At 51.1% G+C, this 70,251-nt stretch overlaps 1 protein-coding gene and 1 long non-coding RNA gene across 4 annotated transcripts; one reads left to right on the top strand and one right to left on the bottom strand.

The window, feature by feature from the left end:
• The first annotated feature begins 19,893 nt into the window (after window positions 1–19,893).
• Window positions 19,894–53,028, top strand: LHX2 (LIM homeobox 2). Of its 3 annotated transcripts, none has more exons than XM_035257127.3 (5): window positions 19,894–20,389; window positions 34,023–34,225; window positions 35,172–35,575; window positions 41,173–41,378; window positions 52,138–53,028. In XM_035257127.3, exons 2-5 carry the CDS (start codon window positions 34,026–34,028, stop codon window positions 52,423–52,425), a joined length of 1,098 nt encoding a protein of 365 aa, XP_035113018.1. In that variant the 5' UTR covers window positions 19,894–20,389; window positions 34,023–34,025; the 3' UTR covers window positions 52,426–53,028. The 3 variants fall into 3 exon arrangements, with proteins under 3 accessions (XP_035113018.1, XP_035113014.1, XP_078206690.1); XM_035257123.3 differs by lacking the exon at window positions 19,894–20,389 and adding an exon at window positions 31,723–32,572; XM_078350564.1 differs by lacking the exon at window positions 19,894–20,389 and adding an exon at window positions 33,314–33,604.
• Window positions 27,754–29,792, bottom strand: LOC103794917 (uncharacterized). Its single transcript, XR_622405.5, has 5 exons — window positions 29,712–29,792; window positions 29,368–29,507; window positions 29,188–29,273; window positions 28,688–28,934; window positions 27,754–28,213 (listed from the first exon to the last, which is right to left on the bottom strand). It is a non-coding gene; the product is annotated as an uncharacterized LOC103794917 (long non-coding RNA).
• Window positions 53,029–70,251: the final 17,223 nt, after the last annotated feature.

Here is a 70,251-nt window from a genome sequence, read left to right on the forward strand (position 1 = left end):
CCATCCTCTGACCCCAGCCTCCCAAGTAGCTGGGCTACAGGTACATGCCATCATACCTGGCTAATTTTTGTATTTTTTTGTAGAGATGGAGTTTTGCCTTGTTGCCCCGGCTGGTCTTGAACTTCTGAGCTCCAGCAATCTGCCCGCCTCAGCCTCCCAAAGTGCTGAGATTATAACTGTGAGCCACTGTGCTTGGCCTACCTTCTTTTAAATAAGTAAATGGTAGAGCAAAGTATGGGTGCACCACAATTTTCCTTGCTACTCTCCTGGGGATGGATATTTGGGCTGCTGCCTTTTTTTTTCACTTGCCAGAAACATTGCCAAAAGAGTTTGTGACCCTTGTCCCACCATACCATGTGCTCCTCACTTGAAGTACTTTGCATAATTTCACTAAGGATTTCCATGAATGCCCATTCAATGGCTCTCCTCTTTGAAGTTCTGTGATTTCTAAGGGAACCCAAGGGATCACATCCATGTGTTCAGGGAAATATATCAGGACCTAGTTCAATGCCTGGTACTCAGTAGATCTCAAGAGATCATTTTGCATGAACAACTGAAAGAACCAGTTACTGAATGGATGCGTGTGTGCTCATGTTTGTGTCTGCACGGCATGTCCCTCTAAGGAGAAACACTGGGCCAAAAAGTGTGCATATTGGAAGTGCTTTTTCCAGCCTGCAAAGTTGCCTTCTGAAAAGAGCGAAGCAGTCCAGGTGCGGTGGCTCACGCCTATAATCCCAGCACTTTGGGAGTCCGAGGCTGGCAGATCACGAGGTCAGGAGTTTAAGACCAGCCTGACCAACATGGTGAAACCCCATCTCTACTAAAAATACAAAAACTAGCTGGGCATGGTGGCTTGCACCTGGAATCCCAGCTACTCAGGAGGCTGAGGCAGGAGAATCGCTTGAACCTGGGAGGCAGAGGTTGTGTGAGCTGAGATTGCACCATTACACTCCAGCCTGGGCGACAGACTGAGACTCCATCCAAAAAAAAAGAACAAAGCAATGTGAAGGAATGAAAGGGCAAGGAAGACGCTTTTAGGGCACATGAGAGTGCAGAGTAATATTCCATTTGGTCTCATCAAGATCCTGGAGGCCCAGTGGGAGATCTTCCCACCCTGCCCTTGAGGAGCTCTCACCTGCTACAGGAGGTAGGAGAAAAAGGAGAGAGGAACATGCTTTGCTCCAACAGGGGAGAGAGCTCCTCCCCAATCCCAGCAGGTGCTGCCTGTTCCCGGCTGGGCCCCACCCTACCTCCAGCCCCTTGGCCTCTCAGCTGCCTGGCAACCAGCAGTCAAAGATGAAGCCTTTGAAGTCTGTGTCTGCCCTGCCAGCCTTCGGATGGCCGCCCCATGCCCTCTCCTCAAAGGCAGAACAGAAGCAATACTCAGGCCAGCTTTGAAAACTGGTGATTACGCCACAGCTGCAGGAGGCTGGAAGCTCGGGCATTGAACAGGGCTTAGGTGCGTGGAGCCAGCAGTCAGGTGAGCAAAGAGATGGCTCAGCGGGCCCTGTCTGCTCCCATAGCGAGTGCTGTCTTCCAACCTAAGGATGGCTCCATGGGTTTCCATGTGCATGTGTGCATTGAGAACAGGAGTGTCCTGGAGGTACAGATGTCTCACAGCCTGCTCTGTAGACATTCACCCCCAACCTTTAGGGAAGTCACGAGAAGGGCAAGAAGCTTGAGGCCTATGGCTTGGTCAATGGACAGGAAACAGCTGAATCTCCCCTCATTTAGGCTGCACTTGTCGTAGGTGATAGTCACATCTTACCTTTCACTCATTCATTCAACAACTGTGCACTGAGAATCTGCTATGTGCCAGGGTTCCAGCAATAGCACTGTGAGCAGGCCAGGTGGCGTCTGTGTGTAAAGCTCTCATGAACTTTACATTTAGGAAGAGGTACACTATTGGCACATAAGCAAAATACATGAGTAAAGTCACGTCAGATGGAAAGTGCTTTGACTAGAATAAAACAGGCAGTGCAGTAAAGAGAGCAGTGCAGAGTTCCTTTTGACTGGAAGGCCTCCCCAAGGAGGTAGCATTTGAGCTGGTGCTAGAATGAGGGGAGGAGCCAGCCCAGGGATGAACTGGAACAGAATGTTCCAGGAGGAGGGCACAACAGGTGCAAAGGCCCTGACGCAAGAATGAAGTTGATGCCTTTGATGAACTGAACGATGACCAGAACTGGAACACGGCGGGTAGGGGCCAGATCAGGCAGGGCCACGTAGACTGTGGGAAAGAGTTTGGACTTTTTTTTTTCTTTTGGAAACGGAGTCTCACTCTATCATCCAGGCTGGAGTGCAGTCTTGGCTCACTGCAACTTCTGCCTCCAAGGTTCAAGCGATTCTCGTGCCTCAGCCTCTCAAGTAGCTGGAATTACCGGCGCACACCACCGTGTGGGCACACCAGGTGCACACAAAAATTAGCACACCTGGCTAATTTTTGTATTTTTAGTAGAGATGGGGTTTCACTGTGTTGCCCAGGCTGTTCTCGAACTCCTGACCTCAGGCAATCCGCCTGTCTGGGCCTCCCAAAGTGCGGGGATTATAGGCGTGAGCCACTGTGCCTGGCCAGGAATTTGCACTTTGAAGTACGGCAGTAGACCATCGGCTACCCTGTGTGCCGGTTACTGTGGGATATCCAAATTTGCTCACTTGGTCACTCAGTCAATCAGTTAGCCCATCAGTGAACATCCTTTTCTGAGCATAAGTGCAGGGACTGGGGACATAGAGATAATTGAGACACAGTCCCCAGCCCTCAAAAGGCTCAAAGTTAGTGTGGACACACACACTTGAAACCCAAAATGACAAGCAGAGGGACGTTCAGGATGCTGGGAATCAGACCAGGAAGCCTTTGTTTCTAAGTGAGAAGACCAGAAAAGGCCTTCAAAACTACATGATATTTGTGCTGGATCTCGAAACACCAGGCACTGTGCTGGCACATCAAGGTGCTTAGTAAATATTTGTTAAATGAAAGAAGCAAGGAAGGGAGGAAGAGAAGGAAGAAGGAAAGATGGGAATTTGCTAAGAGCTGAAGAGTTTTGGTGACGTGAGACTGTGTGGAGAAAGAGTAACTGATTCTGTCTGGAGTCACAGGAGGCTTCTCAGAGTGACATGTGAGCAGAACATGCCCTACCTCCTGCTCTGGGACTCCTACTCTGCAAGGCACATAGTAGCTGCACAGTAAATATTGAGAGGTGTGGTGGTATTCCATGCTATTTACTCAACATTTTTATCTGTCTGTTTTCCAGTTGCTTGTTAAGCTTGTACTTCTCTGCCACTTGTAAAGTTAGGTATGGTCACATGACTTTCCTTGGCCTGTGACGTGTGAGAAAAAGTGACATGGGTCACTACTGAACATGTTTTGAGAGCTAGTGAGCAATTTACCATGTTCCCTTTGGAGGCTAATATAGGGAAGAGGTTCCCTGCCAATCTTCAATGGGCATACAGGAGAAGCCACTGAATTCTGGGGTGGTTGTTACTGCAGCAGAATCTGTCCTATCTTGACTTATAGAATGAGTGAGTCAGTGGGGCCCTGGGAGGATTTCTGAGTTATGGCAGGGGCATGAGGCCCCTTTGGAAGTCACAGGTGTGGTGAGTCTGTCAAGGAATGAGTCATCCTGAAGCCCATTAAAAATATTTCTTGGGAAAAGAATCTTGGGGCCCCAGTCTTTGTTCAGCCAGTAAAAGGGAGCTGGAGTGCCCCTCCGGCATGTTGAGCTCTCCCACAGCCCCTTGCCCTCTTCTTTCCCAGGGGCAGCATTTTTATTACATCTCCTGTTATTACATCTGTAGCCCTTGTTCATTCCCCTGGGTCATTCGTTTATTCCCAAACATTTCTCATGACCTGCTCTGTGCTGGACCTTGTGCTTGGTGCTGGGTAGACCACGTGTGGATGAAACCGGGCACCAGGTCTCAGGAAGCTCAGAGCTTAGAGAACAACACAGATATAGAAACAAATGCACTGCAATACAAATGGGTGGACACATGTGCGCTCCCGCACGTGCACAGACACACAGAGATGCCCAAGTAGGAGAGCTTGAGTTGGTTTGTCTGATGTTTGAGCTAGCTGCTAACAACTGGCTGGAGTTTGCCAAATGGGAAAGGCAGGAAGGATGCTCCCAGCTGCAGGGTCAATGTGTGCAGCTGTGTAGGATTATGCAAGAGAAGTGAGGCCGGGCACGACGGCTCAGGCCTGTAATCCCAGCGCTTTGGGAGGCTGGGGTGGGTGGATCACTTGAGGTCAGGAGTTCAAGACCAGTCTGGCCAACATGGTGAAATTGTGTCTGTACCAAAAATTACAAAACTTAGCCAGGTGTGGTGGCATGCACCTGTAATTCCAGCCACTTGAGAGGCAGAGATTTCAGTGAGCCGAGATTATACCATTGCATTCCAGCCTGGGTGATGGAGTGAGACCTTGTCTCAAAAAAAAAAAAAAAAAAAAAAAATGGGAGAAGTGATACTCTTAGGTGGACTGAGTGGCAAGCTTGGAGCTAGAGGATTAGGTGTGGAGAGCTCATGAAGGACCTAGGGTGCCAGGCTGAGGGGGTCTGGACTTTGTCCTAATGTCAGCAGGGAGCAAGCAAATGCCTTTGGGTAGAGGAGGGCATGGGTGAGAGCTGAGCTTTGGCTGTAGGGAATACCAGGCCCCCAGTCTCCAATTGGATGACTTGGCAAGTGATGTAACTTCTGTGTGCCTCAGTTTCTTTATCTGTAAAATGGGACTGAAAAGTGTATATACCTCATCATGCAGGAAAGAGGCATATTACAAGGAAAGCCTTTGGCAAGGTGCCTGGCACAGCGTTAAGAGTCAGCAAACGGTAGCTGTGATTGTTATTAGCAAAATGTAACATCTTGGGAAACGAGTGGTGTTGAAGGGTGCTGGGAGGGAGGGGATGTCACATTTATCCAGCCACCTTGCAACTCTTTGGGCCCTTACAGCTTGCATCCTGTAGGCCTTGCATCTTTGCGAAGGCCGGCATCTCCCTGTGTCCTGGACAGTGGACAAGCCAGGCGGATGGAAGGTTTGCAGCAGGACATCTCCATGAGCACAAGGTCTTGGGTCTGTGTCACTGTGGTGATAAACCCTGGGACCAGGGATGGGCAGCTTTGATGTGCAGCTACAAAGGCCCAACTGCCCCTGTGGAGATGCCAGGTCTGCACAGGTGGTGACACCCCACCCATTTTGAAGCATGTTTTTAATAAGGGTTGTTGGAGAGGCCAGGGTGTGCTCTGGAAAGTCCCAGAGCCTGCTTCTGGAATAGGTCTGGTTAATACGGGCACAGAATAGACAGAGCATTAATTACACCCAAATCCTTCAGATAACTGGGATACATTTTCCCTTAGGCCCAAAGAGGAAGGACGTTGGCTTTGGTTGTGTGCCTACTTTGTGCGAGTACTTGCACATCTAGACTCTCACCAAATCCTCCAGCGCCCTTGCAAGTTGGTCTTACTGTCCCTGACATGCAGATGAGCACTCGAGGCTCTGAAGGGCCAGCCACTTGTCACATAGTCTAAGGAGAAGAGTCAGCTAGGAAGCAAATTCTACCTGACCCTGAAACCCTATGACTCTTGTTTCTATGGACTTAGTGGGGAAATGTGTTGTGGGGCGTGTGTGTGTGTGTTTTGGCTTTATGTTTTGATTAAAAGGCAGCTTCTCACTCTGTCCTGCAGGATTCTCCCTCCACCCAAATCTCTGCCTGGGAAACGCTTACTTTTCCTGTTTGGCAAAGCTCAGGCATCACCTGTCTGAGAAGCCCCCCTCGGTTCTCTCCTCCAGAGTCCTGGCTCCTCTCTGCTGTGGCCCATTTGGGGCCTTTCTCTCCCATTGGGCTGTAAAGTCCTTGAAGACAAAAATGTTTATGTGCCTCCAACTTGTAGTTCAGGAGACTCACAGATTTCCTAAGCAGATACTAGCCTCTGCACATGGTATGTTCCTCAGTAGGAGAGGCTTGAGGGGTAAGACCAGGCACCTGCATCCAGGCAGTAATAGGACCTGCCTAAAGCCCACTAAAGCCCCCATCATCATGACCCAAGTGCAGTGCTAGGCATGTGACATAGATTCTCTCATGGACTCCAAACACCTTGTGAGGAAGGTTTTTTTTTTTTTTTTTGAGACAGAGTCTTGCTCTTGTTGTGCAGGCTGGAGTGCAATGGTGCGATCTTGGCTCACCACAACTTCTGCTTCCCGGGTTCAAGTGATTCTCCTGCCTCAGCCTCCCGAGTAACTGGGATTACAGGCATGCACCACCATGCTTGGCTAATTTTGTAATTTTTTTTAGTGGAGACGGGACTTCTCCATGTTGATCAGGCTGGTCTTGAACTCCAGACCTCAGGTGATCCGACCACCTTGGCCTCCCAAAGTGCTGGGATTACAGGCATGAACCACTGCACCTGGCTAAGGTTCTTTATGATACCCATTTTGCCCATGAGAAATCTGTGTCCTGAGGAGACCAAGGCCTTTCCAGCTGCTTAGTGGCAAATCTCTGATTGCTAACTGAATCTGAATATATTTTTATGGATTTATTCAATCAATCAAAATGTCTTTAGGGTCTGCTCTGTGCCAGGTGCTGTTTTAGGCACTGGGGATGCAGCCATGAACAGAATAGGTGAGGCCTGTGTGAGTGAGTGGGTGTGTGTGAGTGTGAGTGTGGTAGAGGGGGCTGGAGGTGAACGGGCTGAGAATCAGTAAAGGCTTCCAGGAGAAGGTTAAGCTGAGACCCAAAGAATAAATTGGGGTTAGGTCAGCAAAGGTGGGTGGGGTGGAAAAGCCAGAGGAGGGGAGCAGTAGAGACAAGACCTGAGTGAGAGCGAGCACAGGGGCTGGGAAGAGCTGGAGGAGGGGGTTGGGCAGGGGATGGTGAGAGAAGGGGCTGAAGAGCAAGGCACGCTCAGATGGGATCCAGAGGGCCTTCCTGAGAAGGGTCATCTACACAGGCTGTTAATGACCCAGCGATCCAGTGCCCTTCAGGGTGGGAAAAAAGGTTTTCTGCATATTTTATGTCATGGAGATTTCCTGTGCCCACAGCCCTGCCACGTATATCTCCTCGAGAAGACAGAGAAGGCATCCTCCAAGGTGGGGAGAGAAGCAACCCCAGCTGTTGGAACACTCTGCAGTGAGTATTTGCTGGGTGCCTCAGCCAGAAGCCAGACACCCTGTGGTTTCGTTTGTTTGTTTGTTTTGTTTTGTTTTTGTTTTTGCTGTATTTTTTGAGACTGAGTTTTGCTCTTGTTGCCCAGGCTGGAGTGCAGTGGTACAATCTTAGTTCACTGCAACCTCCACCTCCCAGGTTCAAGCGATTCTCTTGCCTCAGCCTCCTGGGTAGCTGGGATTATAGGCATGCACCACCACGCCCAGCTAATTTTGTATTTTTAGTAGAGATGGGTTTCTCCATGTTGGTCAGGCTGGTCTTGAACTCCTTACCTTGTGATCCACCCACCCTGACCTCCCAAAATGCTGGGATTACCGGTGTGAGCCACCACGCCCAGCCACCCTGGGTTTTTTTAGGCCTGTGTGAGCATGTGGGTGTAAGTGTGAATGTGTGTGAGTGTGAGTGTATGTGAGTTCCAACCTGCTGTGTGGGCCTGGGCAAGTTGCTTTGCCTCTCTGAGCCAAAAATTTTTCTGTGTGAAATGAAGAGACAAATCCCTATGTGTCTTAGAATCACTTGCCCCTTCATTTTTTCCTGGAGAAAGGAGCTTATTTTGCCCAAGAGGAGCAGCTCAGGGTAGAATAAAACATTTATTGGATATGCTCGGATTCCTTGCAACTCCCAGGAGGCAGTTAAATGCAGGGCAGAGAAGCTGTCCCTTTCTAAGGGACTTTCTAAGATGAAAGCGTGTCTTCTGTAAGGGCAGCTCCCCACTGGCCCTCTTTGCCAGCCTCCAGGCTGCCTCTTTGCTCTGCACAGAGGTCAAGCATGCCAAGGCTTTGGTTTTTAACCACTTCACTCCACCTCTGTGCCAAGGAGAGTCTGATAAACCCAGTGCCGCTTACCTGTCTCTGGATGTGTGTTTCTGAGCCAGTCACATCCCTGGCTGAGCACAGTGGTTAAGGGCGTGGATTCAAGCTACTTCCTAGCTGTAAGGCTTGTGGGGGAGTATCTGTGAGGTTCAGTTTCCTCATCCAGAAAAGGGAGAAATAATGACCACTGTGACTGTTGCAAAGACTAAACAGATGACAAATGGAGCGTGTTCATTAATTTGCCTGACACATGGGGAGCACATGAATAAATATTAAAAAATAATGGAGCAGCCGAATGCGGTGGCTCACTCCAGGAGTTCGAGAGCAACCTGGCCACGATGGTGAAACCTCATCTTTACTAAAAATACAAAAATTAGCCAGGTGTGGTGGCAGGCATCTGTAATCCCAGCTACTTGGGAGGCTGAGGCAGTAGAATCGCTTGAACCTGGGAGGCAGAGGTTGTAATGAGCCTCTGCCATTGGCACTCCAGCCTGGGTGAGCAAAACAAATAAAAAATCATGGAACACGGCTTTTTGTTTTTGTTTTTTGAGTCTAGGAAGAATTTTTATTAGAAGTAGGAAAAAATGTCAGGTTCTTTTATTGTGGGAAAAACACACATAACATGAAACTAATCGGCTTGACCATTTTTAAATGTACATTTCAGGGATGTTAGGTACATTCACATGTGCAGCCGTCATCACCATCCATCTCTAAAACTTTTTCGTCTCCCCAAACTGAACCTCTAACCCAATAAACAATAGCTTCTTGCTCCTCCCTTTCCTTTAGTCCACGTCACCCACCATTCTATCTTCTGTTTCTATGAATTTGGCTATTCTAGGTGTCTCACCTAAGTGAGACATACAGTATTTACCTTCTTGTGACTAGCTTATTTTACTTAGCATGATGTCCTCAGGGTTCACCCATGATGTAGCATGTGTCAGATTCTCCCTCCTTTCTAAGGCTGAATACTGCTCCCTTGTATGGATAGACCACATCATGTTACTCCATTCATCCATCAATGAACACTTGAGTTGCTTCCACTTTTGGGCTACTGTGAATAATGCTGCTATGAACATTAGCACAGCAACTTCCTAATCATCTTTGAATCCAATCCAGAAAGGAGCACTCAAGGAAAAAGGAGTGAGCAAATATCTGTTTGAGTCTCTGCTTTCTGTCCTTTTGGGTAAATGTCTACAAGTGAAATTGCTGGCTCATATCGTGACTCTGGGTGTAATTTTTACATTACTCGTATAGTAAGTTTTAAAGTCTCCATTTCTTCAAATTAAACAGGGGCCCATGGCAAACGGGGACCTCTCCTCCATCGTTCCTCCCTTGCCCAGCACGGAGTCAGTACAGGCTCTGCCCACCTCTAGACTTTGGTGCCTAATCCAAGGCTCCTCTGAGCTATGCTGGCCTCCATGGTGGTGGGTGTAGTTGGCGTGTTTCTGGACCGGTACAGACACACAGCATCCAGCCATCTGCTGGATGGGGCAGCTCCTGCCTCTGGTTCCCCCTTGAAAAAGAATCCAGGTACTACCTCCTGTTTCATGGAGCTGTCTGGATGAAGCACCACTTCCCGGGAGCATTGCCACCTCAGAGCAGCACCACATGGAAGAATCACCCCTGCCTGCTGCCAGCCCAGGACCCAGCCCTAGGCCATCATTGTCTTTGTAGCCTCACTGGCCCTTCACAGTCTGCACCCAGGCAGGTTGGTGTCCTGGTTACAAGGACTTTGGGATCAGATGGATCTAGGCTTGAGACCAGGCTCTGGCAGTTGTCACTTGCATAAGTTTGAGAAAGACACAACTCTCTTCTGTTTCGTAATGTACAAAAGGGGATAGTAGCTGACTCTGTTAACAGGAAAATTAAGCAAATACATGGAAATCCCTGAGCCCTCTGTCTGGCATAGAGCCTACAGTCAGTGATTGGAGCTGTCAAGACCCTGTCATTACCTCTTTAGGCACAAGAGTGAAGGAGGCAGAGCTTCCAGGGCTGAGAGTGGAGGGGAGTTGAGATGGTGAGATGCCTCTGAGCAGGGTTTTCAGGGTCCTAGCTGAGGACACTTGGAAGAAGATTCTGGGTCAGCCAAGTCAAACTCCTCCCCTCCCCACAGCTTCCATGAAGGTAGCTTCATGGAAATTTCTTTTCCTTACTATGAGTTGAAGGAAAGAAGCACACATTTGTGAAGTATCATTGTGTCCCTTGTGATGTCTCATGGAAAAAAATGTCAGTCATTACAGCTTAATTAATCCTTTCATAATTGAATAGAAGAATGTCTGAGAAAATTGTTTTCTCATGTTTTTTGCCACTAAAATATTACTAAAAGACATGTCCATGAAGCAGCAATATGGAGGTTGCTTCTTATATCTTCCTTTAAACCCTTGTATTTGAACAAGGCTTTAAGGTTCACACAATTTTTTCACATGATACATTGATCATCTTGACCCACTTTACAGATGGGGAAACTGAGGCTCTGAGAAGTGAGAAGCATGCCATAGAGAACTGCAGTTGGAAATAGCTCTTTCTCTTTTAGGCAGTCCTCACTGAGAAACTGAAGTTTCCCCCATGATGTTCTCATGATAGTGACTGAGTTCTCACGAGATCTGATGGTTTTGTAAGGGGCTTTCCCCCTTTGCTTGGCACGTCTCCTTCCTGCCGCCATGTAAAGAAGGACATGTTTGCTTACCCCTCTGCCATGATTGTAAGTATCCTGAGGACTCCCTAGCCATGAGGAACTGTGAGTCAATTAAACCTCTTTCCGTTATAAATTGCCCAGTCTCAGGCAGTTCTTTGTAGCAGCATTAGAACTGACTAATACACTATGCTTGCAGGATTTCTTTGTCCTTGGCCTACGAGTAGGTAAATTTTTCAGCAAGGTCAGCTGCACTGCATCCCATACTGTCTCTACCCCACTGCTGCTCTAGAGTGATTCTGAAGGCTCCTAAGTCATGGTCAGCTGCAGCTTGGCCTGGGGTGAGGCCGGTGGGCGGTTTGCTGCCTCCCTCAGAGCCATCCCCACAGCAACCTTTGTCTTTCTGCTTGTTACCTTGTAAAACAGGATGATTCCAAAACTCTTTCTATTTCTGCCTCTAATTGTCCATAGCATCTTCATCACGTCCTACCCCACTATCAAATCCTCCCCTTTGCTGCTCTGTGTGGCTGAAAGGCTGCATATTAAATTCGAGTGTAGATCAGCCCTCTAAACTTGGCAGGGCACATGTCCCCTCACACATTGCTGACCTCTCCACTCCAACCACTACTGACCCAGGTCTCCCTTTTACTGAGGTGTCACTGTTGGTTTTTTAGAACCAGGGACAGGCTTTTCTATTTTTCTGTGTCTCCTCTCATCTTGGAAACACATCCTGCCATGGTCATTTGAGATGCTTATTACACTGAATGTGCTTGTCTGGTTCCCCTACAGAATAGCAAGTTCCATGAGAGTGGGTACACCTCTCTCTCTCTGTCTTATTCAACATCATTCTGCCAGAGCCAATCTCAGTGCCTGGCAGAGTGAGCACTCAAGGAGAAAGGAACTCTATTTTCCAACATATGTATGGAACTTCCTCCCTCAAACCACCTGCCAATTGGACAAGCAGGTCTTCCACTGTTTACCATTGTCTCCTGTAACTTGAATGGGTGAACAGGATCTATCAGAGGACCTCAGGCGCCACGCTACAGGAGACGGAGACCTAGCAATCAATTCCCTTCTCTTATGAGCAGTCAACTTCCTAATCATCTTTCAATCCATCACACATTTTCTCTGTCCTGTTTACAAGAAGACTACAACAAGCTGGCCTCGTTCTGATCACTCATCACGCCATCCCTAAGCCTGTTCATCCAGTGACCCTAACAAAGAAAGAAATGGGGCTGACCTGCCATGACTTGTTCTTAAGGAATCAGTGTGGGGTCCTGGGAATTACTTTCCTTCCTAGATGCTCTCCAAGCCCCGAGTTTTCTGGAACCTTGCCCAGAGTGGTGTTAAACTCATCAACCCATGTATTTGCAGAATCAGATTTTGAAAATGCAAAGCACCCTTGTCCATTCTTTAGGCTGTTAGCTCTCTCTGAATCTCCTAGATTTCCCAGGGAATCCTGTGCACAAGTTCTTCTGATGCCCTAAAATGGACGCTTCCTAGCCCAGAGGTTTCAATTTCTATGCCTCCCAGTGCCCTCTTAGCATTGCCCCACCTCCCCTGGCCTCCTGTTCCCTTTCATCATATTCACTCTAGTCTTTTGGTCTGGTGGTTATTTTCCTTGCTAGTTGTGGTGGGTTGAATGGTGACCCCCTAAAAGATATGTCAGTGTCCTGGAATCTGTGAATGTAACCTCATTTGGAAAAAAGAGTCTTTGCAGAAGTAATTAAGGATTTTGAGATGAGATCTTCCTGGATTACACAGGCAGGCCCCAAATCCAACAACAATTGTTCTTATAAGAGACAGACAAGGAGAAGACTCAGACACAGAAGAGATGAGAGCCATGTGAAAGATGGAAGCAGAATTAGGGGGCTGCAGCTGCAAGCCAGCAAGCACATGGAGCCATCAGAAGCCGGAGGAGGAATTCTTTGTTGAGAATTCTCTCTTACCAGGCCAGGTGTGGTGGCTCCTGCCTGTAATCCCAGCACTTTGGGAGGACGAGGCAGGCAGATCACCTGAGCTCAGGAGTTTGAGACCAGCTTTGGCAACATGGTAAAACCCTGTCTCTACTAAAAGTAGAAAAACAAAAATAAAAATTAGCCAGATGTGGTGGTGGGCACCTGTAATCCCAGCTGCTTGAGAAGCTGAGTCAGGAGAATCACCTGAACCCAGAAGGCAGGGGTTGCAGTAAGCTGAGATCACACCACTGCACTTCAGCCTGGGCAACAGAGTAAGGCTCTGTCTCAGAAATGAATGAACCAATGAATGAATGAATGAATGAATGAATTCTCCCTCACAGTCTTTGAAGGAAGGCTCTACTGACACCCTGATTTTAGACAATGGGCCTCCAGAACCATGAGAAAATTAATTTCTCTTGTTTTCAGCCACCCAATTTGTTACGGCAGCCTAAGGAAGCAAATCCAGTTACAGAGACCGGTGCTCCTAGCTCTGCCTCTGGTCACAAGCCTTCTTTGGGATGAGCATGCCGGCCTCCACACTGGCATGGCTGCCTCCATCCTCACTCCCTCGAGTCCCTCTGTGGCACCATGGCTACCAGAGTGACATTACTAAAGTATATGCCGGCATTGCATTCCTGTTCGAAACTTTTATCAGCTAGAACGCCTTCTGTTCCAAGTGACAGAAAACCCAACCTAAACTGGCTTAAACAAAAAGGAGTTTATTGGCTCAGAAGCCCACAAAGGCCAGGGACTCGGGCTGGCTTCATCTCGGCTGGATTTGGAGCTCAAACGATGTCTCTGGAACTCATTTCGCTCCACTATGCTGCCTTCTGCTGTGTTGGCTTCAGTCTCAGAAGCCCCACGGTTGTGAGGTGGTGACTGCAGCACCAGCCCCTACATCCTGTCAGATTAGAGACCAGCAGAAGGGATCAAAGACTTCACCCAGGTCCTCAAGCCAAAGCCCAGGATGGGCTCCCATTGGGCTGGATTGCCCTTCCCTCAGCCAATCCCCGTGGCCACAGCAGTGTAATTCACGGATTGGCCTAGGTTTGGGTCACATGCTGCTTCCCCTAGAGTCTTAGGGGAACTGCTTCTACGAGAACCACTGGACTGGGAGGAAAGAAGGGGAGGAAAGGAGTAAGATGCAACCCCCAAAGTCCCACCCTAAATATAGTAAATTCATTCAGAGCAGCCAGGAAAAAACCCAGCATGTCCTTCCAAATGCTCTTCCATCTTCCCTGCCAAGGCTCATCAAGATCTAAATCCCTGGTCTCCAGCCTCACCTCCGACTTACTTGACAGCCCCAGGCATATCCTGTCATTTCCTGCCTATGTGCCTTTGCTCACGTGCTCCCCTTTGCCTGGACCACTCTTTTCCCCTTCCCCAGCCCGGATCTGACTAGTTTCTACTCCTCCTGTTCCGCTAGAGGCTTTCACTCCTCTTTGGACCCCAGAACATCCTGAACCCCTTTGACAGAATCTGACTGCTAATGAGTCTGTCTCCTTGACTGAACTCTGCACTCCATAAGGGCAGAGACTTATTTTATTCTTATTTTAAACAAACATATAAAGTTCTTTCCAAGGGCCAACCACCATTTAAGCTCTTCACAACTATTAACTCATTTAATTCTCATTGTAAATACATGAAGTAGGTTCTGTTATTAGCCCTACTTTTAAAGATGAGGAAACTGAGGTACAGAAAGGCCATATCTGATTTACCTGTGTATTTCTTTTTTATTTTGTTTTATTTTTGACAGAGTCTCTCTTGCTCTGTCACCCAGGCTTAAGTGGAATGCAGTGGTATGATCACAGCTCACTGTAACCTCAAACTCCTGGGCTTGAGTGATCCTCCCGCCTCAGCCTCCCCAGTAGCTGGGACTACAGGGTGATCTTTTATTTCCCATGTCCAGCCCACTAAGCACCTGGAAGGTATTATAAAAATACTTGTTTTTCAGATTGTCTCTCCTGGTCTCTGCCCCAAGTCCTACCAGTACGGTTGTATCTTCTGATTTCCTCATTTCTCAAAGTTGCTCACATTCTGGATCTTCCCAGGCTGGAAAGGGAGTGTTGCTGAGGCAGCCTCAGCTGGAGCAACTCTGGCTCAGCATCTGGTGTCCAGGCCAGCGACCTAAGGGCTGACACAGAGGCCTGTGACATGAGGAAGGAACTCCATCTGGACCCTTTAGGCCTATGAAAGCCCTGTGATGGGAGGATGAGCCCAGGTGCCCCCCAGGTGGCCCTCTGCCTCGGTATCCATGATCACTACCCCTGTGTTCCTGAGCCCAGACCAGGAATCCCATCCTGACAGTCACTTACCTGCACAGACTGCTGAGGTCCATTGTGTCCCCGGAACCCTAAGCTGAAAGCTCCTGAGATTTAACTGGCTCCAAGTGAAAATGTGCATATATAGTTCTCATGGGGGCGATGACTGAATGATGACCTATAGCCTCCACTTCTGTGGATCAGCCTGGTTCTCTTTTCTGCCACCCTCTCCTCACTCAGCTGGTTCCCCTCCCTCCTCATCACTGTCAGAGCTGCCTCACTTTCCTCCCTCCATGCTTCTTTGTCTTTCCCTGTCCGATTGTTCATTTCTGGTCTTGGCCAGTCTCCCCTCTCTCACTTCTCTTCTGCCTGTCTCTTTCTCCTTCTCTCTCTCTCTCTATTTTTAATTTTTATTTTTTTGAGATAGAGTCTCACTTTGTCACCCAGACTGGAGTGTAATGGTGCGATCTCAGCTAACTGCAACCTCTGCCTCCCGAGTTCAAGCAATTCTCCTGCCTCAACCTCCTGAGTAGCTGGGAATACAGGTGTGCACCACCACTCCCGGTTAATTTTTGTAGTTTTAGTAGAGACGGATTCTTGCCATGTTGGCCAGGCTGGTCTCGAACACCTAACCTCAAGTGATACACCTGCCTTGGCCTCCCAAAGTGCTGGGATTACAGGCGTGAGCCACTGTGCCCAACTCTCCTTGTCTCTCTCTCTCTCTTTTTTTTTTTTTGAGATGGAGTCTCACTTTGTCCCCCAGGCTGGCATGCAATGGTGAGCTCTCGGCTCACTGCAACCTCCGCCTCCTGGGTTCAAGCAAGTCTCCTGCCTCAGCCTCCCAAGTAGCTGGGATTACGGGTGTGCACCACCACGCCTAGCTAATTTTTGTATTTTTAAGTAAAGACCAGGTTTCACCATGGTTGGTCAGGCTGGTCTCGAACCCCTGACCTTGTGATTCACCCATCTCAGCCTCCCAAAGTGCTGGGATTACAGGTGTGAGCCACCACAGCGGCTTCTCCTTGTCTCTTAATGCTTGACTCTTCTCTACTGTGTCCCCTGCTGTGCATCTGCCTGTTTCCACTCCCTGGATATCGGGCCATCTATCTGTCTTCCAGCTGCCTTCACTCTATCCTTGGTTACCTGGGCTGTCCAGTATGGAGCCTGGCACCTCCTTCCCATCAGAGTGAGAGGACCCCTCTGTAGCAGAGCAGCCTTAAAGACCCCCATCCATGGCTCTTTCACATTCTCTGAGCCTCCTCCTGGATCCCTTTGCACCTTGGGGTCCCTTTGCCTAACCCAGGAGGCTGGAATCCTCAGAGCCACATGGGCAGGGTGGCTGGCTGCTGCCCCGAGGACCAGGTCCCAGCAGCCTCCCTTAATGAGCACGCCTTTGGTGACACATTCATTATTCCTGTTCGGTCGCTTTGAGTCAAAACTGATTAGTTACACTTACTGCTGCAAAGATGTAATGATTTTATTGTTTATCTTCAATTTATTTTGATTAACATCTCCGTTCTTTTCATTGCAAGTGCAATTAGGTGCAATCTAACAGCGACTACTTTAATTTTGTTGAAATTAAGATGAATAAGTGATGGCTTATGGTGCTTTGTTTAACAAATAAATCATAGTTAAGAGGAGTGTATTAGTAATAAATGAAAAAAGACAGCTTAATTAAAATGCATGGAGCCGGCCTCTTGATGTACATCCAAAATCCAAATCTGAATTCCAAAAATCAGAGGGAGCTGAGGGTTAGGAAGATCCTCGCTGCCTCTCGAAATAGCGATCAGAGGACACAGACAGCGTGGGTCGGTTTTGAGACTGCTGTGCAGAGAAGAGCAAGGAGTACCACCACCATCCTCATGAGGTGGCCGCATCTTGTCCACAAAAGCCACGAGGAACCCAGGTAGAAACAGACTTGGGAGGATACAAGAAGAGAGGCCTATCCCCCACAAGGGGAACTGGCTACTAAGCCCACACCCTGAGTTCTCCCTGGGACCGGGCTTTGGGCAGGGAGCAGGGTCCCCTACCCCTACATCTGAGGATCAGCCCATTTGCCCTATTGAGAAGCCCATTGCCAAGCCCAAAACCTTAGGGCAAGTCTCACAGTGTGATCTCCTCCCTGCTGGGCTGAGAGGGACTTCCCCGTCTCTTGATTTGGAAACAAAGTGCAAAAAGTCAGCCCTGGAAAGTTTCCCGTGTGAAGTTTAAAAGCGCCTGTGCTGAAGAGGCCGGCTTTGAAGCAGCTCGCCGGGGCCCCTCGGCAGGCTCCTGCGAGTCAGAGGGCCGTACTCGCCTCAGATCCGCCGCGCCTGCCTCCGCAGGGCTGGGAAATGGGAATTGTTTTTTAAGTTGAAAAATTACTCGTGGAGCTCACTCCTTTGCCACTGCTCTTCTTTTGTTCTAAGTCGTTGCCTTCCTCTGCCTTCTCCTCCTCTTTTGCTTTCTCCTTTTAGTAAAGAGGAGCAGGCGGACTGGGGTTCAAATCCGAGTGCAGGCTCTTACTGACTGTGTGGCTGTGTGACCTCAGGCCTGTGATGCAACTCCTCTGGACCCTAGGGCTTTAACAGAAAAGTGGGGCCAATGGTGCCCTTGAGGCGGGGCGCTGCCGAGGCTGGCCCAGGGAACTGCACAGAAGTGCCCAGAACCCGCCTGGCAGGGAGGAGGAGCACCAGCTCCCTCCCCCTCCAAACCCTTTGCCTCCTCCTCCTCACAGAGCTTCAGAGGCAGGTCTCCTCCCCCTTTCCCGTGGCCCTCTGAACTCCTACTGAGCCTTCATCCTTCTGTGTTTAAACTCCACTTTTCTTTTTCATCCTCCAAATATGTGTTTCAGAGTGTCTGCCTTGGTGCCAGGCACAGTGCCACACCCTGGCGACAGAGCCAGATGAGCAAATGCAGGATGGACCTGCCCTCCAAGAGCTTCCAGCCCCATGCCTCAGGTGCCCCATGGGACTCCTTCATCATAGTCATCACAGCCTATGTGCTCAAAAGTGACTTCCCAGAAAGAGTGCTTTGTGAAGACAGGGGTCATGCCCAGCATAGAGCCTGGCATAAAGCAAGGGCGCAGAGTCCGAGGAGGATGCCTCCTGTGGGCCTGACCTTAAGGGCACAGAGAGAAGCCAAGCCTGGCTGTGTGCTCTCAGAAAGGCCACCCTCGAGTGAAGGCATGGATGCGGGCAATGGCACTTTTGGGTGCACAGTGCTGGGACATAGCATAGGAGGGGACAAAAGAGATGGCAGCCCCCAAGAATAACCAAAGGCAGAGGATGAGTCTGCACGCTGGGCCTGGCTTCTTCCTTCCAGCTCAGAAAAGGGGAATCCGGACTCCTGCGGTTGAGGGTTCATGAGAGCAGTTTGTCTGCGCTGAGGCCCGGACTTCCCAGCACAGTCTACGAGACGCCACGTGCCCACGCCGGGCCCCGCCCACCTCTGCAGGCTCATCCCGCTCTCCACGCCCCACCAGCCACCCTGGCTTTCCTGCTGGCCTTGCTCCCTCCTGCCAGGAACACTCTCCCTCTACCATCCCTTTTAGCTTCCTGCCTACTTCCTACCAACTGCAATCCTGGTGCCCCAACGGACTTCAGGTCTCAGCTTCAATGTCATCACACTTTGGGAAAGCCCTTCCTGAGCCCCAGGCCAGGTCATTTTCCCTGGATATCTGGTCTCATCCTGTTCTCCACATTCCATGTCACTTGTCTAACTGTCATGAAATGATGTGATTGCTGTCCAGTCTGTCTCCCACCTAGAGAGCAAGTTGCATGAAGGCAGAGACCATGCCTGCCTCGTGAATTGCTTGAAGAAAAGCGGGACAGAATAAATAGCCTATGGGCTGGGCACTTTATGGATACCACGAATGATGCTAATGGCAATCCTGAAACGGAGATGGTTATTGCTCCCATTTCACAGATGAAGAAATTGAAACTTGACGCAGTGTGACATGCCCTAAGCAAGTGGTCTTGAACTCACATCTGTCTGACTGTGAAGCCACACTCAGTCTGGGAAACATCCTTGAAGCTTAAAAGCCAATCACTGTGTGGTGGGAATCGGGAAGGAAGGAGGGAGGATAGATTTTTCTCCTGCTTGGGTCTAAGGACAGGGAGGGGAGCATTGCCCCTCTGTTTGGTGTCAACCAGGAAGGAACCAGCAGGTGACAGGGCCTATCAGCTCCAGCTCCCAGTTGTGCCCAGTCAAAACCTGGGAACGGGGAAAAGAAACCACAGTCACTTCTCAGAAGGGGCTATAGGGACCCTGGAGGAAACCACCATTGATGTTTCCCGGGAACCTGGCCTCTGGTGCTTGTCCTCGAGGCTGAGGAAAGGTGTTTGGTGGGGCACACATGGCACCCAGCGAGTTCTGGCACCCAGTCGCCAGGCAGAGCCACAGTGACCGCTGCATTTGAGGAGGCGTGAATGTCAACAGGAGACCAGAGGCAGGGGGCACCTCCTGCGTCCCGCACCCCCACCCTACCTAGAGGCGCTCATCAACTCCTTTAGAGTTAAGGAAACTGCAGCCCCGGCGGGGAGTGACCTGTCCGAGGTCTCAGAGCAGGGATATGGCTGCAGCTGCATTCTGGGGGCCGCTGTTCCTAGGAGAGACAGAGAAAGAGACAGCGAGTCCCCCTGAGCAAGGCAAGAAAAGGGGGAGAGTGAGGGGAGTAGAAGGACGCCGGAGAGGGAGGGAGGAAGTGGTGAGAGCAGCCGAGGAGAGAGGGGTAAGAGAGAAAAAGAGAGAGGCAGTGAGGAAGAGAGCCGGGGACAGCCGGAGAGGCCGGGAGAGGCGAGGAAGAGGGCAGAGAAACGCCAAAGAGACCGGGAGATGGAGAGAGACTGGGGCAGGCAGGCGGGGACGGCCGGGGGGACAAGCCGCCGAAGCTGGTGACAGCCACGGAGCGGGGGGTGGGGGGCGCTGAGCGCGAGCGGGCGCGGGACGGCGGCGGGCGGGGCGGGGAGGCCGGGGACGCGGGGGACGCGGGGGACGCCGCGCCGCCCCCTCCCGGCGCTCGCCACCGCCCCCGCCCCCGCCCCCGGTAGCACGCGCCCGCAGCCTAATGACCGCAGCCAGCCCGCGCCGCGGCCCGCGCCCACTCCAGGCGGCCGGCAGCTGGCAGTGCGGGGCGAGCGGGGAGCCGCGCGCCGCAGCCCTGGTGGCAGCTCCCGGCGCCCGGCCGGCCTTGATTGATTTGTCAGCGGAGGGGAGAAAACGGCCCCTCTGATCCTCGCGCTCAGTCCTCGGCTCCCCGGGCGCCGGGCCTCCCTCCCGCGCGCCTAGCCCTGCTCCGGGCGGGCCCCGCAGGCTGGAGCGCCCGGCCGACCCCAGGAGGGAGACCCCCGCCCCCCGGCCCGGGGCCCGGCGCCCCTCCCTGGCCCCGCACGCCGCGCACCTCCTCCAGCTCGGCCCGGCCCTCCCTCTGGCCCTGGGGCTCCCGACGCCTCCCTCGCCCCCGCTGGGCACCGTGCCGGCCCCCCCAGCCCTCACCCTGCCGCTCCCCCCTAGCCCGGCACCCTCGCCCCCAGCCCCCCGGCCCTGGCCCGGGGCCGCCCGCAGAGCGGGCCACACCCGCTGCGGAGGACTCGCTAAGGTAAGGAGGCGCCTCGGCGCGCCCCGGGGGCCTAGAGGGCGGCGCGGGGTGCGTGCAGGGCCCCGGCAGGCACCCGCGGACCCGAACCGGGAACCGCCGCTGCCTCCGAGCCGGGAGCAGGCAAGGGCCCCGTCGGGGCCTGGAGGGCTTTAGGGCTTTGGGTGAGTTGGGCTTGTCAAAGGGAGGACCCGGTGGGAAGTGGCCGGCAGTTGCGGCTCTGTCCGGAGCGTGGGGGAGTCTCTATCTCAGGTACAGAGATCTTCTGTGTAGAAGATGTTTTCTCTTTTTTAGGAATTATCTTCCTCTGTCACTATCCTCTTCGAATCCCTAAAAATTTATAGTCATCATTTTCCTGTGTCTCTTTGGAGGAATCACCTCTTTGCCTCCCTTCTCAAACAGGAGTCTTTTTCCCATTCCTCTTCCCCAATTAAGCACATCCTTTCCCTCCTCCAATTGAGAAGGCTTTCTTCCTCTTTCTCACTCCCCAGTTTAAAAGAAAATTCTCTGTCCCCTCAATCGGCAACCACCTTCTCTGGCTCACTTTCCAGTTTTCAAGGCTAGACCCATTTCTGTGCTGCCCTTCGCCCCGGTAATCCTGGCTGTGCAGATCAAGTTGTCTACAGCTGGAGGGGTCTACCTTGCGTTTTTTCTAGTGCAGGGGCCAGCTATGGGGACTCCTCACCCAAAGCGGGGTACCAGCAATCCCTGGCAGCCCGCAGGAAGGGGGCAGCTGCCCAGCCGCAGCCCAGGTGCATGGGGCATTTTTTCCATGGGGCAAGGAGGGAAGACTTTACTCTGAAACAAAGAATTGAGACCAACCGAGACTGTCCCAGCCTCTTCCAAGGCAGAGGAATCCCAGCTTCTGGACTGAGGGGCTACATCTATCTCCCTCCCCCACCTCTTTAACTTTAAAATAGTTTAATGAACACAGAGAGAGAAATCATTTTTTTTTTTTTTTCTGCGTGGTGAGCAGTCTACAAAGAGAAATGGGAAAGGAGGGAGAGAGCTTTAACTCTGATCCCCACAATTAGTTCCCTGGGATTGTTGGGGGGGGGGTGGCAACCCGGGAGCCTCAGTTCTTCAGATACAAAAGCATTTAGATCGCTTTAGACCGGTTAATCCTGAGTCTGGCTCGGGTCTCTTTTGTTTCCCAACTCCATTGTGGGTTTTGTGCAGTTTCTCTCTGTTCGAGTGATTGACTAGCCAATAGATGGTAATTATCCAAATGTCCCCTCTGTCCTTTGACTGACTTCTCTGTATTATGGGCAACTGTCATGCATTCTGTCATTCCATATCATATTACACATATTATCATATGAAGTCTTCCCCCACCCTTTAAAGGAGGGAGCCTCAGCCCAGATGCTGCTGCTTTTAGAAGGAAGGGCCCCGAATAATTTGTGCGGGGCACAGTTCGGAATACAGAGCAGGGACTCCCGAGATGGGAGGTTCTGCAGGTAATTTGTTTTGCTGGCTGGGGGGTGGGGGTGGTCTCTGAGGTTGGGGTTATAAGGACTGTGCTGGGGGCTTAGAGTAGGCTTGTGCCAGCTCATATTCCTCTGGCCAGGATCTTGGAATACTTTGGATGGATCTGGGATCCCTTCTGGAGAAACTTGGAATTTGTTTTTTTGACCCCAGAAAAATCTGCAGGATCTGGTCCTTTGGGGGTAATTAGATTTTAGCGACACATGCTCAAGACAACAACCCCAAACTATCTCTTCTACCTGTGGCCCTTCACAGGATAAGTCCTTTGGACTCTTGCCCCGGTTTGCTGCCAAGCAGGCTGGGGATGGAGGAGCCAGCTGTGTCTGTTTCAAACCCCCACAAGCTGATGCTGAAGCTCTGAGAAGGGACAGGCTTTTCCAGTGATGTTTTTGCACAGATAAACTTAGTGCCCCTTGGTGCAATTGTGCTTGCCATCACTTAAGAGGGAAGCAGGATTTATAACAAGGAGGTTTTGCAGACAGAGACTCTGGGGTCCTCTGAATCTGTGGGCAGGACTAGCCTTTCTACTGCTAAAATGTGAAAAAAGTGTTTTATTATTGCTATGGATATGAAGTGCCGCCCAGATGTACAGCCTCGCAGGCAGTTAATTACCTTGTTCTTCATCAAATATATGAGCAATAAATTCTCCGGAGGGGGGGAGGAGAGAGAGAGAGAGAGAGAGAGAGAGAGAGAGAGAGAGAGAGAGAGAGGATAAATAGATGGATAGATAGATAAATGCAGAAGAGAGAGAAACTCACACTCTTTTAAGACCACAGAAAGAGACAGACTATTTTATGGGAAGCTTGATACATTGCTGCAAGATGCTTTGAATTTTTCAATGATCAAATATACATGATCAAGCTGTGCATGTTAGGGTGTGAGGTGCTCAGACGGTCAATGGCTATTGATCAGGCTGTTAAGTATTTCTGTTCAGTTTTATAAATATAGATGGATCCCAAATGATTTAAACAATTGGATAGTTAAGAAACTAGCCTTCTACCTTTCTTTGGAGAAGGGCAAATGGCTGGTCAGGTACATAAACTCCAACGATCGTTCACCCCCATACTTCCTCCCTGCCCCCAAAATACCTTGGAAAATTCGAAGCTCATTTTCAAGAGTATTCAAAAATAGAGTAAAAATATTCCAAATGTTTTGTTTGGGATCTTCTAATATTAGTCACCTTACCTGAGCTTAGCTTCATTCACAGGCTGGGAGTTTACCTCTCTCTTTCTCTCTCTCTCTCTCTCTCTCTCTCTCTCTCTCTCTCTCTCTCTCTCACACACACACACACACACACACACACACACAATTTAGACCCAGACTGCCAGAGAGATGGGGAGGGTGCCATTTCTAGGAGTGAGATCTAAGGTCCCTAAAACCCTTCTAGTTAGGAACCTGGTAAACCAACCACATGACCCTTCCCAATGAACTAATTTCTCACTAATCTAAGGATCTATTTAGAAAGGTGTGGAGGGGTGAACGATGGAGATTTAAAGGTAACCTCTAATTGGTCTGGAAAAATTCAGCTGATGACACCTTGAAAATCTCTCTGTTCCTTCTTCATTCTTTCCCCCCAACTCCCTTTTCTATTTTTCTCTGATATTACCTTCTAGAAATTAAAAGTAGATTTGAAAGAAAAGGGCAAGGAAAAACAGTAGGGGGGGGAGAGAAAGAGAACTTTTTATTTTTATTTTTTGTAGTGCATGGCAATTAATTATAACCACCCAATTAGCTATTCTGTATTTTGTAAAAGGATTCAAGTAATCAGCCTTCTCTCAGATTGGTAAAACTTAAGCATACAGACAATTGATAGTTATGTTTTGTTTCCACATCTTAAAAAAAAACAAAGTGTAGATTTTAGATTTTTCTATCTGCAGACCAGTCTTTTCCAGCTAAGTGCCCCTCACCCAAGGAGCTGAGGCGTCCCTATTGATAAAACCCCCTGGAAGTTGAACAAAAATTGGCATCCCTCAAAAAAGTTGATCCACCTAGAAACGGATGAATCAGTCCTGATTGGGTGGACATGCCCTTTCACCTCATTGTGTCTGACCTATCACTTAATTAATCTCTCCCAGAGCAGAGCTGTTGACAATACCGAAGATAAGCGGTATTTTGAACAAAGCAGGAAGCTTTTAAAAGAACAAGCCACAGTGAGGTTTGAGGCTCTTAAAGATGTATAAATCCTCAGCATTAGGATGTGGAGTTCCTTTATCACGTAGCTGAAGCTCAGAGATGATCCCATCTATTTGCTAGAAACTTTCTGTGCCTTTCTTTAGCCATGGTCTTTAGACATGTATATTCTGCCCCTCCCCTCCGCTGTTGGTTCCTTTTATCCTGTCTTTCCCTTTCTCTGGATTCGTGCTATCCACGGCTACTTTCCTGAAAATTGTCCTCTGCTTTCCATCCTTGCCTTTGGCTCCTTCAGACCCTTTTTATAGTGTTAGGGCTATCGAGGTAGTCAGCTTGGAAGGCTTTGGGGGACAAAATATTGACTGTATCTGCTGGTACCTATGAAGCAGGACATTTGTGCTGAAGGCACCTTGGTAACATAGAGGGAATCGTTCATTAATTAAAAGACTTGCTAATTGCTGCTTGGATTGCTGTACAGAAAGAATGAAATGAGTTTGTAAAAGATGACAATTTGGGGAATGCATTTTTTTTGTTTAAAATATTTTTATTAACAGGTCCTAGAAAATGGGTTGCTTTTACTCTTGACTGTATCATCAACAATTCAATTGAGCTTCAATTAATGATAATATATGGTCTGGGATCCTTAGCTGGGCCCGACTGATGGAAGAGCTTTGTTGAATTTGGTGCAGGTGGCACTGTTTAATAAGCACAGGAAAGAGTGAATAATGTAGTGCTTGCAAAGAGAAGTAAATGCAAAATAGATCGCTCTAATTATGGCATCCCCCAGAAATGGAGACGCAAGCTGAAATGGCCAAGTAGCCGGGAAATTCCAAATAGTGTTGATTGCCCCCTGCCTTTTTACTTTCGGGGGCTGACACGGTAGCTTAAAAGTACATTTGGATGAGCTCATCTGACTCAACACAAGCACATATTCAAAGCCTGAGTATGATGACCTATCAGTGTTTGCCTTCACTGCCTAGAATACTTTACCAGATAGTAAAATTCAGCACTAAAACAGGGCCATCTGAACATTTCTTCCTGCAAGATATCAGCACAAGCTCATTACAACTAGCCTTCATATTTTATTGCAAAGTGTCAGCAGATTTTGTTTTTGGTTTTGTTTTGTTTGAATTTCTTTATGCCTGAGAAAAATTAGTCTACAGGAAATCAAAGTGTGAATACTTAAGCAAACAGAATTTCTCATATACCTGCAAGGGCTTGTAATGATTTTCATTCATGCAAAGATAATCAATGGGACATTAGTTGTTTTAATTAATGAAAGAATAAAAATGTTGGGGAGGGGTGCCAAGGGACTGGGCTTCAGCTGAAGCATGTGTGGGAAATGACTCATTCCTCACCTAAAGAGACAATGCCAACTTCCCAAATAGCAGTAGAGATTTGCTAATCAAACCAGTGGAAAGTTGGACTCAGGTGCAGGAGGCGTCCTGTTGAAAGTTCAGGGAGAGAGATGGTGGCCACACTGGGCATTTTTCCTCCCCTGCAACCTCACTGTTCCCCTTTGAAAACTACCACATCCTACATCATCTAGGAGAGGAACCGTCTGACTTCCTTGGAAGGTGCATTTTGTTCTGGGAGCCTCGTATGCTTTGTGATGGTAAAATAGTGCCAGTGGCTGAGAAGCTCAAATCCACATTCTTTAGCCTGGACCCAGGAGAGGCTGGGGCTGAATGGGCGTGCTAGACCTGCGGTGATCTATAAAGCAGTGGCTCCAGCAAGTGAGTAGAGAACCTTATCCCTGATTGAGGACCCTGGGAGGAGCCAAGTCCAGCATCTTTAGCTAAAAACTCCTTTTTGTTATGTAGAAATGTTTACCAAACCCACCTCATGTCTAGCCAGTGCTGGCTAGGAACTCCAGTACATGGGTATTAGTGTATGGGAAGCTCATAAAAGGTTTGTGGGGAAACCTGTGCTTAGAAATGGAGTTTAGGGGTGTCCTGCTCTCAGAGAAGGATGGCAGAGATGCCTTTGAAGAAGGGCTGTGATAGGAAAAACTGTCAATCTGAAATGCATGGAAATATGAGTTGTCAGCCAGTCAAGAGTTCATCTGCTTCCTCCTCCTACCCCTGTCCCCACTTTTTCCATACAAAATCTTTTGGATTCTCCTTTAAGCAAAATGTGGTTTCCTGTGTGAAGAAATTTGTTGCTGGTTTTTTTTTTTTTTCTTCAACCTGAAAGGCTTGCAGGGCAACCAGCTTAGCAAAATGGTCCATCCAGGACTGGGTATTATTCTTAGCGAGATTAAAAAGAAATGACTGTCAAGTTGGGGGAAAAAATGGCATCTTTTTGCAACAGTTACTTTTTTGGGGGGGGGGGGTTGCTTCCAGGGCAATTTACATCCTTGCATGGAAATTAGCTGTGAGGGGATGCAATTAGCTATTGTGTATTTTGTTACAATTGTTCTTTAAGAAAAATCTGATCTGACAGATTTATATTGTTGATAATGTGATTTAAGCAGAGCCTAGATACAAACTTTCACCACCCTAATCAATAATGGTAAATCCTTTTGCTGAGGTGAACAATCTCTGACCTAGTATTCATATTTCTTTTACCAATTCCCTGTAATAAAATTGAACATTTTGTCACCACTTTGAGAAACACTGCCAAACACCTTAAAACACATGTCACATGCCAGCAGCCCCTCATTTTCCTCCTCCGGGAGTTTCTACATCTGGAATCATAATCACAGATAAAAACCTTGACAAAATTGCATCTGAGCACATTCCTCTCTGCAGCCTTTACTTTCTCATAACATTTAATACAATATTAATACCTGCTACCGAAAAGCAGGAGGGAGGAAAAGGGCTGCCAACCTCCACGTTTCCTGATACATCATGTTCAAACCTGAAACTCACACTTCGTGTTTCATTTTAAGTTCAGTGCATTTAACAGGGCCCTAGAGAGAGAGCCCTGGTTAGTTCCCCAACCTGCTCAGCTGACGCCCAAGGAGGTGGTTTCAGAATTGTTCAGATTGCTGCAGGGAGAAGAGGAGGAGGAATTGGGCTCCTCTCTGCCTGCAACAGGCCAAGCCACTTATCTATTCTAGTGTCACAGACACAGGGTTTCTCTTCAGAAAGAACGAAGGCTCCACTAATTTTTATTGTCGATAGCAGTGATAAGCAGATTTTCTGTATAGTGTGACCAAGGCAATGAGTTGATTTCAGAAAGAAAGAGATATGCCTGAACTGATTTGCTGCTGACTGACAGCCTCTCACACCAATATAAAACACTCCCTGCTTTGCTGAATGAGGCCCACAAGCCTGGGAAAGGTAGCGGGGAGGGGGCGGGGGTGTCCTCGTTGAAGATACAGAGCTTTTCTGCTCTCCCTGTGACTCAGCCTCACCCCACCCTTTCTTGGAGATAACCATAACCCCGCATTCCTGTGCAGCGGCAGCGAATCACCCTTCCTCTGCCTTACAAACAGGAGACAGAGGTTAGAGAGAAGGGGAAAGTGCAGGAAACGTACACACTAGGGGCTTCCTGGGAGCATGCATGATACCCTGGAGATGGACTTCCCCATGTTGGTGTCTTTGTTCAGTCCCTGACACTCTAACTAGAATTGGGGTTGAGACAGACCAGGAGTGTCCCCATCCTTTACAAAATGTAAACCTCCAGGTTTTTGGAAGTGTTACATGGTAACCTCTCTAACAGCAGCCTCAGTGTAGAGGGGAAACACACACACACACACACACACACACACACACACACACACACTTCCCTGAGCATTCCCACTGTGGCGAGGAAAGAGTATAATTTGCTGAATGGTGCAAGCAAGCCAGGAAGACAGAAGATGCTACACTTTACTCAGGGAATAGAGGCGGGCAACTGGCCCTGTGACTGCAGCCAACAGCTTTAAGAACACAGTCCTTTCTGCTTCAAGGTGGGGCGGGGTATTCTCGCCTCTTTCTTCTTTGCAGTTATTATTCAAGAGTCTTCCCCAGTCCCCAGCACCGTCCTCAGAGCTTCAGGCCATACACTGGCAGTGCGCAAAGGGGACCCCAGGCAGGAGGGTCTGGGGCCAAGGAGGGCGGCTCCCCTGCGCGGAATCCTTCCCTGGCGGCTCCCACATCCGGCGTTTTCCCTGCCGCCTCTCCCTCGGGGGAGACTCGGAAAGGCTGCAAAAATCTGGGCGCCCGCTCGCTCGCTTGTCAAGAAGCAAACTGTCTTCACATTCTCCAAGAGCAACATCCCTGCCTAGGAAGAGGAAGGAAGAGGCAAAATAAATAAAACCAGTTAATGTTGTAGTTAACTTGCAAATCAAGTAAATCTGTTGGTGCCGTATTTGAGAAATAAACCATCACAGCGTCACAGCAAACACACACTTCTGAACGTCTTCATTTTGATTTAATGGTATATCAGCGTCAACTATCGCTTCCTCTGCTGGTACACACGGCCTGATGCCGCGGGAGGAGGGTGCCCATGTTTATCACCGAGTGAGATGACTAATTACACCTTGTCAATCACCGGCTATGAAGACATAAAACCAGCGCGCACAATGAAGTAGTTGCCTGCAGCGTCAATTAGTTGGCGATTCTGAGGTTATTGCGTGGCCCTGCTTTGGCCGTCTCTAATAACGGGACAGAGCGCCGGGAACAGTGCACTGATCAATCACCCTCCTTCCGCGGCCGCCCCGCTCCCTCCCCTCTCCCCCGCCCGGCCCGGCCTCACTTTCTCCGGGCGGCTTGCGATTCCTCCCTCCGCGGCCCCGGCTCCTTGGCGCCTGCAGCCCCGGGAGTTCCGGGAAGTTTGCGCGCTGCAGCTCCGCAGCCGGCAGCCGGGAGCCCCGCAGCCTTCGGGGAGCGCCCGGGCTGGTGGCCCCTTTGTTGGAGGAGGCGTGGAGTCAGCGCTTTTGTTCTGAGTTAGTCACGGTGGCCGGCTGGAGGCTGCTACCTCATTATGCGCCGGGTCTGCTTGTCTGCGAGGAAGCAGATGGTGGGGAGGTAGACAGGGGCGAGAGTGGCCAGACCTGAATTCCGTTCACCTGTCACCTCCCACAAAAGGCAGGTTCGGGGGCCTTAGGGATTCGTGGCCCCTTTCGGGGGGAGAGGGAGGTCGAGGGGCCGCCGTTTCCGGCGCCTGCGAGGGTTCCGTACCTGTCGGTGCCCGCTCCCCCCACCCCCTGCCTTTCCCTTGGCTGCGGCATCTCGCACCGCGTAAATGTCACTCACGTGTCAGGATGTGTGTTTACAGCCTGTTCCTCTCCTTGTTTAGTCTCCGCGGACAGGGCTCAGCAGTTGCGCGACGTCTCCCGCTGCTGGGGGAGATTAGCAAAGTTACCGGCCTCTGGACCCCGGGGCTTGAGCGCCCAGATCCCTCCCCGCGGCAGGAGATGCGTTTGAGCCTCTTACAGATGGAGTGCGTCGCAGCCTTTCGCTGAGGGTTGAATAGAAAGCGCACGGGACAGGAATCCTGACTGCCTGGGAATCTGAGGTCTGCCCAGCGTTGGACGTGGGCTGCTGGTCCGAGAGGTGGCGACGGAATCGCGTGCCTATATGTACGGGGGAGTGGAAAGTCTCAGGGTGTGTTTCCAGGTTTCTAGAGCCGCCCGCGGCAAGAGTTGCTGAGTACGCCACCCCCCGCTCCCAGATCTTAAGGCAGCCCCTTGAGCTTCGAAAGATATCGTGTCCAGCCCTCCCGGGAACGGAGTTGCACCAAGGAAAAGCACTCTAGCGTCCTTATAAATTTTTTCTACCCCTTGGGCGACCTCCAGATGAACCCTGATGACTCTCAGATTGGATTTTCATTCCCTACTTTCTTTGAAAGAAAGTGCCCCAGATGCGTCAGTAACACATGCCTATGTATTCGTGTAGGCGTCCGCGTGCCTGCGCGCCGGCCGTGTGCAGGCGCCGAAGCACACGTCTGTGCGAACACACGGGCACGCGCGTTTTGGGTTTAATGGTCCTTCCCTCGCGTTGGGGCATCTGTACACATGCAGCATATACACACACACTTGTAACTTGAAGTTTTTTCAAATATGCAAAACGGCCTCGTAGAAGCACTCGCAGTGATTTCAGTAGAATGGCCTGAGCACGCGAGTGCAGGTTTAATGTGCAATTTACTATTTTGCAATTGCACCCCCCTTCCCCTCTCTGGACACTTATACGCGACGCGAATTTGTAGACCCTAGGTCTATAGTGATGCTGGCTGTGATTTTGCCAACAGAGATAAAATTCGTACTGGCCGTGTTTTTACCAACAGAGATGAACATGTGTATTTGCACACATGAACACAAGTTCATGTGATTGGGCATTACACGCATACATATATTTGTGTACACAGATATTTATGTGTGAAAGTAACCTGCACATGTGAAAAATATGATTTAGTGCCTCAACTCTGTATGCTGTGTGGTAAACCGCAGATCCTGGCTATTCACTTACCTGACCTGGCAAACAAGTCATTTCAGACTAACAACCCCCTTGTCCCCATTAGACGGAGCCAAACCTGCCTCCGAAGCAGACCCAGATGGAACTCTGACGTGCTTATTCCGTTTTTGTCTACGATCATTTTATTTCCCAAATCCCTCCCCACCAGACACCTGGATATTTCCCTCCAGTCCCCAGGACACTCTAGGGTGAGCCTGAAACCTGGAGGCTGGGGTGGCAGTGGGGATTTACCCGGCACACTAGGTTGCTGGCCCCTGACGAAGTGGTGAAGCCAGACAGATAAGGTGGACTCCACCTTCAGCCAGCCGGGTCTGAGGCATGGTGTGCCCAGTGGACAGGAATGGGCCTGTGGATTTTAAGAATCTCACTGTTATCAAATGTATGTCGGAGTGAGAAAGTTTTTAATGGAAGAGGAGAAAGAGGGAATGATGAAATAATTTGATAAGTGCCTATTATGTTCCAGGCATTTTACATCCATAGTCTCTTTCGTTCATCACATCTATGTGGAGAAGGCCTCGTCTCCCACTATAAAGGTCAGAAACAGGTTAAATGAGGATAAGTCACTGTCTAAGGTTACAGTGCATATAAATGGCAGAGCTAGGATTCGAACCCTAGCCTTTCTGAGTTCCTAAAGCCATTCTCGCCCCCACTCTTCCAGGCTGGGGAGGCACCGGGAAGAGCGAGAAGAAGCTACATGCTGGGCTGCAGATTGGGCCCTAGCGGGCTTGGAGAGTGGATATACTGGCTGGCCCCCCTCCCCAGGAGTCACAGCTCTCGCCGGTCTCGCCTCTCGGGCTCAACCGAGTCCCCAGGAGGCCTGCACGGCCGCCTGCAGCCCGCTGTGCAGAGCCCGGGCCGAAGGCGGAGCTCGATGGGAAGCGGCCGAAGGCTCTTGCAACTCTGCCCCAGGCCTGCCTTCCCCGGCCTCCCAGGCGGGTGCCTAAGGCCGCAGCTCCAGGCCGAGGGGAGACCGCAGTGAGACCTCCTCGAGCATCCCCTGGCTGCGCCTTCTTAGGATAGAGGGTTTAATTTTCCTTTCTGAAGATATCGCAGGAAGCTGTTCGTATCTTAAAAACTCCAAACCCCGCGCTCTCCCTCCTGCCTGCCTCCCCCGCTTCCCCGCCCTCCAGCCTCGCCCACCAGCTCCCACCATCTCGACTCGACTCTGCTCCTCTTGCCTCTCCCCTCCCTCTCGGGTCTCCCGCCTTCCCGGAGCACGCGCTGCCAGGGCCTGGGGCGCCGAGCGGCCAATGGAGCGGCGGCAGGACGTGATGTCAGGCGCGGCTGTAGAAAAGGCGCGGAGGCTTGCGCTGGCGCGGACTGCAGAGCCGGGGCTGGGCTAGGCGCGCGCTTGGAGAGCATTGCGCGCGGCTGGGCCCGCGGCCGGCGGCTCCTCCTCCCACTCTGCTCCTCCTCTTTTTTCTCCTCCTCCACCTCCTCCTCCGCCTCCTCCTCCTCCTCTTCCTCCTCCTCTTCAATTCTCCCGGTGGCTCGGCTCGGCTCGCTGGCTTCGGAGAAACCCCTACTCTAGTCGCCGACTCAGCGCCCAAGAGGGTTGCCTTGGGCTGGGGGAGCACCCCAGGGAGGGGTCCAGGCAGCTGGGCAGTCGCGGGCACCTAGCGTCTTCTGGGTGAACCCCGACTGCAGCCGTCACCGCCTCCGGCAGAGTTTGCGCCCCTGCTTTGCGCCCCGGGCGCCGAAGCCGGGCAGGCGATGCCCGCGGCGTGAAAGCGCCCGCGGCGGGCACCGACCTCTGCCCTCTTCTCCTGCTACCCCCTCTTGCCTCGTGCCCTTGTGACCCTGGCTTTGGCGCCGTCGCCCAGGCGCCCCGCAATGTAGCTGCCCCCGAGCCTCGTCGGGAGGCGTCCTGGCCCGCAGGCGCCCGGGGCCCGGAGCCCGGCCTGGGGGCGCAGCCGAGCTCGGGCGGGGCCGGGGCCGCGGTGGCGATGCACCGGGCCCGTTAGCGCCAGGAGCGCCAGGCAGCTGAGGCGGGGGGCAAGCCCTCCCTCGGAGGAGCCGCGCCCCCGGCCCCGCCGGTCCCGCCGCGATGCTGTTCCACAGTCTGTCGGGCCCCGAGGTGCACGGGGTCATCGACGAGATGGACCGCAGGGCCAAGAGCGAGGCTCCCGCCATCAGCTCCGCCATCGACCGCGGCGACACTGAGACGGTAGGCACGCGGCTGTGGGGTCGGGGCTGAGAGCTGGGATGGGGCCGGGCCAGCCAGCGCCTCTGTCCCTGAAGTTTGGGGAGCGTCCTTCGTGCCGCACGGGACTGGGTGCTGGGGATCCTCGGCCTGAATGCAAGGCCGGTGGCTCCCGGCTCCTGGGAAACCGGGCTACTGGGGTAAGAAGGGAAACAAGGTTGAAACCGAAATCTCGGCCTCCGGGAGTGGAGGAGAGCGTTTCTTCCGAAGTGGAAGCCAAGTCCCATCCGCGGCCCCGGGCGGCGGCTCCCTTCTCACCTTGCTGGGCGCCGGGGTCGACAGCCCTGCGCTCTTCTCCACCTCTCGGCTCCAGTTGCTGGCCGCGCCGCGGGCGGCGCCAGGGAAGGGCGAACCAGCCCGGGCTCCAGCCGGCTCGGGCCGCTCCCAGCTTCCCGATAATCGGGGATCCCCTTCGACCCCCAGCGCAGTTTCAGAGGCCGAAGTTCCTGGCCAACATTTGTCGTTGATCGCGTTCCCACAACCCTTGACTGGTCAGACTTAGCCAGGCCAGGGCTCGGAGTTTAGGCTCCGGCCTGGCCCTCGCCGAAGGAGACTCCGTTCAGATCTCTACACCTGGCTCTGCGGGCCCAGCTCCAAATAGCCAGTTCCTTGCCTCGGACCTCCCTGGGGGCTAGACGAGCAGACACTGCCCGAGCAGCAGGCCTAGAAGTGACCTTTAGGAGGCCGCGGAGGTGGGGAGCACGGGAGAAGCTTCTCTGCTCCGGGAGCGGGAGCAGCGGCCTCAGTGGCCTCCGGGCCTCGGAGCCCTTCTTCCTGGGTTAGATCTTCCCTGCTGGTCACTTTGGATAGGGGGGGATTTGGGTCGAACCTGTCCTACACCCAGAGACATCGAGGGTGTTTCTGCACCCCATTCACCATATTCCTGGACCCAGGCCCGGCGGCAGAGGAGCCAGAAGTTGCCTGACTTGTCCTGGCCTTACTGGAGCTGAGGCCCAGGAACTCTCCTGTCTCTCCGAAGAGGATTCTGTGTGGAGGGTGATTTAATGGTCACCTTACCCCCCGGGTTGCTCATTTAAGAAGCAGTTTGGGGAAAGCTCTTGGAGAACTTGACTGGAGTAGCTGTCCCGGTCCCTAAACACTGTCCGAGCATTTTGGGGGAAAGGACAGGGAGGACTGGAAGGGAGAGAGGTTAGCAGGAGAGCCTTTTAGGCCAGGAACCCGGCTTGGGCCAGTGGCCAGTTAGGGCTGCGCAGGCGGACCTGGGTTCCGAGCTGCTAGGAAATGGAAATGGGCCTTTTGGGGTGGGGGAAGTGCATTGCACGCCCTGGCAGCCCCCTCAGCGTTCTGGGCAACCGAGGCCACAGAGGGAGCTGTGGGTGCCGGTTTTCCGGCGGCAGTGGTGGGGCGCTGACTGACGCAGGCGCTGCCGTCTTCCGCCTCCCTCCCTTCGCAGACCATGCCGTCCATCAGCAGTGACCGTGCTGCGCTGTGCGCTGGCTGCGGGGGCAAGATCTCGGACCGCTACTACCTGCTGGCAGTGGACAAGCAGTGGCACATGCGCTGCCTCAAGTGCTGCGAGTGCAAGCTCAACCTGGAGTCGGAGCTCACCTGTTTCAGCAAGGATGGCAGCATCTACTGCAAGGAAGACTACTACAGGTAGCCCCCACCCAGTTGCCCCTCAGGACCCCTCCCCCCACTCTCAGGCACAATCTTGCAGTTTGGCCCTCTCCTATCCCTTTAGTCCCAGGAGAGGGTTCACTACTCAGGACTGCCCCGGCCCCAGCTTCTCCAAGCCAGAACCAACTGAGTGATAGCCTTTTAAAGCAGCAATTTGGGGAGCCCTTGGAAAGGTCTACAAAGTATGGGAACCAGAAAAAAGCAGAAGCTGCCCTCCCTTTTGGAACTTACACCATAAAAAAGCTTGGGTTGGGATTCTTGCTCCTCTCTTTGAAGTTTCTTGAGTTCATCTGAGGTTGTAGAAACAGGCACCCCCAAACCTAGGCAGCCCAAGCCGGTGTGAAACTGTTGGAAGGAGAGCTGTGGGAGTGGGTGCATTTCCGGGTCTTTTGAGAAAATGGGAGTGAAAGCTGGCCAAGATCAAAGAACCAGAATCACTAGCAGACTCCGAGTTCCCTGTTTCTCCTTCTCCCCAGTTTTGGGCTTAGGGTCTATGTATATTCTCTCTGCCTCTGTTTCTGCTGCTGTATCTCTCTCTTTCCCTGCCTGTGTTTCTTCCAAATTACAAGTCAGTGGGATTCCCAGATGCTGGTTTGGAGGGAGGAGTAAAGGTTGAAGAAGGGGTTGGTGGTGAGTTTCTCCCTCCACCTCTAGGGAAGGGCTTTCCTAGGGCTTGTGGAGACTTTGGGTGAAGTAGAAACCTTTGTAGGCCTGAGTGTGTTAAGAGAAACTATTTCAGGACAGGACCAGGCTGGGTCAAATTCTGGTTCACTCTCCCCCGATCCTCCAAATAAAGGCCGGCTTGTCCATCTTGAGGGAATTGCCCCCCCCCCCCCCCCGCCCCAGCAGCAGTGGCACCTGGATGAGGAAAAGGGGGGTACCCAACCGTATGTCCCCACAACCCCTCCCTCCATGGTCCCTACAGGCGGTTCTCTGTGCAGCGCTGCGCCCGCTGCCACCTGGGCATCTCGGCTTCGGAGATGGTGATGCGCGCTCGGGACTTGGTTTATCACCTCAACTGTTTCACATGCACCACGTGTAACAAGATGCTGACCACAGGCGACCACTTCGGCATGAAAGACAGCCTGGTCTACTGCCGCTTGCACTTCGAGGCGCTGCTGCAGGGCGAGTACCCCGCACACTTCAACCACGCCGACGTGGCAGCGGCGGCTGCTGCAGCGGCAGCAGCCAAGAGCGCAGGGCTGGGTGCAGCAGGGGCCAACCCTCTGGGTCTTCCTTACTACAATGGTGTGGGCACTGTGCAGAAGGGGCGGCCAAGGAAGCGCAAGAGCCCAGGCCCCGGTGCGGATCTGGCGGCCTACAACGCTGGTGAGTGTGGAGCGCACTGAGCGCCCCCGTCGGGTTGGGGGAAAGTGTGGGGCAGCGACGGCTGGGAGCTGGAGTGAATCTCTGTGTGTTGGGCAAATAGCCTGAAGTACCGGATGGCCTCACCGAAGGGCCATTAGCCCCCTGGGCTTACCGCCTGTGCGTCCTCATACTCGTCCTCGTCCTCGGCCGGAGCAGGAGGAGAGAGCGTAGTCCTCCCTTGCTGCCCGGGTGCAGGGCCTTGTCGCTGAGAAATTTTTTTGGAGATAGCTTTTTGGTTTGGGCCTTTGCCCCACTTTGCTGGGCAGAAAGTGCAGGGATGGAGAAAGCAAGGCGGCGCCGACACCAAGCAGGCTCTGGGTTGGCGCGGCTGAGGGCGGGGAGCTGGGCCAAGGAGGAATAAGGCAGGGCTGCGAGGGTCCTAAGAGAAAGGGCTGGCGGTGGCCGGGGGTGTGCAGCCCTACCGCGTGAAATGTCCCAAAGGGCGGCAGGCTTGGGGAACTCAGAAAAGCAAAGGCAGCGGGTTCTTTTGCTCGGCCCGATCTGCCTTTAAGCCGGTCTCAGTCCGTCCCCCCCCTCCCACCCCCTGCTCCTTCCTCTGAGTTCCTGGCGCCTGCTGGGGTGACGGCCTCGACCCTTGGAAGCGGGCGTCCAGCGGGGACCAGACCGAAGCAGGCCTGGCCTCGCGCCTCGCCGGAGTGGGGTGGGGAGATGTGGGGGGACTTGGTTCGGATTTCCGGCATCTTTGAACCCCAGGCCATTCCCGGAGTAGCTCTGCCCCCTCCCGTGTCCCTCCCTGCTCAGGACAGCTGCAGAGGTTTTGAGTCCCAGCAACTGAGCCGTCAACATCTGCCCGAAGTCTGCAAGGCCGGGAAAGGTTTCTGACACTCCGGGCTTCCGAACTAGAGTTTATTTGCAATTATTTTCTTTCTTTCGTTTGCAACAGAATCAGATTTGGCGATTTTGTGTTGTTCCTCCTTTTCCCTTTAGTCCAATGCACAAGCGGAAAAACAAAACAAAACAAACAAACAAACAAAAAAACCCAAGACCGTGCAGACAGGGCCGTGGCGGGGAAGAAGTCAGTTATTTTCATCTTAAAGAATCTGAGTTAAATGGGGAGGGAAATGAAGGGCGGGTGGGGGTGTACCCTGTTAGCTCCAACGAAATCACGGGTTGGGGATCATGGGGCATGCGTCTCGGTGTGCAGAACTGGGGGTAAACGCAGCCCCCAATTTGATAAATGGTGAAGCAGCAGTAGGCCGGTCGGTGGCGCAGATTTAAGATTTGCTGAAGGCACTACCACAGATGTGGCTCTGGAACTTCTGTTCCTCATATCCTACCACCCGGAAAATGAATCGAGTTTGGACCCGCTCCCCCTACACCAGGCCGATTATATTTATCAAGTGGGGTCAACTTCCAGTCTGAAGCACCTCGCAGGGCTCGCCTCCCGGGCACCTGGTAGCTGGGGAGCGGTATTGTTTTCCTGGGCACGCAGGTTCCGCGCCAGGTTTAGAATTGTGTGAAAAGAGAGTAGAAGGTACAGAGATTTATTTGTGCTTTTTGCTGCTCAGCCGTTTTCCCCAGCGAGATGGGCTAGAGACTGAATTTCAAGCCTTGTTGAACCTCTACAAGAGACATCCCCCACTCAGCCATCTCACTTTCTCTTGGGCTCCCCTGTTTTTCTCCTTTCTGCTCTCCGTCCTTTCTATCTCTTTCACTGTGTGTGTGTGTGTGTGTGTGTGTGTGTGTGTGTGTGTGTCCCTGTTTGTTCCCATACCCTCCTCTCTGGCCTGGGCCGGGGCTCCTTAGTCCTGGGAGAAATGTCGTTCAATGCACCGGTGGTGGCTGTGCTGCCGGCTCCTTCGGGGCTCCCGGGACTAGGTCAGGGGAAGAAAACATCTCCTTGCGGGGCCCAGCCCGGCCTTCCCAGGTCTGGCGTCCGCCCTTCCCTTCCCTCCCCTCCGGCACTGGCAGGAGAGGTATGGCTGCGGTGTGGGCCGCTGGGCAGCTAGGGCTGGAAAGTGGGGACCCTGGAGGGTGCGATCGCGTACGGGGTGTGCGGGCGCTGGTCTTGTGCGTGTGCGTGCAGGGTTCCAACCGCGGGGGCACGAGCTTGTTTGTGACAGTGTCCCACATCCAAGGGCCCAGCCACGCCGACCAGTTGCAAAGCCTCTTGCTCTAGGGACAGCCCCTCCCAGGCGCGGCGGCACCTTCCAGAAGGGCGGGCGAGCTGGGGGCCGAATGGGGAGGGGGCGCCGTCGGAGTGCGGAGCGCCCTGTTTAGGGCAACGCCGAGGGTCCGAAAGTCCTTCCGGGGCGGGGCCGCAGCGGCCTCCTCCCGCAGCCCCGGGGCCCCGGCCCTGGGGGAACGGAAACCTCCCGCCACCCCCGCGGGGCTGTCGGCGGGCTGGGGGCGCGGGAACAGAGGCCGGAGCAGGCGAGGGGCCCGGGCCGCGCTCTTTGCGCCGGGGTTTGCGCGCCGCGGCCGCGGGAGTCCCGCGCGGACCGGCCGGACGCACGGCCTCCCCCAGCCCCAGCTTTTTGTGTGTGTGTGCCTGGCGGCGTAATTACTGATTTGATTCCAATCCATTATTTAGACAATTGAACCTACAATCTCGTCTTTAGTAAAATGAGGCGAAGTCAGATTTGATTACAGGTTCAGTCCCAGCGACAAGAGCTCGAAACCCGATGGGTTAATAACAGATCACGAGTAAATTATTCATGATTTTACGAGCTCTTTAGCTCCATTGAATCGGCCTAATTGAGAGGAAAAAAAAAAGAGAGAGAAAGCCCGGGTCCTCCCCCTCCCCTCGGCCCCTCGCTCCTTCCCGGATCCGATCCTGGGGAATCTCGACCCGGCCCGGGCACTGGGGGCGGCAGTGAGGGGGTTCGGGGCGCCGGCCAAACCTGGGCCCCACGGCTGCCTCCCCCGCCGCCGCCCCCTGCCCTCGCCTCTGGCGGGCCTCGGCCTCACTACCTAGGGACGGCTCCTTTCCTTTTTTCTCCATTCCCCTTCTTTCCTCTTTTGACCAACTCCCCCAACAGTCACGGCTTCGGAAACGGCCTCCCCCGCAGGGACAGGGTCTCCTGGAGCCCCGGGATTCAGCTCGGCAACCGGACCCTCGCCACAGGCTGCCCCTGTTTCCGGGACTCGCTTTCCCCTCAGCTCTCACTGTCTGTTTCTTGGCTGTCTTTGTAGCTGTCTCTCTCTGATTTTCCTGCTCCTTCGCTTTCTTTTCCTCTGCCTCTCCTCTCTTTTTCCTGGTTCTGTCCATCTTCCCTCCCTACTCCCTCTCTCTCCCTCCATTCTGCCTTTCAGTGTCTGTCTTTTTCTCTCCTTTCTCTGCCCTTTCTGTCCTCCTCCCCTGAACCACTTCCCCCACCTAGGCGGCACTCAGGGCAGGTCCCTTGGGCCCAAGGGGCCGTCGGGATCCCCACGGAGCTCATTAACAGCAGCCAAGCCCAGGTGGGGGCTGGGTGGAGGGATGGGCCCAAAGATCCCCCGTGGGGAGGCCTGCCCCACCCCCAGTGGAGCTGGGAACTGGGGGAAATAAAAGGGTTGCTCACCTCCGTGGGTTCCAAGCAGTTCTGGTGGATCAGGTTCAGAGGCATCCTCTGATCCCCTTTAAATTGCAGGACCCCAGCTCTTCACTTCGGGCCAGCTCTCTGTGGGAGTGCAGCCCCGGGGGTAAGGGGACCTGGGGCAGGTGGAAAGAGGCCCTTAGGAGGTGTAGCCCCTAGCTAACAGCTCCAAAGTTCTGGGCTAGACCAGTGTATTGCAAATTCTCTCTGCAAGGGGCTATTCCACACCTGGGCAGGGGAAGGGGGAAGTCACCAGCAGAGTAAAAGTTCTTTGGAGGTAGTGTGGCCAGATAAAATGCAGGACCCCTAGTTAAATTTGAATTTGGGGTAAATTCATTTGTACACAAATACATTTTTTAGTGTAAGTGTCCTGAGCAATATTTATCTTTTGGATAAATAACGAATAAATTTGAAATTTGTAGTATAAGTGTCCCATGTAATATTTGAATTTCAGATAAATGACAGTATTTTAGTGTAGCTATGTCACCTGTAGTATCTGAATTTTAGGTAAACAACAAGTACAATTTTAGTAGAGGTATTTCCCGTGTAATATTTAGGGCAGGCTTATACTAAAAAAATCATTGATTATTTATCTGAAATTTGTATTTAACTGGGAAAACTGTATTTTCATTTACTAAATCTAGAACTCTGTTGTAGATACATGATAAGGGCACAAGGTATCTTCTCAGTTCCCCACTTTAGGCGGACTGCATGTGCGCCTCTTATGAGTCTTACCCCAAGGCAAGACCTTAAGTGTTGGTGCCCACATCTCCAGAGGTTACGAGGGGATCTTGGGAGGGGTCCTGCATGACCCCATCAGCTTCCAGGGGGCCGAGCAATTTTCTGAGGCCCACGTTTTCAGCCTTATTCCCCAACCCCAATGCCAGCTAGGTATTGGCAGCCTGGCCCCTGTGATGCCCCTTGTGGGTAGGGACAGGCTCCCTCTTCCCTTTGTGGTGTAGTGGAAGAAAACGAGAAGGACTCCAATGCTGAATCCAGGCTCAACAGATTAAGATCACTCTAGTCAGTTACAGGTGGTGTGGCTGTGGGCAAGTGGCTTCATTTCCCTTAGCTTTAGTTTCCATAGCTCTAAAATGGGAAGAGTGATAGCCACCTCTCTGAGTGGTAATGATGTACAGTGACATTTGTAAAGCCAAACACATACCATAGGTGTCTACTGCATGTTTATTTCTTCCTTGGACTTCCTTCCGCTTCCACTCTGCCACTCTGTCGACTGCAGCAGGTCTCTGAACTTCCTCGAGCCTAATTTGCTCCATTTGTTCCACGGGAAAACAATCGTCTCACAGGGTAGTGATGAGGGTTAAACTGCAAAATGCAGCTTCCAACCTCTGGCCCGGGGGTGCAGGGGCCTTCAGTACTTTCGGGTGTGTTGAAATGAAAGTGAGTCTCTTTCTCAGCAGTTTCTAGTGCCAGTCCCAGACGCGGTAGGGGGGAGATGGTAGAGAGCACTCATCCTTAGGCTGCCTTGGGAAACAGGAGGAGTGCAGGCCCAGAGACCTTGTCCTGCTGTGTCCGAAGTCAAGAGACTTCCCTTGCTGAGCCTCTGTTTCAACATCTATAAAAAGGGGAAAATAATACCAGGTGCTCCTTGGATTGTTTCCCAATGAAAATGTGCCTGGAAAGCCTTTTAACTCATCATCTGGAGTCCAATCAGCCATCAACAAGTTGTAGCTGTTGTGGTTGTTACTGCTGCTGCTACTATTGTTTTTATTATCATAACACAATGGCTCAGAATGATTTTGGGTTTCTCCTAGAGCTGGGATTCAGTGCTGCAGTTCCTAGCAGAGTGGTCCTGGGCGATTGCTCTCTCTGAGCCTCAGTGTCTCCATCTATAAAGTGGGGATAATGTCTCCAGTTCGTTATGGCTCAGATATGCGGCAGGATTAAGGATAGAAGTGTTTGGCAGCAGGTGGGGAGAGTGTGGATTTGGCATGGGGGGGTGGGTCAGGAAGTTCACCACGGTTCCCGGCCGCCGTCGGCTGTGTGTCTCCTCCCTAGCGCTGAGCTGCAACGAAAACGATGCGGAGCACTTGGACCGCGACCAGCCCTACCCGAGCAGCCAGAAGACCAAGCGCATGCGCACGTCCTTCAAGCACCACCAGCTTCGGACCATGAAGTCTTACTTTGCCATTAACCACAACCCCGACGCCAAGGACTTGAAGCAGCTCGCGCAAAAGACGGGCCTCACCAAGCGGGTCCTACAGGTCAGCCGGGGCCAGGGGTGGGGCCGGGGGGGGGGGAACCACCGGGGACTGGGCTGGAACCCTGCACCCCCCACCGTGGGCCTTGGAAAGCTTCCACCCTGTATCTGCTTCTGTTTATCTTTCTCATTCTCTTTCTTCACCTCTCCCTATCTGTATTTCGGGTTTCCCCCCTACTTTGTCTTTTCTCTTTTTCAGTTTTTGACTGTTTTTCTGTTTGTGTTCCCTCCATCCTCTTTGTCTCGATATTTGGTCTCTTCTCTTTCTGGTAAACGATTTTTAGTTTCTGTTTATTATTCAAGTGACACTCATTTTACACATGTTCGTGTCATAAGAGGTTCAAACATGTCAGATAAATCTAGAGGCCGCCCACCCCTTCCCAGGACGTCCACCCAAGGTGACTGTCGTTAGCGCCTGCTTCTTGCTTCTCATCCACTCTAGTTTCTCTTCTCTTGCTGTCTGCCTCTGTCTCCCTTCCCGCTCTCTCTTCCTTCAGGCATCTCTCTAGATTTATCTTCTGCCTCCCAGACTCTCCTGGAAGCACGGTTTGGTGGTGGGAGTGTGTGTGGGCAGATTCCCTGGGTGGGCAGGTGGGGGCAGGGCTCACCTGGCTGGGTCTGCCCAGAGGACATGATGGGGTGGCAGAGTGGCTGAGTGCCTGTGAAACAGCAGAACTGCACTTACATGTGAGGGTACTTTCTTAACAGAGGAGATCCAGAACTTTCACTCGATTTCCATAAAGATGTTAAGAACCCTAGTCTGAGGGCGCAGGGGGAGGTCCCAGGCTCCTGTGTGACCCAAAGTTGTGGCAGAGCCTTGGGCCACAACTCAAAGCGTCAGCTCCTCCTTGTACTCATTTTAGGGTCTTAGGCAAGTCACTTAACTTTTTGGAGCCTCAGTTTCCTCATACATGAAATGGATACAATAAATTATGCCTCGGGGTTATCTGAGGAGCCACTGAAATGACATGAATATGGCGTGACCTGACACGTGCTCAGTGGATAGTAGCCAATAATAGCATTAACTAGGTTCATTAGCTGGCATGAATTCATTAGTATGAGCAATTATTCTGGTACCTGGACCTCAGTTTCCCCATTCGTACAAAGAGAAGGCAAGACGGTGCCTCCCTTTATAGCAAGTTTAAGCAAAGCAAGTTAACCAATTTATTCTTCAGAACGTGTGGTTATAGTGACAGCGACACACATTTTGAGGGAAGGAAACAGAGGGATGAAGTGACCGGACAGTCTCAACAGGAGGGGAGTTGGTGGGATTCGAGCAGGCCAGTCTAACCCACCCTCCAACTCCAGGTCTCCAGGGCTGAGGGCTGGGAGGAGGTGACAGAGGGGTTGAAGGAGACGGAGGGCTGCGCAGCGGCCCTATGAAGGTTTTTTCGAGTTTGTCAGAAATTACAAAAAAAAAAAAAAAAAGCCTTTCATGGGGCAGGTTGAGGCTGTGTCAAGGCGCAACCGCAGCTGCAGCTGCCGGAGGAGCTGGGAGTTGGGGACTCTAGGCTGCCAAGGCGCCCCCTGGGTAGCTGCCCTGGGGGAGCGGGCGAGGGGCTGCGTGCGAGGTAGGACTGGGTGACTTAGCCGTGGTAGGGAGCGCTGGCCAATGGGACGCCGATGCGCCTCTCTGGGCCCGCCCCTCCCTCGGGTCCTTTTTGCAGGCAGCGTCAAGTCCCACTGCCATGGGCTTCTGGTGGGGTGGAGGACATGGCTACACCCGTTGGGGTAGCAGATCCCGCTCGTGTTTCCTTCCTTCTTTGCCTTCTTGGGGTTATTAGGTCAAGGACCCTCTGTGGCGTCCCCTCCCTTCAGCCGTGGGTGAGTTCCGACTGAGGACTTGGGGTTGGGTGGCCTTTTCTCTGGTTGGTAGGACCCTTCCTCCCTCACCAACCCAGATCCTCTGTGGCAGGGATGTCCAATCTTTTGGCTTCCCTGGGCCACATTAGAAGAGGAAGAACTGTTTTGGGCCACATGTAAAATACACTAAGGTGAACAATAGTTGTTGAGCTAAAAAAAAAAAACTCAATGTTTTAAGAAAGTTTATCAGTTTGTGTTAGGCCACATTCAAAGCCCTCCAGGGCATAGATAAGCTTGCTCGATGGAGTGGGGTTGGGGGAGGGAGGGCAGTTCTATGAATTAATGCTTGAGCTGGTGACAGAACTGGGTTCAGGAAGATCTGGGCTGGGTTCACTGGCTGTGTGTCTTAGACAAATTAGCCTCTCTGAGCCATAGATTTCGCATCTGTAGAAAAGGCACCATTAGGGCACAAACCTGTCTCAGTTATCCAGATTAAATGAAATGAAGAGTAAGTACCCATGGTTGAGTTGGAATCTCCAGTGAAGAGCCAGTCTCTGCTGACCTTGGGGAGTTGGGAGGCTTGGTCACCTGGTTTAGGAACAAATCAGATTTCCAGGAGAGTTACCTCTTGTTCTTTAATCTGACGAAATGCGTATTGGCACCAGGCCCTGGGGACACAGAGATGAACAAACCACAGTCCTGGCCCTGAGGAAATTCACCTGTTAGCTATAGAGACAGACCCATGTATAGTGTCCTCATGGTGTGATCAGTTGGGGCACATACTGAGGGACCCCAGAGGAGGAACCAGCTGCTCTGTGTGCCAGGCATCATGATCCCTCTTCCCCACTGTCCAGATGAAAACACGGAGGCCCAAATGATCTCCACTTGCCCCAAATCACACTTTGCTGGTTACCTGCAGAGCTAGTTCCAAATCCATGCCTGTCTGATCAGCGGACATAGTTCTTTCTTCCTTGAGCCAATCTGGCAATGACTGTCTGAATGTGAGTATCATTTAGGATCTGTATGTTGGGGGCAGGCATACCTGTAGCACTGTTCTCCCTTTTTCCCAGACCACATTTGTACAAATTCCAAATATTCCCCATTGTACATGATGATACAGCAGTTTACAAAGCATTATCTTTCATGCCACTTAGCTACCTTACCTTAATATTTTTTCTGCCCATTTTACAGATGAGAAGTTTAAGACCTAGTAAGATGAGGTGATTTGCTGCTGGCTACAGGAGCCAGGCATTGGCAGTGTGGGGCTTGGTTCCAGGTGCCCTGACTGCTGATGGGGAATCTGGGTGACATGGGATGGAAGCAGTTTCAAGTGAGGCAATTAGTGGTATGGCTTTGAAAGGTAACAGACTGGTTTGAATTCTCTCTGACTTACCAGCAGTGAGATTTGGATGCTTTAACCTCTGCTCTCTGAGCCTGATTTCTTATCTGTGAGATGGGGATGAGAATGCTGTCTTACTGGTGGTTGCATGGAGGAAATGAGATGACATACAGTATCATTTACAAAGTACAGAGTCAGGACCCAGCCATGCTCATCTCATGCTCTCATTTACCCAGCACCGTTCAGTCTGCAACCCTCTTTGCACACATCTTAAAAATGCGATTATCTTCATTTTGCAGATGATGAAACTGAGCTCTGAGAGTCTAGGACCCTGGCCCTGAGTCTCACAGCTTGTAAGTGATGAAGCCAGGAGTCAAGTGCCGATTGGTCAGACTCCAAAGCTCTTTCCAATATTGCACGTGTAGGGATTGTGACTTTTCTCCCCTTGGATCTGGCTGCGGAAAGCAGCAGTACAATGGGAGAGGAGGGAAGGCACAGGTCACAGATGCCGTGTCTTGGTAGGAAAGCAGAAACCTCTGGTAAAGTGCTGATCACATAAAAGGGGCTCACATTTGTCATCAGCAGCAGCATGACAACTATAATACTCTATCAGTGGACAAGGTGACTAGGAGACAGAAGGGCCCCTTGGAAAGAGGTCTGTTAAGACTTTTAGCTTTATGAATGCATGGAGATCGTTTCTCAGCACATAGGAGTTGCTTTTCTTCCTTCCTGTGGAAGCACCAGGGAGGCAGAATATTAAGATGTGCTAAGCTTGAGGAAACGGGTGATGAGCTGATTGATTTGGGTGGGTGAAGGTCTCCTAGGGGTTCCCTGGTGTGACTTTGGAAGAAAATACATTTTAACCACCAACAGGTTAAAAATTATCTTTCAGGCTGGCGAGGTGGCTCACTCCTGTAATCCCAGCACTTTGGGAGGCTGAGGTGGGCAGATCAGTTGAGGCCAGGGATTTGAACCAGCCTGGCCAACATGGTGAACCCCATCTCTACTACAAATCCAAAAAATTAGCCGGGCATGGTGGTGCACTCCTATAGTCCCTGATACTCAGGAGGCTGAGGTAGGAGAATCGCTTGAACCCGGGAGGTGGAGGTTGCAGTAAGCTGAGATCGTATCACTGCACTCCAGCCTGGGCAACAGAGCATGACTCTCTCCAAAATAAATAAATAAATAAATAGCATCTTTCAGGTGACTAGTTGGTTGTTAGTAAACTGTGTGACAGTTTATGAGCTGAGAACTCTAGCTTTCCTCTGGCCACTCACCTGTTTGGCAGACACACTGACTTACCATGTGCCAGGGAGGGCTGGAGGCACTGAGGATTCAGTGGGGAACAAGACCGTGAACAAGGCCCCCATGGATGTCCAGCCCAGAGGGCATGTGGAACAAGACATGGGATAAACACTTGACATCGTGCTAAGATTAATCTCTGTATTTTTTTTAAATGATTCTAAAATCAAATTGATTAGGGAAAGGCTCAAGTTTGACTATGTCTTTCTCTTGGAGACCAGAGCATGTTAGCATTAATACAGGCATTGAGAAATCTGACAGAGACTCAACTTAGTCTAATCTAACATTTCCCAAATTTTATTTGGCCATAGAATTCTTATTTAACTCTTGAAATAAAATGGAAGACGTGCTAGGTAGGAAAAATACAAGGGTACAATGAGAGCATATAACACAGAGGCCTGACCTGCTGAAGGAGGTAGTCAGGGAAGGCTTCCCTGAGGAGGAGGTGCACTTTATACCAGGGCAGGTCACTTCGTTTCTTTGAACCTCCATTTCCCCACCTGTAAAGTAGTCTTTGTCCTGCCACCTAGGGCAGTGTCCTGGATGGTCTAAGCTGTGTGGAGTTTCACAGGCAATTTGGCCTGAACCTAATTTCAGAGGAGAGGAAGTTCAGTCACGGAGGTGGTGTGACTCTCCTGAGAACCACAGCAAAGTGGTTAGAACCCTGGGGCTGGAAACAAGGGTTTCTGATTTCCAGTTCGGTGCTTATTACTTTTGGTTCTTTAAAGAAAACTTCTTTAAAAGTTTACAAAATACTAGAACTGCCCTATTGACAGTTTAGAAAAATAGAAAAAAAAACCAAAAACCTACCCTTCTAAGAGCACAGGAGCCCATTAACTAAAGTGTGTTATTTAGCGGTTAAGTAGTGGTTAAGGGCATGGAACCAGTGTGTTGAAATTCATATCTCAATTCTGCCTCTTACTGGTTGTGCAGTAAGAGGCACACAGTCTCTGTACCTGCAAATTGGCAGCAATATGCACATCTACCACACAGGGTTATTATAAGGAGAAAATGAGTTAATGTGTAAAATGCTTGGGACTTTGCTTATAAAATGCCTGGCACTGAATGGTGTGGTGGCTCCCACCTGTAATCCCAGCACTTTGGAAGACAGAGGTGGGCGGATCGCTTGAGCCCAGGAGTTTGAGACCAGCATGGGCAACATAGTGAGACTCTGTCGCTACAAAAAAATCCAAGAAGTAGCCAGGCATGGTGGCATGTTCCTGTAGTCCAGCTACTCAGGAGGCTGAGGTGGGAGGTGGAAGCTGCAGTGAGCTCTAATTGCATCATACTGCACTCCAGCCTGGTCAACAGAGCAAAATCCTGTCTCAAAAAAAGAAAAGAAAATAGGCTGGGCAGGGTGGCTCCCATCTATAATCCCAGCATTTTGAGTGATTGAGGCAGGTGGATCACCTGAGGTCGGGAGTTTGAGACCAGCGTGGCCAACGTGGTAAAACCCCACCTCTACTAAAAATACAAAAATTAATTGAGCGTGATGGTTTGTGCCTATAGTCCCAGCTACTCAGGAGGCTGAGGCAGGAGAATCACTTGAACCCGGGAGGTGGAGATTGCAGTGAGCCAGATCGTGCCATTGTACTCTGGCAGGGGCAACAGAGATAGACTCCGTCTCCAAAGAAAAAAAAGGAAAATGAAGATGCCTGGCGCTTCATGGGGAATATTGTTCATCATTATTATTTTCTTTGTGAAGGTACAATACCAGAGGACATAATTTCTTTATCCTTTTTTTTTTCCACCTAACAACCATCACATTTCCCCTGTGGCGTTGTAGAGTGGCTGTGTCATGACTCCCACTTGCCACATCTGAGTGGACACTTTGCATGCAGCCCGTAGTTTGATGTTATAAACAATGCCATGATGGGCATGAAGCTTTCATCTTTTGGGTGATTTCCTTAGCATCCCAGGTGGGGATTTGCTGGGAGCAAAATGGATTTCCCACTGGCCCTCCTGGCTTTCTTGATGAAAGAATTCTGGAGAAGGAGGTGTGGGAGGCAGAACACAGCTTGCAGGGCCAGTAAGTGCCTGGGGAGGGGGCAAGAAGCAATGGAGAGGGCTTCTTCATCCATGCAGGACTTACTGGTCTGCTGGGCACCAGGCTGGGGCAACCCTAGCCTGCTGTTAGTTGTGTCCTGATGATTCTCTGTCTGAACTTGGCCTTGTTGTCCCAGACACACAGTGCAGGGAACAGGAGGCACTTGAAGCCAGAGGGCTGTCAGTTTCAGGAGATGGGTGGGTGGGGCAGATCACCACCTTATTGCTTGCAGCTGCCCAAGAATCCCAGCCTGTCAGAACCCTGAGAGCCATAGAGATCATGTGATGTGGTCTAACACTTGTGTTGTAAAAATGAGGAAACTGAGGCAGGTCCAGAGGTGAGGGACAACCTGAGGTCATGTAACAGTCCCGGGACTGGAAGCTGCTCTTTCCACTGCACCATCGTTGCTTCTCTGCTTATTCATTCATTTATTCGCCATTCATAGACTTGCTACCTCCCTCAGGTAGCAAGACCTTTTTAGGTCAAAAGGATTCCAGTCTCAGGTTGCCTCTGTGTGACCCCTGGCAAAGTGGCTTCACCATTCTGATGCTCTCTGGTTTTTAAATCTATACAGTGGGGCCAGGTGTGGTGGCTCACGCCTATAATCCCAGGACTTTGGGAGGCTGAGGTGGGCGGATCACCTGAGGTCAGGAGTTTGAGACTAGCCTGGCCAACATGGTGAAACTCCATCTCTACTAAAAAATACAAAAAATTATCTGGGGATGGTGGTGGGTGCCTGTAATCCCAGCTATTCGAGAGGCTGAGGCAGGAGAATCGCTTGAACTCAGGAGGTAGAGATTGCCGTGAGTCGATACCATGCCACTGCACTCCAGCTCGGGGGTGACGGAGCAAGACTTCGTCTCAAAAAAAAAAAAAAAAAAAATTAGCCAGGTATGGTGGTATGCACCTGTAATCCCAGCTACTCAGGAGACTGAGGCAGGAGAATCCCTTGAACCCAGGAGACAGAGGTTGCAATGAGCTGAGATCGTGCCTCTGTACTTCAGCCTGGGCGACAGAGCCAGACTCTGTCTCAAAATAAATGAATAAATAATAAATAAATAAAACTATAAAATGAAAATAATAATAATTGAACCTACCTACTTGGCTTTTCATGAGAATAACCTGTGACAGTGCATGCTGGAAGGTGGCCTGGGGCATGGCATGTAATAAAAGGTGCATACATGTCAGCCATTCCTATGAATACGTATTACCGATTCCAAATCTCTGCCATGTCCCAGGGGACATGAAGATAGCATAGACAGGGTCCCTGCACCCATCAACCTCTCAGGAGTGGACTTTCTGAAATACTTGGGAGAGAATTCTAGTGAAGCATGCCTTAAAGAGCAAACCCCAAACAACCCCAGTGCAGCCTGGCTTAAATGAAGTTGTTGAACTTCCATCCACCAGATTCCCAGCGCCTCAGTTCCGGAAAGTAGAGCAGGCAGTTGTGGACGATGGTGTCATTGTTTATAAGCTCACTGTTAGGGGCAACAGCCTGAGAAATAGCTAACAGCCGGCAGCTAGCCGGGTCCAGCCCTGCCCGAGGTCTTGGAGCCCTGAACGGATGAGCAAATGAGCACCCAGCAAGGCACCCTCCACCCCAGTCCCAGGGTCCCTGCTCCAGCCACCTTGTGGAGACTCAGATGCACAGAGCACAGGCTGCTCACGAGTTGCAGGCACACAGGCCAAGACAGTGGCAAGGCGGCGGCACCAAGGCTCTGGCCTTCTCTGCCCTGATCTGCTTTGGGGAAGTCACTTCCTCTCTCTCAGGGCCTCTGGGGGCTTTCTCTATCCATTTTCTCAATCAGCGATTTCTCAGGCTACCAGGACACAGTCTCGCCCCTGCAGATTTCTGCTGGCCGGGAAAGGGAAGTACCCCCACCCCCACCCCCTCTCCCCAACCCCAGGGAGGACATGTCAGGGTGGCCAGAGACGCACTGTGCTTATTTGCCAGCCCCTAGAAGGAAGGGACAACAGGCTTTCATTGGACAGAGAGCCAGAGAAAGCATGCTGCCTTCCTGGGAAGATCCATTGCTAGGGAGGGAGCTTGGTTTCTTCACTTCACAGGGTCTGGATCTCCCACTTTACTCCAAGACTCTCGTGGCTGTGCTTTTAATTGAGCCCAAATTGTGTCAGACCACCAGAAAGGGGGGTTTGAGGCCACAGGCCCCTGCAGCCGGGGTGGTCCCGAGGGGTGGGTGGGGCCAGGAGCCAGCCCTTCCCCTCCTGCAGGAGACACTGGGAAGACAGGCAGATGCAGGACATCTGGAAATCCGCAACTGGACACCCCAGAATCTGCAGAGTGCCCTGAGGCCCTTTGTTTTATGGGGAGGCTTCTGGCGGGTGTTTTCCTCACGCAAAGGGAAGTGAAGGGGCCCTGCCTTGAAGGCCTTTTTCCTTGGAAGGTTCAACCCATTCCCCCCCCCCCCCCCCCCCGACACAGTGGCCTGGATTTCCTAAGCCCCTCCCAAAGTACTGCATGGACCTCTGGGTACAGCGTGTCTCTATGATTGTGCTGTATACGGGTGGTTGTAGTTGAGGGCCGGCTGTGTAGATGAATTTCATTTATTTTTTTTGAGACAGTCTCACTGGAATGCAGTGGTGGGATCTCAGTTTACTGCAACCTCCGCCTCCTGGGTTCAAGCTAATTCTCAGCCTCCTGAGTAGCTGGGGTTACAGGAACACACCACGAAGCCCAGCTAATTTTTTATAATTTTAGTAGAGATGAGGTTTTACCATGTTGGCCAGGCTGGTCTCAAACTCCTGACCTCGAGTGATCCACCTGCCTCAGCCTCTCAAAGTGCTGAGAGATTACAGGTGTGAGCCACCGTGCCCGGTCTTAGATGAATTTCTCTGTGTCTTCCTGAATGCATACAGGCATGTGTGCAAAGGTATGGATGTCGACATGTGTGTGTCTGTGCCCAAGAAAAGATGAAAGTAAGCCCATGTTCTCTCACTGACATTCTTTTCACACCGAGCTCAGCCTCAGCTCTGTGCCCTGCTGTACATCCCTCATAAGCTAATATGGGATGCAGCAGGTCGGGAGGGAGACTGCAGGTTTCAGCTTCCCTGGACTCACTTTGATCTGGCTGCTGTTCCCACTCTGCCCAGCTCCACCCACCTCCACCCTGAGACCTGATACCCAGTGGCCCAGGGTGCCTGGTGGCTTCTCCAACCGATGATGGAGAATAGGATCCGTGCCTTTCACTTCCTCTTAGTGACTCATTATTATTGCCTGATTCTCGTGTGTTCTTTATCCCATTCCCAGACTTACTGACCATGAAACATTTAAAAAATTTTACCAACAAGAACTTGTGGGGTTTATTGTCTGCTGAAAGGCAACTGCCACAAAAGGAATCACAAAAAAGGCAATATCTCAGACAAGCATTCGGAAAAGGATCAAGATTTGTCTAGTGTGTGTGTTTGGTATAGAAATGGAACATGAGCCACACATTTCATTTTAAATTTTAAATGTTCTGGTAGCCCTCCTTGAAGAAGAGATGAGTAAAATTCATTTTAATAATGTATTTTGTTTAACCCAGGATAGCCAAACTATTATCATTTTGACATGTAATCAATATAAAAACTATTGAGATGTCCAACCTGCTTTTTTCATACTCAGCCTTCAGACAGGTTGTGTGTTTTCACCTGCAGACTGGTGGCATTTAGTTTGGTGCCATTTTAAGTGCTCAGCGACCATATGTGACTCCCAAATTCAGGAGTACAGCTCAGCTCTGGAACTTCCTACGAGAAGGAGAAGCCCAGCCATAGCCCAGTAAAGAAAGTGAAATTTTTGTTTTATTTTATTAAGAGCAAAATATAGGATGGGTGCGGTGGCTCATACCTCTAATCCCAACCCTTTAGGAGGCTGAGGCAGGAGGATCACTTGAAGCCTGGAGTTTGAGACCAGCCTGGGCAACGTTGCAAGACCCCGTCTCTACAAAAAATAAAAAGCGGGGACCGGTGGTGCTCACCTGTAGCCCCAGCTACCCAGGAGGCAGAGGCAGAGGCAGGAGGACCGCTTGAGCCCAGGAGTTTGAAGCTGCAGTGAGCTGAGATTGTGCCACTACGCTTCAGCCTGGGGGACAGAGCCAGACCCTGTCTCCAGAAAAAAAAACCGAAAAAGTAAAATACTGCCAACCTGACTTTTTTGGAACCTCTTGGCAAAACGCAGATTAGTGTCCCCAGAGGCAGCAGAGCTCCGAGTGAAACAGTCGGCGGGATGCCCCCCCTGCCTTCTGCTAACCAGCCCTTCCCTGTCATCCCCCACAGGTCTGGTTCCAGAATGCCCGAGCCAAGTTCAGGCGCAACCTCTTACGGCAGGAAAACACGGGCGTGGACAAGTCAGCGGACGCGGCGCTGCAGACAGGGACACCCTCGGGCCCAGCCTCGGAGCTCTCCAACGCCTCGCTCAGCCCCTCCAGCACGCCCACCACCCTGACAGACTTGACTAGCCCCACCCTGCCAACTGTGACGTCCGTCTTAACTTCTGTGCCTGGCAACCTGGAGGGCCACGAGCCCCACAGCCCCTCACAAACGACTCTTACCAACCTTTTCTAATGACTCGCATCCCCCAACCCCACAATTTCTTTAAAAAAGAAATTATCTTTAGTTGAATTCCAAGTGTATTTTAAAATAGAGGCTTTGAGCAACTAACTAACCACATTTTAGGATCTCGCCTGGAAACAGAGAAAAAAAAAAAAAAAAGAAGCGTGTGCCCGGCTAACACAGCGATGTGGACCGAGGAACAACTTGGAAGAATTACCTGCAACACAACATTTGTGTCTCTGTACAGTTTTGTGGACTGACTGAGCGAGGAAAAACAACAAATAATTTAAGTTGGCTAGAGCTTCTGTATTTTCAAAGACTGCCACGTGCCTTAGGAATACTGTTTTATCTCCATACTTTGGATGACTTGTTCATTTTTCTCTCCCTCTTTTTCTCTCTGTATATTTATGACCAGAGCAAAAATGTAAAAAACAAAAACCAACAAAAAAAGTTTGTTACTTTGAATAGTCCTAAAAAGAAAAAAAGAAAAAAAAAAAGGAGAAATCAAACCCCCTCCAACGGTCGCTTTGTTGTTTTAGAATTTTAAGGTGGAAGTCTGTTCGAATATCAGAATTTGTAAAATCTAACCAGTAATAAAACCACTTATCGAAACTACTTGGTGCTGCTGCCATTTGGTTGGTGTGAAATTCACAGGGCCTAAGAGTTTTGCTGAGGTCCAGAGAGAAATTCTAGGTCTTCACGTATTCATCAGATCTTCCTGGGGCCCCTGTCTTGTGCCAGGCTTTGGACAGATGACAAAGATCCAGGTCCTGCTCTCAAGGAATTCAGAGTAGTGACACACGGTAGACAAAAGATATCTTAACAGGGTGTGATAAGTGCTCAAGTGGAGGATGTGCAAACAAAGTCCCTTTCCATCCCCTCCCTCCCTCCCTCCCTCCCTCCTCCTTCCTTCCCTGGCATAAACCGCACCTCCTCCTGAGGGAAGCCTTCCCTGACTACCTCCTTTAGCAGATCAAGTCCGTGTTATATGCTGTCATTGTACCCTTGTATTTTTTTCCTTCCTTCCTTCCTTCCTTCCTTCCTTCCTTCCTTCCTTCCTTCCTTCCTTCCTTCCTTCCGTCCATCCTTCCTTTCCTCCTTTCCTTCTTTCTTTCAGCACACCCTGCCAGATGCTTGCCATGCAGAAGTCAGAGGCCCTTTTCTGCTCCTGGCTGGGCTGGAAGGCAAGTTAGGCGATCTGGGAGACCTCCTGAAAAACCTGCAGCTTTTCCCTGTTAGGAGGGACCACAGTTACCAAAGGCCAGCTTAAGCTCCATTTTCTTAATGACGCAAAATTTAAAAATCTCCAGAGAGGGCAAAAGCAAATGAATTCCATTCCTTTCCTGATGTTTCAGGGAACCCGAGAAACCCAGAGAAAAGACACACCCAGAGAGGGTGGAGGGTCTCAGCCAGGCAGAATGAGGTTGGAATTTCTACTATCGAGCAGGGTGAGCTGAAGGAAGTCATTTCCTTCTTTAGGCGCCAGTTTCCTCAGCTATGAGATGAAGATAATGAATGACCCTTTGCATGGCAGTTGTAGTGGGAGCAAGGTAAGATGTGCTGAAGGGCCGATCCAAGCATAGGCCTGGCTTAGAGTAAGGCTTGATGCATTGCACTGAATGACAGGCAGGCGATGTGAGACTTGGCAGGTGGAGAGCAGGAATGTGTGTATCCAGCCAGCCATCCTCTGGATATATGAGACCCCTCGTTTCTCACTCCGAGCCCTGCTTCGGAGTACTCTGCTACCAGCTTTGTTGGATGTTAGCAGTTACCCACCCACATGCCCTCGAATGGCCCACCAACTTGATCATCCAGATGGAAAATCATGGCCACCTTGAAGAGGAAACAACCAGGCAAGATTGGGCAGAGGAACCATCCAGCCCAGGACTGAGGTCTTTCTCTCCTCCTCCCTCTACCCTCCTTGTTTGGACAGAGTGGAGGGAGGGAGTAGAGCAGGAATGGGCTGAGTGTGCTTCAAGCCCAGACTGACTCACTTTCTGAAAAATTTCTTAAAAACCCTGAGGACGTTACACACACACACACACACACACACACATGCACACACACACGCCCCACTATTGTTATTACTATAATGTCTGGAAAACAGTAGGTGCCCAATAACGTTTTTGTAGACTTTTATATTGCAGTATACAGTGACACACATCTGTAACGAACAGCCTGATTAATGTCTTTCAAATGAACACACACCCATTTAACTGGCACCCAAATCAAGGTGCCACTTTCGCACCCTGAAGTCTCCCCTAGGCCCCCTTCCTTCAACCCCTCCCAAGATAGGTCCTATTTAAAAATATCTGTTTTTGATAGATACATTTTTTGCTGAATGAATTCAGGAGACTTAGCAAGATTTGCCAACTTACAGCTAGTGGTGGAAGAGCCAGGATTTGAGCCAGGTCTGTGCCGCCAGATCCCAGGCTCTTACCCTCCAGCAGACACACATTCATAGTCACACATTCAAGCAAGGGGGATAAGAACCTCAACTTTTCCACCTGCCAAATGGGATCATGGAGTCTGTCTTCCATTGATAACTCTGTGAGGGAATGCAAGCAGAGGGCCTGGACTACAGACAGACACACAGACACCATGGCGCCAGTTACCCCCAGCAACTCACACGGATGCCCACAGACACACACGCACGCATGCGCATTCTTGAGGCACTCGGATGGATAGACCCACAGGCTAAGGTCCTCACACCCAGACAGCACCACACAAAGCCACACACACACACAGATGCTCGCAGACAGACGTAAACAGGCCCAGATGCTCACCAATCTACCTAGACAGACGCCCGGACCACCCCACAGGAGACCCGTTCATAACCCAGGTGTACACACATGCAGACGTTCACAGGCACCCAGACGCCCCCGCGCAGCCCGCTGTGCCCCTTGCTCAGGCCCTGACAGAGCAGAGTCTGATCCCTATCTCGTCTGTCAGTGCTGGCACCCAGTTGGAGAGGGCCCTGGAATGATGCCCGGGGGTCCCCCACCCCTGCATAAGAGCACACTGAAAAGCCAGGGCTGCTACTGGGCCAGAGGTGGGGGCGCCGTGGAGGAAGGATTGTTCTCCCCAGGCTCAGAGACTAAGACACACACAGACTTGGGAAGATAGGAAGAGAGACAGGGTCAGAGACTGGGAGACAGAGACAGAAAGGGACAGGGACAGGACACACACACAGGCAGAGAGAGAGAGACAGGGGCAGAGTGAGAAGCAGAAAGGCAATAGACAGGGAGAGAGAGGACGAGAATAAAACAGCAACACAGATAGTAGCGCAGAGACACAGGGATGGAGATAGAGACGAAGAGACAGGGTCAGAGACGCGAGAGACGACAAGACACAGAGAGAAAGGTTGACATTGAGAAGGGAAGACTTGGCAAAGGGAGACCCTGGGACAGACTCAGAGGTTGAAAGAGGCCAAGACTGAGAGACAGCAGGAGAAACAGAGATGGCTCCTCTGAGGCTGGGAAGGAGAGATGCCGAGAGAGGGAGAGGTGAGCTCAAAAGCCAGAGAAATCAGCAGCTCAAAAGCCAGAGAAATCAGACTGAGTGAGAGCGGGTGAAGGGAGGAAGGCACTGAGGCTGGCAGGCCAGCTCTGTCCACGACGACGGAAGGGAGGGAGATGATGCTGTCACCACAGCCACCTGCAGCTCTTGGGGACCTATCCGAACCTCCTTGCATGCTGACTGCAGTGGGGATCGGGGGCCACCCAACCCTCTATGGATATGGAGACGCCTTGTTCTTGGGACCTACACCCAGGCCTGGGATTAGGTGGTCTTCAGAGGCTGGGGTGTCCACCCTGGCCCTACCCACCCTGCCAAGTCTCCCTTCCTCTAGAGTGGGCAGGTCTGGGGCAGATGGAAGAGACCTTCACAGTCTTCTCTGCTCTGAGAGAGTTTTGGCAAGGCACTCAGCCACTCTGAATCTCAGTCTCTTCATCTGTAAAATGGGACCAATGGTGTTCATTTGCAGGGGTGCTGTGGGGATTCAGGGAGAGCCTATGGACCTGTTTTATTCATGTGTGACAAACTCCCGGGGGACCACAGTGACAGTGTGAGGAATTGTCTCAAAGATGAAAGAGACTCAAAGGAGGAGACACTTGGGTTGGGTTCTTGAATGAACAAAAGGTGACCAGATGGAGAAGGGAGGCAGGGAGGATTCCTGGCTGAGGAGCAGGCCGGGGCACAGGCAAGAGGACGCGGCACAGCCTCAGGAGTGGAGGCCAGCTTCCCAGCTGGTGGGGCCCTGGAGAGGCTGGTGAAGTGCAGCTCCAAGGGGGCTTATCTAAGGCTGGGGTATGTGATGAAGTCAGGGGCCTGGAGGTCCGGCAGGACTCCCCTGCTCTTCCTTGGGTGACAGGACCCTTCCCCTCCCTGTACTCATGCTGGAGTCCCACATGGCAGCCCCGGCTTCCTGGAGAGCAGTGTTTGCTGCTGTGGACTGTGTAACCTGCTGGCAAGGATGGACAACTCCAGGCTACACCTGCTAGCTGCTGCTCAAGGGAGGGCCACTGTGGGCTCTTTGGCTCCTGGGGACTCTGTGTGGCATGACCTTGGCTCATTGCAACCTCTGCCTCCCGGGTTCAAGGAATTCTCCTGTCTCAGCCTCCCAAGAAGCTGAGATTGCAGACGTGCGCCACCACACCTGGCTAATTTCTGTATTTTTAGTAGAGACGAAGTTTCACCATTTTGGCTGGGCTGGTCTCGAACTCCTGACCTCAAGTGACCTGCCTGCCTTGGTCTCCCAAAGTGTTGGGATCACAGGCTGGTGTGCCCAGCCTGCCAGCAGGCCCTTTATACCTTCCTTTTTACCCTTTGTCCCTCCCTCTCTCCTCAACCCAGTGCTGGGCACCTGAGACTGGTAACGTGGGGAGGATTTGGCCAACAGCCCTTCCCTCTGGCTCCCAGGCCCTCTGGAAGGCAGAGGTAGCCAGCTGCCGTCCAGCAGGAAGGAAGCCTGGGAGTTATGGGAGCCCACGGTTGGAGAGTTTCATTCTGCAAGTGGTAAAAGTCCCATGTAACAGTCTGCAACCTGCGATGCCTTCTCACAGTCATTATCTCATCAAATCCTTGCTGCAGCTCTGGGAGGCAGGGATGATCATTTCCTTTCACACAGAAGGAAGCCAAGGAGAAGCCACTTGCCCAGGATTGCACAGTTCAGGGGCCGCAAAGACATTTTCATGGCAATTCAATTGAATTCAGCCAGCATGAATCAATCCCTCCCTGGTGCCAGGCATGGTGGCTAGGGGTACTTAGGCGATCACGATCCTTGCTAGGTGCTGGTGGAAGCAGACCAGGTATGAGGACAACTGGGACTGGGCGTTCAAGAAGTCAAGGAGCCCAGAAGAGGCCGCCAACACAGACTGGGGTTTGGGGGAACTATTGAGTTGGAAGAGCAGGCAATTGACCTAGAAGTGTTTGAGTAGGGGAGAGGGATTGGGGGGAGGCAGAAGCACTTGCTCAGGGTGTGGTATTTTTCCACTAGTGAACAGCCCCCTTGTGCACAGGAGAAAGAGAATCGCTGCCAATTCTTTGGAGCTGGAAGCAGCCTAGGAGAGCCTCTGGCCGGAGCTGCTCGTCAGAACCACTCCGGCGGCGCTTCCACATTCCCCTGCTGGCTCGACACCACTTCCTGGGGAGGAGCCCAGGCTGGTGTGTCTTATAAAAAACTTGTTATTGTGGAAAATATCAGACATATTCAAAGTAAATAGAAGGGTACAATGAACCTCCGTGTACTCTGCTCAGCTTCCACAGTTATCAACACTCCCTTACTCTTGTAACCTCTATACCTCCACCCACTCCCTGCTCCCAACTTGATGATGATGATTGATGATGATGCCCTGTGCATTTTTAAAAAGTCCCTCAGGGATTCTGACAGGCACATCCTTCATCTTAGGGATGATCAGGGTAAGCTCAAAGCAGGGAAGGGGCTTACCTAAGGGCACCTAGCCAGGATGCAGCAGAGAAGGGGTTGTCTGGCTGAAGGACACTCAGTGGGTGCCAGGACCTCTGCTGGGCAGTGAGGTCATGAGGGAATATGATGGTCCCTGCCTTCACGGAGCTCAAACTCTACTAAGGGAGACAAATGCCGAACAACCTCAAAAGTACTTAATGATGTCTATGATGAGGCCCATGTGAGATTGTGAGAGTGTATACATGGGCAAGGAAAAGGAGAGCTTCTTGGAGAAAATTATCAGTAAGAGACCAGATAAGTGTATGGAAATTAACTGGCAAGTGGGAGGAGGGGAGAAAGGAGTAATAGTATGTGCAAAGGCCCTGGAGCCCAGAGGTCCACAGGACTAGAAGGCGGCCACTGTGGCCTGAGCTCTCAGAGCAAGCGCCAAGGTGGTGAGAGGTGGGGCTGAGGACATAGCCAGGGGCTTTCCAGGCAGCATGTCTGGGTCTCAATTCCAAGAGCACCAGGAAGCCAGGAATGAAGACAGGGGAGGAGAGGGGAGGGGGTGGATGTGAGGAGCCTCTTAAAGCTGCCAAGTGGGCTAGCTGTAGGGGGAGGGAGAGCCAGGAGGGATCAGGATCATAACCAGGTGGAGGCCATGGCCCTTCACGGCAATGAGGAAAGTCATCAGGAAGAGGAGAGGGGAAGATGATCAGGGAATTGTGGTTTAGATTTGCCGAGTTTTTGATGGCTTTGAGACATCTAAATGCTGGCCTGGTCTTTCCCCTCAAGGGAATCCCAGTCAGATGAAGGAGGCATGAAAGGGACCTAGGATACTTACCCAGTGCTTCTCTCCTTTGGATTTCCCAGCCATCCTGAGCAAGTGTGTCCTCAAGCTGGTATGTGAGGCACGGTCACAAGTTAATCCCTACCCACTTCTCTGGTGCAGGACTTGGGACCTACCCATCTCTGGGCTTAAAGCCAGCCAGGTGCGCCAAACTCATCAATGCTTTGCCTGCTGGGTGGGCTCTGTGCCTGGGGGTCTTCTCAACAACTCCTGCTCAAATGTCCCCTCCTCTCTGGAACCTTCTCTGATGTCACTTCCACCCTTCTCACCACACAGGGCTGGATGTGAAGGGGCTGCTAAAGCTGCCAGGTAGTGGGACATCTGGCTAGGTGGAGGCAGAGGGAATAAACCAGCTGTGCTTGTCTATTCTCCCCCCATCTGTACCCTCACAGGCCATATCTGGCTGGCCTGTGACTGCCTGGTTCGGTAGGAATCTGTGGGTGCATGTTTGGAAAATATTTCACCCTCTCTTTCCTGCTACTGTAAGCTCCACCACTCAGCCTCTCTCCCCATCTTCATGTTACTCCCAGCACAGTGCCTGGCTGGGGTGGGTCCCTCCTGAATAGTTCCTAAGTCCTGGAGAGGGTAAATGTGAGCATGAGCATTCCCTGTGGTTGAATCAAGTCCTTAGGGATTGGGTGCTGGACTCCATCCTGCCACTTACTGCTGGGGGATCCTGGGCAAAGTATTGAACCTCTCTGAGCTTCCAGGATTTGTCGTCGGTAAAACGGGGGCAGTGATGACACCTACTTCTTAGGGGTTGAATGGTGTAACTCAGGCAGCCAGAGCCTTTCGCTGAGTGCCTGGCTCATCGCAGAGCTCTGTTCCAAGGAGCTGTTGCTGTTTATTCAGCGCAGTCTTTCCATTCAGGCCCCTCTAGCGCGTTTATCCCTTGAAAAGAGGCGAGGGAGGCCCCCACTCTGGGAGCTCAGCAGTGGTTCTCAGAGCCTGGGGTGGGGGTGGGCTTGGGGCGGTTCCGGGCAGGGGGTGGCGGCGGGCCTGGAGCTGTCAGGGGAGGTCCCCGGGGACTGGGGAGGGGGCGGAAACCGGAGCGGAGGTCGGATCCGGCGGGTTGGGGAGAGCAGACATCCTGCGGGGGCGCCCGCCTCCCGGACCGAGGCACGGTCCCGGGGGAGCCGGCCTGGGCACGGCAGCCTTCGGAGCGGGACGCCGGGTCTGGGGCGACAGAGCCCCCGCAGGGGCCGGACGAGGCGCCCCCTGGCGGGGCACCGCGGCATCTCTCCGGGTCTCTCCTTGCCCTCACCAGGCTGGGTGGGGTCTGCGCCGAGGAAGTTCCCCGCAGGGAGGTGTGTCCGGGACTCTGGAGAGCTGTTTCGGGGCCCCCGGACGCTTTCTTCTGCTGCAAAACTGAGAGTGACTTTTTTTGAGCCCTCACGTGTGCCACGTACTGCGTTAGGCAGATGGCAGTTCACAACACAGGGATTGGCACGCAGTGGGTCCCCCAGGGTCCTCCTCTCCTTCAGCCTCATTCCTCGGGCCTCTGGACAGGGGTGTTGGGCTCAAGCCTGAGAGATCCTCAGGTATGGAAGGGGTGAGGGTTGTGTAATTCTGGGCCCTCATCCTGGGTGCCCCCAGGGCTCACTCTGCCCCGCAGAGACCCCGAGGACTGGAGCCTGAGTGTGCTGTGTGATGAGTGGGGGGTGGGCGTGCGGTGCAGCTGGGTGGAGGTCTGTGGTGTGTGCTGCTGTCAGTGAATCTGAGTGTGGCTGTGCTGCAGCGAAGGTTAGCCCGGGAGCGTCTCTATGTGTTGAGACGTGTGTGTATGTGTTTAGGGGGATGTGTACAAGCATATCTATGACTGGGAGTGTGCCTATGATCAGCTGTGTGTGTGTGTGTGTGTGTGTGTGTGTGTAATTAGATGTATGTGTACTTAGATGTGTGTCTGTGTTCAGAGGTGCATGTGAGTTCGTGTGATGAGTGTTCAGGTGTACACAGCTGCTCAGGGTGGCTTCTGCTCGTGCGATGCTGGTTCCGGTGTGTGTTGGGGCTGAGGGGTGAGCTGGGCCTGTCTGAGGAGGGAGTGAAAGCCCTAATCAACAGAAGGGTGTGGGGGCCCATGTCTTGTCCCCTCCCCTCAGCCCCATCAGAACCGGCATTTTCCTTTCCTATCTCCCCTGACCCCTGTCCATACTTCAGGCCTGCTCTTTATGCCTCATTTTTGAGACAGGGAAGCCAGGCTGAGTGCAGGGGCACTGGCCCAAGGACACTTGGCCAGAAAGCGGTGGAGCCAGCGGCGTGGCTGGACTCCTGACTCCAGCCTGAATTTTTTCCTCTCCCAAGAGGCCAAGGTGAGGATGGTTTTCCGGGCTGGGCTGTGTGGGGAGCAGGACACAAAAGTCCCAGTGTCTGCCCCAGCCTCCCCCAGCTGGCCCTGCCCTGCTCCAGGAGCTGGGTGGGTGTCCAACATCACACTGGGCAAAGAGGGGCACGTGATACTCATGCTCATGCGGGCACCCAGCCCAGCTCTGGACCCACCTGCCTGCCCTGCCCCACCGTCCCATGAGCTGGCTCTAGTTGGGTGTAACGAGGAAACAAAGCTCTGGCCGCATTTTGGGCTCCTGGCGCCAGCTCTTAGCTGGCAGCCACCGGGCCTCAAAGCGCTCCAGCTTGCCCTGCTCTGAGAAGGGATTGGTGAGTAATTAAGATCACGATGATATCAACACAGCATATGAAAAGAAACAGAATGAATGCTATTGTTTGCTGAGACCTGACTATGTGCTGTTGCTAGGTTCTGGGGAGGCAGTGATGCAGGCTGGTTAGGACCTTGGACCACCAGAGCCAGTATTATTTCCCAGCAACGCTGTGTTACCTCCCGCAAGTTGCTTAAGGTCTCTCTGCTTCAATTTCCCCACTGGAAAATGACAGAAGTTGAGTGTGTGTATGTGTGTGTATATATATACACACGTATATATATGCACACATTATATATACACTTTAATATGTATTTTGTATGTGGATATATACATAGCTGCACGCACGTGCACACACACACACACACATACACACTTTAAAACCCTTCCTGCCATTGAATAAGTGCCACAAGTATTTGCTCTTATTTTTTATTTGTTTGAGATGGAGTTTCGCTCTTGTTACCCAGACTAGAGTGCAATGGCACGATCTTGGCTCACCGAAACCTCTGCCTTCTGGGTTGAAGCAATTCTCCTGCCTCAGCCTCCCAAGTAGCTGGGACTACAGGCACGCACCACCATGCCCAGCTAATTTTTGTATTTTTAGTAGAGTCAGGGTTCCACCATGTTGACCAGGATGGTCTCGATCTCTTGACCTCGTGATCCACCCGCCTCGGCCTCCCAAAGTGCTGGGATTATAGGTGTTAGCCACCGCACCTGGCCATATTTGCTCTTATTTTTACGATCTTCTTGGCTCCCCTTGGTGACCTAGAAGGTAGGTATTGTTATCCCCACTCTACAGATGAGAAAACGGAGGCTGAGCCATTTGCTATAGGTCACAAAACAAGGGGTGTCCAGGCTGCATTCCGATGCCAGGTCCTGTATTCCAGGCTGTGTTCTCCCACTGACATTGATAGGTTAGGCCATTGCTGATAGTATTAACCCTCTAATAGTCCAGAATGGGCTTCCACATGTGCTGACTTTGACGATCATCAGAGTCCTAAGAGGGATATTTAATATTAGCATCTCCCTTGGATGAATGGGGGAAATTGAGGCCCAGAAAGAGACAGTGCTTTGTCCAAGGTTACACAGCTAGTAAATGGCAGAATCAGCATTCTAGGTCTTTCCATTAAGAAATAGTATGATTTTAGGTAATTATGTTTTGTGGGAACGCCTGCTGTGTGTTGGGCTGCTTGCTATCGCTGGGTCCACATGATCCTTTGTGATTCTCATAACATCCACTAGTCATTCAAATTCTACTGGGTTTTTTCATTGGTCCTTGCTCTGTGTATACAAATATCTCCACCCCTCTGAACTTGGAACCCCAGAGGACCAGACCAAAATGTGGTTTACCACCAAGTGCCCAGGGCCGGCCCTTGGCCTGGCACAAAGTAGGTACCTGGGCTGGTGGGGAACACATGGTTCCACGGGTGAGGGAGGTTATCAAGAGAAGTGGGCAGATGGGGGGCTGGGTGTGGCGGCTCACACCTGTAAGCCCAGCATTTTGAGAGGTCAAGGCATTTGAGGCTGCAGGGAGTTATGATTATACCACTGCACTGTAGCCTGGTGGCAGATTGAGACCCTGTCTTTAACAATGACAAAGAAGAAAAGAGGGTGTTGATGGGAGCTGGTGAGGGAATGTAACTGGACCCCTGGACCACTGGACCCAAGATGGGAGGGTCATGAGGCCACCCTGGAAGGCACATGTCTGTGCTGAGACGGAAAGGGCAGGTGGCTGTAACACACTTACATCCACAGCAACTTGGTCCTGTGGGATATTTTGTGCCAGACATTAGTTATGATTTAAGCGTTTAGTATTTGTCTCTTTTAATCCTCAAAATGCCTCACTTAATTCTCAAAACTTGAGATTGGCACAAGTATTAGTCCCTTTTTACAGATAAAGAGGTTTAGGTGTAAGGCGATGAGGTTATGCAGCTGGCTGAGTTCGGATTTGAATCCTGGCCATCCGCCTCCCTCCAGGCAAAGATGGGTGTGGGGTGGGGGTAAGATGCACTCAGTTGTCTCATTCGTCCCACAATTCTGGGAAGGTCTGCCTTAGCTGTCCTTTTAATTATTTTTTTCCTTTTTTTGAGACGGAGTCTTGCTTTGTCACCCAGGCTGGAGTGCAGTGGAGCAATCCCGACTCACTGCAGCCTCGACCTCCCGGGTTCCAGCCATCCTCCCACCTCAGCCTCCTGAGTAGCTAGCTCCCCTTAACTTTAAATGAGGAAAGCAGGCTCGGTGTATAGAGGAGTTCCCCACTAATTTTCTCTTAGCACAGGCCCAGTCAGCGGTTCCTTCCTGGTTCCCATCCTTCCCTCACCGCCGCCCCTGAACAGGGCTGGGCACGCAGCAGGCGTTCATGGAGTGCTGCTGATGGATGCCTGGACCAGGTCCCCTGGGCTCTGGGCCCGGGGCGGGGGTGGGGCAGAGCCGGCCCGGAGGTTTAGGAGGGTGCGGAGGGGAGGGGGGCAGGAGTACGGGTTGAGGGTCCGCAGGGGGTGCCGGCAGGAGAGGGGTTAAGAGCAAGCACTCAGTAACTGCCTCCCGCTTGGTGGGCCCACGTGCAGGGTGGCCTGAGCTTAGGGTGGGGGAGCCTCTGGGTGGCCTCCTGAGAGCCGGTCTTCCAACACTTGGGACCCCCGGAGTTCAGCCCGAGCCCCCGGGGAGCTGTCAGGACGGGTCCTCTCTGGGGTAAGCCAGCGTCTGGGGCCCGCGGCTCCCCGCGAGCAGGCTGAGCAGGCCGGGAAACGCCTGTTGCTGCACTTATTTTTCCATCAACAACCGGGCTTACGTAAACTTCTCAACTCCTCGCTGGTCTGGGCTGCCAGCGCGGGGGAGACGGCCTTATCTGATAGGGGCTGCGCCAGGGCCGGGGTTCCCTGCGTGTCCGGGCACAGGCTCCACGAGTGAGCCCGCGCGGTGGGTGGGGGCGGAGATTGGCACCCCTGGGGGTTCCCATCCCCCAGTTCCAGAGGGGACAGCTGGGTCCTCTCCCTGCAAGAGGTAACCAGGGGCAGTGGTCCTCAACCTCCGACCTGCAGGTGTCCAGCAGGAAAAGGGCCCTCTTCACCGGCGCCCACGGAGAGGGGTAAGGGGTCTGCAGTGATGCTGGGGTGGCCTGGTCACCAGGGTCACCTGGCTTCCAACGCAAGCTTTGTGCTAGGCTGGTGGTGCTGAGAGTACAATGTGCTTGGCAAAAAATGTTCACCAGCCTCACCTGGGGTGGGGTCCAGGAATCAGCCGGCAGAGGAGGAGTTGGGGGGGGCACAAAACTTTTTGTTTTGAAATTTTTCAAAATTCCAGAAATATGCAATAGTGCAATGAACTCGTAATGCCCTTCCTAGATTCATAAAGTCTTTCTTAACCTTCTGACATGTTTGCACACTCTCTCTTTGTCCCCTCCCCACATATATCCTTGAGGTGGACAATATTTTTTTTTCTATTTTACAGGAGGGGAAACTGAGGTTTAGACAGCAGATATAACTTATCCAAGAAAGTAGCAAGGCTGACATTTAATCTCAGATCTCAGATGAAAACTTTTACTCTTTTGCTTTCTTTGTGAGTTTTCTGAGTTGTATATATTTCCTTCTCTCTCTCTCTCTTTTTTTTTTGAGGAGTTACCACATACACATAGTATGTGTAAAGAATGCACTTTCCCTAACCCAACATCCTAGTTCCTTACTTAAAAGCAGGCTCTGTTACCTGTTTCTTGCCCTTCTTTCCAGAGACGTTCTATGAAGACATTCCATAAAACATTTTTTTACAAAATGATATTTTTATTTGTTTTTTGTTTTTGTTTTTGTTTTTGAGGCAAGGTCTCTCTCTGTTGCCCAGGCTGGAGTACAGTGACATGATCGTGGCTCACTGTAGCCTTGACCTTCCAGGCGCCAGACGATCCTCCCACCTCAGCCTCCCTAGTAGCTGGGACCACAGAGGACAGAGGACACCACTATGTCTGGCTAATTTTTCTATTTTTTGTAGAGATGGGTTTTCACCATGCTTGTCAGGCTAGTCTTGAACTCCTGGACTCAAGGGATCCTCCTGCCTCAGCCTCCCAAAGTGCTGGGATTACACGTGTGAGCCACTATAGCCAACCTTGCAAAATAGTATTGCATCGGACACATTTTCTGCAGTTTGCTTCCCTGCTCCCTGCCCCTTAACTATCATATCACAGAGACCTCTCCATACTGGAAACATAAAACACTCCCCTCTTTTAAACCAGTGCATAGTGTTCCACTGAACAGGTGTTCCATGATTGATTTCGCTGTCCCCTATGGACAGGAAATTAGGCTGTTTCCAATCTATTGTTACTATAAGCAAAACCGCAACACATATCCACATTCATACATTGATTTGCATGTGTGCAAGTTTATTTATATGGTAAATTCCTAGAAATGGAAATCCTGGGTTAAAGGGTATGTGGATTTTGAATTTACTTAGAAATTGCCAAATCGCTCTTCAGGGAGGTGGCACCAATTTGCCCTCCCACTCGCAATGAATGAGAATGTCTGTTTCCCACACCCTTGCCAACACAGCATGTTATCGACCCTTTTTATCTTTGTCAATCTGTTAGATGTAAAATAGTATCTCGTAGCTGTAATCTTGCTTCTCCTACTACAAGAGAGGTTGACCATGTTTTCATATGACTAAGCATCATTTACATTTCTTTTCCTGGGAACTGTTTGTTTATATCCTTTGCCTATCTTTTAATAGATTGTTTTCTTCCTTCCTGATATGCAGGAACTCTTAACAAGAGTATCAGCCCTTTGTTGATAACATATGATATGTCTATACTATGTGTCTTTTGACTTTATTTATATTATTTGAATGCATAATTAAAAGTAATTTTATGCGGCTGAATTTATCAATCTTTTTATTGCTTGACTTAGTTTTTTAAAATCCATACTTTAAAAGGCCTTCTTTGCTGTACGAATGTAAAGTACCCCTGGGTTTTCTTCATTCTAGAATGTGTTTTTGTGGAAGATGTGAGGTAGGGATTCTGCTCTTTCTCTCTGGGCAACTCTAGTTGTCCCAACACTATTGATTGAATGAATAATCTATTGTTTTGTCATTGATTAGCAATGCCTCTTTTGTCATATACTGAATTCCTGTAATATATGTAGCATTTGGGTGCTTTAGCAGTTTCCCTGGGCGGTCCTAACGCATTCCACAAACTGGGTAGCTTAAAACAACATAAATGTATTCTCTCAAAGTTCAGGAGGCTGGAAGTCTAAATTAAGGTGTCCGCAGGGCCACGTTGCTCCTGGTGATGCTGGTGGCCAGACCATGCCATGCATTTCTCCCAGCATCCTGTCGTTGCTGGCGTTCCTGAGGTTGTGGCAGCTTCACTCTAATCTCTGCCTCTGTCTTCACACGGCCTCCACTCTGTGGTTATGTCTGTGTTCATATTTCATTCATTTTGTGAGCATAACAACCACTGGATTCCGGTCTAATCCAATATGACCTTCATCCAGTAATCCAGTATGGCCTCATTGTAATTTAATCACATCTACAATGATCCTGTTTTTGGTTAAGGGCATGTTTGCAGTTCTAGAGGTTAGGACTTCAATGGACTTTTTATTGGAGGGGCACAATTCTACCCACTACAAGTGTACATTCTTTCTTTTTTTTTTGGAGATGGAGTCTCACTCTGTTGCCCAGTGATGCCATCTCAGTTCACTGCAACCTTCAACCCCCAGGTTCAAGAGATTCTCCTGCCTCAGCCTCCTGAGTAGCTGGGATTACAGGCATGCTCTACTATGCCTGGCTAATTTTTGTATTTTCAGTAGAGATGGGGTTTCACCATGTTGGCCAGGTTGGTCTCCAACTTCTAACCTCAGGTGATCTGCCTGCCTCAGCCTCCCAAAGTGCTGGGATTACAGAAGTGAGCTGCACCCAGCCACGTTCAATTTTTCTATTCTGTTCTATTGACTCATCTGTCTAAAATGCGCCAATACCATAGCATTTAAAATATCATGGATTGCTCCTATGCTCTAAGATGTGTTAAACTAGTAACCACTCATTACTCTTTTCTTTCAGAATTTTCTTATTTATATTTTCCTTGTTTGTATCATATGCCTTGTTTATATGGAGTTTAGAGTCAACTTATTGGCTTGCTTATTTTTAAAGATCCTACTGGCATTTTTATCAGAACACGCACACACACACACACACAGACACAAACATTTTACATCCTCAGGTTTTCATTTGTGCCTCTCAGCAATTTATTAATGTTTACTGCCAATAAATCTCGTACATTTTATTTTCGTTACATTGATTGATAAATGTTTTATCTTTTTGGCTGCTATCATAACAGGAACTTCTCTTTCATTATCTATTCTAACTGGTTCTTTATCTTGATGAAGACTATTAATTCCAATATACTAATTTTGCAGTCAAGCACTCTACTGAGTTCTTGTATTATAGTGATATATTTTTTAAGACAGGGTCTGACTCTGTTGCCCAGGCTGCAGTGTAACCACATGGTCCCTGCAGCCATGAACTCCTGGGCTCAAGCAATCCTCCTGCCTCAGCCTCCTGCGTAGCTGGGAATATGGGCACGTGCCACCATGCCTGGCTAATTGTTAAATTATTCGTGGAGATAGGGTCTTGCTATATTGCTCAGGCTGGTCTTGAACTCCAGGCCTCAAGCAATCCTTGCACCTTGGCCTCCCAAAGCTCTGGGATTACAGGCAGGAACCACCATGCCAGGCCTCTTATATTATTTATAATGGCTTTTCAGTTGATTCATAAATAATAACCCATTTTTTCCCTCCTTTCTAATTCTCAGACTCCTCATTTCTTTTTCTTGTCTAATTGTGTAGGCTGTTAGTTTGTCAGAACAATGTTAAATGATGGGGTTAGAAACAGACATACTGTCTTCCTCTTGATCATAATGGGAATGACATCAGTGTTTCCTGTTTAAGCATGATGCTGACTTTTGGGTTGAAATCGATACGTTTTATGGTGTTTAAACGTTTTTCTATTTTGTTATGAAAGAAAAGCTCTTTCTAAACATTCTAAGCTGTTCCCTTCTGTGGCCTCCTTGACGTGCAGCTCAGACCCTGAAGTACTGAGTTAGTCATTCACCTCCCGAGTGTGGCATGTGGTATAAGGCATTCTAGCCATTACCACTGCTAGTCTCCCTTCATGGAATACCCTCCCCCCAAACTTCTCTCAGGCGAGGCCCAGAAAAGCATCATCTCCTCTGGGAAGCTTCCCAGGCAGTTCTTCCCTTGACCTTCTCTCCTGCAAGCCCTTCTCCTGACGAACTGTATATAATTGCCTGTGTTCCCCTCTGCTCTCCACAACAGCCTGTGAGCATTCTGGGCATGGGGGTGACATGTCTGGGTTATTTCTGTGTGCTTGGACTAGGGCCCAAATAGAGTATATACATGATAAATGTGGTTTAGGACAAATGAATACTAAATAAAAGCTAACATTTACCAAGTACTTACTCAGTGCCAGGCCTCAGGTTAAGCACTTTCTATTCACTATATCATTTAATACAACAACCCAGTGAGGTAGAGGTGTATTGAGACAAGCAAATGAAACCTCAGAGAGGTTAAGTAACATATGCAAGGTCACACAGCCAGGAAGTGAATCCAGGTTGGCCTGACTCCAGGGCTCAGGCTTTAAGTCTCTAGGCCATTCTAGATGGCTATCAATACAGTAACTGTATTAATGTACAAATGTTACACAATGAGGCCAGGTGGTGGGGGAGGTGGTGCTGGGCCTGGATATGGCACCTGCAGACAGGAGCACTGAGATGGTGATTCTTTTTTATTTTATTTATTTATTTTTAAAGACAGGGTTTCACCATGTTGGTCACGCTGGTCTTGAACTCCTGACGTCAGGTGATCCGCCTGCCTTGGCCTCCAAAGTGCTTGGATTACAGGTGTGAGCCACTATGCCCAGCCTATTATTTTGTTTTTTGAATACAACTCCTTTTGTCAAAGGCTAACTTTCAGTAGATTGCAGTGAGGGAGCTATGTACAAAACCTTACTCCAGGGCTCAGGCTGGAGTGATGAGATGATGCTTTGTTTTTGTTTTTTTGAAATGGAGTCTCGTTGTGTCACCCAGGCTGGAGTGCAGTGGTGTGATCTCAGCTCACTGCAGCCTCTGCCTCCCAGGGTTCAAGCGATTCTCCTGCCTCAGCCTCCTGAGTAGCTGGGACTATAGGTGTGCACCACCACGCCTGGCTGATTTTTGTATTTTTAGTTTTACCATGTTGGCCAGGATGCTCTCGATCTCTTCATCTCTTGATCCACCTGTGTTGGCCTCCCAAAGTGCTGGGTTTACAGTCGTGGGCCACCTCGCCCGGCCAAGATGAGGATTCTTAAGTGACCCAGAGGGTGGAGCTAGGAGTGGGGGCAGGGTGGGATAATGGGACTACCTGTTCTGGTTTGCTCAGGACTGAGGGTTTTCCTGG

This window comes from Callithrix jacchus, chromosome 1 (assembly GCF_049354715.1).
Source record: "Callithrix jacchus isolate 240 chromosome 1, calJac240_pri, whole genome shotgun sequence".
In the NCBI taxonomy this organism is placed as follows: Eukaryota; Metazoa; Chordata; class Mammalia; order Primates; family Cebidae; genus Callithrix; species Callithrix jacchus.

Bases quoted from the DNA above. Each gene is read 5' to 3' on its own strand.
- LHX2 (XM_035257123.3), top strand. From the start codon at position 32,453: ATGCTGTTCCACAGTCTGTCGGGCCCCGAGGTGCACGGGGTCATCGAC. The intron at 32,573-34,022 runs GTAGGCACGCGG...CTCCCTTCGCAG, and splicing joins ACCGCGGCGACACTGAGACG to ACCATGCCGTCCATCAGCAG. The intron at 35,576-41,172 runs GTGAGTGTGGAG...TCTCCTCCCTAG, and splicing joins TCTGGCGGCCTACAACGCTG to CGCTGAGCTGCAACGAAAAC.